Raw genomic sequence first — 72,089 nt, 5'->3', positions numbered from 1 at the left:
TCATCACTTCTTCCTTCCCCTCCCCTCCCCTTCACCTCCCTCCCTCCCTTTCTTTTCCTTACCTTAACATTACCCAAACAAACTGTTCGTGTTTGAGGTTGATTCTCAATTTACATTCTCTATTCCAGTAGAACGATTTTGAAAGATATGATCGTGATCATTGAATCATGTATAATTTTAACATATTCATAATGTTCAAATTAAAATATGTTGCAATTACCACTTAAAGAGTTGTTTATTTATTATATGTTGTAAAACTTTGTTAGATTTGTCTCGATATATGTTTTATCAATATCAAATCTTAATAGTATAGATAGTTATATACAAGTAAATACATTGGTTAATGTTATACACCTCAAATGATCTGTTTATAGAAATAAGTATAGGTTTCAAGTTTTCAATGATCAGTTGGTTAATTTTAGAAAGTTTAAGCTAGATTGTGTCAATTGATTATTTAAAAATGTTAATTTTGTATTCAAATAAATTCTAGTACAGGTCATAGACTTATAATTGTGAATGAATAACTCGGAATGACAAGACGGCATTGATTGCTTTCGGACTGGGTAACAGACTCAGGAGAGCCAGCGGGCTTGGGGTAGGTGCGACCTACCTGTGTGCTGTTGCTCTACCGAAAGCGGGAGGAAGAACCTCCCTTGCTATACCTGATCGACGATGGCTCCATACTCCCATAATCAATATCTGTCTCTCGGCTACTCTCTACGAAGTAGTTCGAAATCCTTCTGCACTGTCTCTTCCTTCAATCGAGCCATTTCAGAAATCCAGTCTAGCGGGAGGAGGTGAATCAGGGAGAAGGGCAGCCCTCGCTCTGCGTGAAGGGGTTAAGGATATTAATACTAACTATTACTAATTAAGTATATAGGAGTTAATGCATATGCATAGTAAGGCGCTATCTATGCCTAATAGAAAGCTCTATAACTTGTACGTTCGTTTAGAATTTTACCTACACTTGTTTTAGACACGTAGTTTTAAAAGACTTCAGGTTTGGCCTTTTGAATATATAAGTTTAAAGCGAATTAGCAAAATTTATATATCATAATGTAAATATTGATGTAATTAACGACATAATCAAATTCTATATTCTATGGGAGAGGAAAAAAATTATTTTTATACTCCGTAGTATACAATATTAACTTCATACACTTCCCCCAAAATAGTACAGTGAAGCATGTAATGATGCAAAGGAAGTGGGAAACATTCAAATATTAGGGGATCTTGCCACTTAAGCATATATTGTAGGGAGTAGTTATTCAATTATTATATTTTTAATTAATGAGTAACTAACGATATTTATGGTCAAATTTTGGTATTGGCAAACATATACAGTCTAAATGAAAAGAACATTTGGGGATGGAGAGAGTATTACAATATACTTCGTAAATTTTTGTGATTATATTGAAACAACTACCATCAACGTCACAACATGCATGTATTTGATATAAAATAAAATTATATGGAGTAACATTTACTTCCTCTGTTTCTTTATAGTTGCAACACTTCTCTTTTCACTCTTACCGAGTTGCCGATGCATGATTTCAATCGTGAATATCTTTAATTATTAATATGTAAAAATTATAAACATTTGATGATAAAATTGTATAAATCGAGACGAATCTAACGAGATTCTACATGACTATATTTTTGCATAGTTATAAATCATTAAACCTAGTTAAAGTGGAACACAAAAATAGTATAAAAGTCAAATTATTGCAACTATGAAAAAACAGAGAAAGTATATAATACTCCGTACTATACAAGAGGCATAGAGCAGCATAATAAAACAGAAGATAATTTAGTGAGAGAGATAGAACGAAGTATAGAAGCTTTCAACAGAGGCAGTGATTACTTCACCAATTGGTGGGATCTTGATAAAACGTGGTGGGGGAAATATCCAGGTACCTCTGTTAAAATCAGGGGTAAAATTGTAAAAAATGCAGTTTTAGACTCAAATGTTACAGGTGGTCCCCCTTGATTGGTCTATGTCAGCACTGTACCTTCCTATTGTTACCACGTGATTTGTTGTGTTTTACCGTACATCCTTTTCCACGTGTATGGCTCACGTTTTACTTTTTTTTTTAAACTTTTTGAATTTTTTCTTAAAATTCACAAATAATCAACTGTTGAAGATACTCTGGTAGACTGGTACGGAGTCAATTTCTACAGTAAATTTTGTTTTTGGACATCATGGTGTAGATTTTTACTATTACTCCGTATTAATGAAAATGTTAACTAACAATAAATAAAAGATTTGATTGCCATTTTTAGCATCAAATGTCAAATGTCAGTTTGCATAATGACAACAAATAATCTTCAAATCAAGCAGCTGATTGTCCCCTGCCTCTATAGTTACAAACCTTCATATAGTGTTCGATTGGTTGAAGACTAGAAAACAGAAAATGCACACTTTGTGTATACTTTATTTACTACGGAATAGGAATTGAAAAATACTCTATATTTGCCTTCAAATTTTACAACGTCAATGACATAGATTGAACTAATCATAACTAAATGAATGCGTATCATCTATATATACGTTCATCATACACGGCTGATACAGGAGCAAAGACTTAATTACTATATCTCCAAATAATATATTGATCTAATCATCATTTATTAACAATTTTTGGGTATGAGTTGGCTATTATACGAGTTATGTCCCGTAGACCAGCAACCATTTTTTTTCATTGATGTGCTTTTTGTTGAAATCTCTTGTTGAAGTTGACTGAATTCTATCATATCAATTACAAATAAAGTCAACATAAGTTATTTGGGTTAAGGCATGAATTAAGCACATCAATGAGTTTTTGTAGATATTTATCTAGCTGGTTGATCATATACATATTACTAAATTAACACACTAATTTCTGTGGCACAAAAATTAACACACTAATTTTAGTGTTGACCAATAATTGCTTAATAATACATGTCTCCATACTTATTCCCGGGTTAAGATAATCTATAGAAGGGTGACATATGTCAAAAAATTCTTCCAACAATGGAAGGTTTGTGAAATCATATATGGTCAGAATGCTTTGGTGGGTTAAAAGGCTTATGTTTAATGTAAAGCCATACATTTTATTTCGTTCACAATTCACGTTATTGCCTGAAGTCCGAAAAGCACAAAAACAAATACTCCGTACCATAGTATTAGTTAATACAAAGTATAAGAATTAAAATTTTGCCCTCACTCTTAGACTTTTTCTCTCAACTTTGATACATTGATTATTGGAAGGGAGATTTTCCAATCACCACTCTATTCTTAACCTTTTTCACAAGTCTGGCAATCTTGTGGAATACAATCTAATGTATATCATTAATGAGTATCTTCGATAAGTTAATTAGATACCCTCGAGAAAATCTCTCACAAAATTTATAGCGACATCCACATCAAGATACATCCATGATAATTTAAAAATAAAGTCAAATTTATAAGGAGTGTATGTATAAGCAATAATTGAATCACCATCAATAAGTTTGACCTTTCTATTAGTCAATTAGTTTAGCTCAGTGAGATACCAATATAAGTCACACTATTAAATAATATATAAATTAATTAGCAAATTGTACAAAGGAAATGTAGCTGGCAAATGCTTATTAGCTCTCTAATGACATCCTAGTATGTAACCAAAAAGCAAAGAATACAAAATAATCTAAACTAGATGAGGCAACCACCTTACTAATGATCACCAATAAAAATCACAAGTAATGAAAAAAATATTTATATGTTTGATCATGGGTGCAAACTTAGATCATTGCTTTGATCATTTTCCTTCATCTTTTTTATCACACAATAATAATATAATATTTAATAATTAATAACTAATACTCCGTATTAAGAACCGCTTTTTAATCAAGTGGATAAGCGCGACTAAGCTAGCATTATATGCTAATAACCCTATAAATGTATCTCCTATTACTAGACTAATAAAGGATTAGACACAATAGTTGAAGACAAACCAATGAATTGTATGTTATGTGTATTGTCTGTCTGTCTTAGCAAATATTAGGCATGAAGGTAGATTTGGTATCATTCACTTTACCGATCGACACCTGTTGGTTACTATATTTTAATTAATCCCATGCTTTAATCTATAATAAAGTATAATTAACTAATAATTAATTATATTAAAGGTGTTAATAGCGACCTTTGCCGATTTGAAAGAGTCAGTCTCTTTATGCTACTAATAATAATACTAATCAACTAATGTTAGACAAGAAAATAAAATAAATAAAGTTTGGTAAAGTTTCAAGTATCAAGTATGATTTAGAATTTATGAAATTAATTTAACTTTAATGAAGAACAAAACTTACTTAAGTGAAGATATTCCAAATACTTCTCAATTTTACATTAAAGACAATGACGAAAGCTTTATGGATTATATTAAATTATTATGTAATTATATTTTGTTTGTGGTCCTTCTCCTTTACCACTTCCAAGTTCCAACTAAGTACTTCTACTTCTACCCAAGATAAACTCACCTAATTATTGGGATCAGTTCGATGCTGTACGTAGAACCTAAAGAAAGGTTTATTTTCTTTGTTTTTTTTTTTTTTTTTATTATTATTTTTTTTTTTTAATTTTTAATGTGGTCCATTTTAAATAAATTAGAAGGAAAAGAAAGAAGAAAATGGTCCATGAAGGATTTTGTAACTCGGAAATTATTATAAATTGATGATTATTTGATAATTTGAATGCAGACTTTAATACATTAGACATAATATAATCTAATTTTATAGTAAGACCTTGATTGTGCTTTTAAAATTGATGAACTTTAATGAAATAGAAATGAATTAAACTAAGCTCAAAAGCTAAATAGTGAGTAAAAAAAGGGGTCTTACTCTAGTTGTGGTCTTCAGTTGTGTAAGACTCCCTCCGTCCCATAATATAGTTCTTGTTTGTGTTTTTTTTTACAATATTTAAGAAATAGGAGGAAAAAGTGAATGGAGTATATTAGTAAAAGTGAAAAGTACTATTATAGACAAAAGTTAGAGAGAGAAAGTGGAAAAAAGTACAAGGGATGTGCAAAATTCAAGGGTAATTTAGAAAGTATAATGAATAAAGTTAAAAAAGTGAGGGTATAATGGTCTAAACTAACTATCTAAAAATAGAAACATGAACAAATTTTTGAATCTCCAAAATAGGAAAACAGTACAGTAACTATATTATGGGACGGAGGGAGTATATGTATGATTGAAAATGCACACCTATATGAATTTAACAAAATTTTGCATAATAATATTACGCGTATTATAATTCTATTAAAGAATGAATGAAGTATATCTGAATTTAATATTATTAGAAGTAAGTAGTACAAAAGCTATATTATCTTCACCTATCAAATAGACGTTCGATACAAATTTTCAAAGGTACGATCTAATTGTTTAGTATTGTCTTCATCTGATCCAAATTGCAGTATTCATCACAAAAAAAGACGTCGTTGGTTAAAAACTTATTACTTAAGACTAATATGAGCCTTGATACTAGCTAACACGAGGTAAAACAAGAGTAAAATTCTCTAAAACTAATATGTGTAGTATCGTGGTAGAAAACTCACCGATTAATATCATCTCAAGTAAATTAGTAAAAGATTTTACAACCCTTTTGGAAGGAAATAATTTACGATGAAAGTGGCTATAAGTTAACGTGTAAGATGTTGATCCGACCATGTCCTTTCCCTAAAATGTAAAAAACAATCTATTGAAGTATGCATTAAGGCAATGTTTCATGTTTGACCATCCTATCATCTATTTTCCTTCACTAGTTTTCAAAGCATTCAATGCTCACCTCAGAAGTGGTAATAAAGTTTATGAAGCATTTTTTATAACACAAGTGTTATTTGAGTGTGTTGTTGCATCACCCTTAAAATTTATTTTGTAGGAGAATTTATTTATTTATTTTTTTACTATTTTATACTCGTTAGCTTCATTTATCATTGCATACTAATCGAGTAATCAAATTGTGGATACTCGGACATTATACACGACCAAGTCTACATGACTATACGTCTTTCAAAGTAATACTTGATGATTGACAGCACATTGGTAACTAGTAATCCAACATACTTAGTTACGGATGAAACTATTTACAAAGTAACAAAATGTTCGTTCATTGATTGTGTATTTGTATTTGAAGGATTCTTAAAGATAGATAGTTGGATACCCTAATTAGAATCTTGAAATAGACCAAACAGATCACATGAGTCCCCCAGAAAAAAGGACCGAGCTTTTACTAATTGTGACTTACTTTTTGAGATCTAAAATGGTTTCTCCGACATGTGACAATTATTGGTCATTTTTAGTACAATGTGTGTCACTTGTAGTTTACCTCTTCTCTTAGGCAACTTGGCAAATCTCCAACAGTAATTTATTGCGATACGAAAAAGAAGTAAAATATTACTCCAAGTCACTATTGATTTATTGGAGCATATACTGCATAATAACATAAGTGGTCAGTTTTAGAATGCAGAGTACTGTATTTATTTTCTAACCGTAATATGGCTAAATTTATTCATGTACTTATTGTATAGTTTATTGGGACTGAAATTTTGAGTGGTTATTGTTAGGGGTGTACATGAACAGGACCGGACCTGAAAACCGACCTGACCCTGACCTGTTGGGACCGGACCTGACCCTATTTCCTGTAGATTCAGGTCCGGTCCCGGTCCTTGAAAATCAAGGTTTCCGGTCCCGGTCCGGATCAGGTCCAAACCCGGGGTTTTCAGGTCTGGACCTGAAACCCGTTGAAAATGCGTTTTTTATAAAAAAAAATAAAATAAAAAAAAATCCCAAATTTCAAAAGAAGTCAGTTTCATTTTTGTTAACACACTAACCCTAACTCACTTCTCTCTCTCTCTCTCTCTCTCTCTCTCTCTCTCTCTCTCTCTCTCAGCCGACAAGCAAGCACGGCAACACCCACTCCCTCCAGACCACCGCCCAGGCGCCCAGACACAAGTCGGAAGTCGCCACCGCCCACCAGACGTCCAGACCAGCAGTGACTACACGCTGTACATCCTGCAACGACGAGTCGACGACTACACCCTGCATCTGCATCTCACTGTAAGTTCTTTTTTTTTTTTTAATTAAATCTAATTATATTTGAATTGGGTATTTTGTATTTCAATTGCTTATAATGATTGTTTGATGTTTGCATGTTTGTAAGTTCTGTTTTTTAGTTAATTTTTTTTTCGAATTCATGATTTTTTTTTGAGGTTTTTTTTTTATTTATTTTAAGTAACTGTTTTTGAATTATTTTAGTTCATTTGTTTCGAATGCATGTTGAATTTTGGTATCCTGTAAGTTCTTTTTTTTTAAATTAAATCTAATTATATTTGAATTGGGTATTTTGTATTTCAATTGCTTATTATGATTGTTTGATGTTTGCAAGTTCTGTTTTTTAGTTCATTTTTTTCGAATTCATGATTTTTTTTGAGGTTTTTTTATTTATTTTAAGTAACTGTTTTTTAATTATTTTAGTTCATTTGTTTCGAATGCATGTTGAATTTTGGTTTCTTTCGATTTGTGTGTTTAAAATCTGTTTATTCCGTGAATTTGCTGGGAGTAGATTGATAAATCAGAAAAGATTGATAAATCTGTTTAAAGTAGATTGATAAATCTGTTTAAAATCTGTTTCTTTCGAATTTAGTTCATATTGTAGAATTTGCTGCCTTGTTGGTGTATTGTATATTTGTATGTATTCTGTTTATTTTGTGAATTCAATTTGAATTGTAATTGAATTCTATCGTTTTATATGTTTAGGATCAACAAGAACCACGGATTCTTACTCTTGCAATGTAAGTTGTTCTCACATTTTTTTATAAAATGTTATGTGTTTATAATTGTTACTTAAAAATTACTTATATTGTGTATAATTATATTGAAGATTGTGTATAATTATATTGAAGATGGAGAGCTCTCAATCCAAAAGATCTGCTGCTTTTTCTCAAGAAATGTCACAACCACTTTTTGAAAAGGATATGGAAGAATTGCAATCTACTTTGCCTCCAGATAAGAAGTTAAAAGCGGGGCGGGAATACATATGGAACAGAAAAAGTAAGAGGATATGGAAGAAAATTTGAAAGAGTTACAAGAAATGGAGAAAGGTAGTATTAATTTTATGTACTTGTAATTTTGTTACACCAAATTTATTATTTCATTGTTATCATTCATTAATATATTCTATAATGTTTTTTTATTTAGAGGTGCAACATGATGTATCTAACGATGGAGACGATGAAGTTGTTTTCGTTGACTCATTAGTGTGAATCACGCAATCAAAGGGAAAGCAACTCGCCAAAATTCAAGTTGTCTTTGGATAATTTATGTATTTCTAGTATTTGAGACTTAGAGACTTTATGTAATTTAATGAATTATTTGTTATATTTGAGACTTATAGATTTTATGTAGTTTTTGTCATTGATATTTTCAGATTTTATGTAAACAGGTCTATAATTAGGTCCAACAGGTTATTTATTTTCTTTAAAAAAAAACAAAAAAAAAAAAACACACAAAACAGGTCTGTTCAGGTCTGGACCTGACCCGGACCTGATTGCTCAGGTCTGGACCTGACCCGGACCTGCTGAATCAGGTCCGGTCCCCGGTCCTCAGAATTGGCTGATTCAGGTCCCGGTCCTAACAGGTCCGGTCCAGGTCCGGTCCGGTTTTGGACCGGTGTACAGCCCTAGTTATTGTTGCCTTATTTTAATTTATTATAGTTAGACGGGAAATAATGCATCCGTAGAAGTTTTTGAATTTGAGTACTACTCCTAATGATCAATTACAATAATTAGTGGTTTATCTATCCTTGGGAAAGAACCAGAAAAAAAAAAAAAAACAATGGTGTAAGAAATAGAAAACAAAAATTCAGTTATAATAGAAAATAGAAGAGAAAACAAGGTTTCATCGGAAGCCAACTCAGACTAGAAAGAGTGATACAAGAACATCAACAAAGGTGATAGATTATAAAATATATTTTTAGCCTCAACCAAGCTTAACCTTTTGGTTGAGTTGATCCTCTAACATGGTATTAGAGCCAGCGTGACACAAAGGTCACGAGTTCGAATCTCATCCACCTTCCTTTTAAAGTGGAATATTAAACGTTGGGGATGGTGGGGTCCATGCTACATCCACACTTCAAATCCAATGAACCCTCGTGTAAGGGGGAATGATAGATTATAAAACATATTCATGGGCCTCAACCATCAGCTTAAGCTTTTGGTTGAATTGGTCCCCCTAACAAAAGGAGACCAACAAGAGCAGCGGAGAACCTAGAGTTGTGACCACGAAATTAAACAATAGGATGATGTACTTCGAACAACTACGACAATTAGGAAGCAAATTGCTAGGAAGGTGTAGTTTAAACCCTGTTAAAATTGGAATGTAATTTTTAGGCTAAAGCATCCTTCTGTACGAAGTATGTCACATTCCTTTCTCACTGAAAACTTTTTAGAAAGGGTGATTATTCTTTCTTCGATCAACTAGTTTGGCACAACGATTATCAAACCACCCAATAATCTATAATTCAAGCATATTATAGTTATCATATTGATGATTGAAAAGACTGGATTATCTAATAGAAGGCTTAGATAAATAAATGATACTTGTAATACTTAACTATGATGATGGGATGTTGGATAATGTAGATAGAAGGAAGTAATATTGACAATATTTAGCACCAAAAAAAATGTTGACTAAATTAGGGAGTATGGAATAATGAAGGTCAAAAAACTCCAAAATAAAAGGAAAAAAGAAAAACGATAGAGGAGGGACACCCACGTGGAGACCAATACGGTTGGTGTTGGTTTCCTATCTCTGTTGCACTTGGTCTTTGGCTTGCGAATGAGAAACACCCCAAGTTGAATTATGAGTTAGCGTTTTACTCTAATAATAATATTATTATTGTTATTACTGCGTATAATAAAGTTACTCATGTATTTATTTTATTAATTAATCATCTCCTAGGTTTCACCATTATTAAGGTTGGCACCAATTCATAAGTTTATTTCATTATATTATAATTATTATACTCCAAAAAGGCAAAGTGAATAAAGTATAATTAATGGTGAACTAATTATTGATTTGTTTATGAACTAACTTTGTACGGCACAAAGCCAAATAAAATCAAAGCATATGAGATTATAATCCATGTGAAGACAATCATGGGAATTAGGCAATTTCTTGAAAGTTTGTTAGTGGACTCTCTAATCCTCTCAATTACATCATATTAATATTTTAATGTCAATTTGTTTAAGTATTATTTGACATTATTATAATTTTTTTTTAATAATATAAATGGAGTTGAGTGGGAATTTGGTTCCTCTTGATGAGTTTTATTCAATGGTGCAAATCAAAGCTTTTACTTCCTTTTTTTTTTTTCCCTTCTTCTTTGACCCTTTTAAGCCTTCTCTATCATTAATTGATTTAGTAAAATTCTTGCTCTTTTGCTTAATATATGTGATTTGGTGTATCAAAACTTAACTTGATACCCTAGAATTAGCACCTTTCTTCTCTCACCCTTTGTTACTATTGAGAGTTTTAAATAAAACCATGTTGACAAGAGGAAAAAAATATACAAGGAACACATAAAGTCCTTTGCTTTATTTAGTTTATCAAGAGGTTGATTCTTTACCTTTTAAACTGAAAGGTAAGTTTTAGTCTGTTTTAGAAAAATTGCAATAATTCAAATTTTGCATTATTTACACATTAACTTGAATATATAATCCGTATTTATTTTTTAATATTAATTTACAAAAACTAGTTAGTTATCAATCCGAATGGTGCAACGCCAAAGCATTGGATAGAAAATTTCAGGATTATATCACTAATACAAAATGGGCTTCACGGAACAATGACTATCAAAGTTTAGGAAATAAACCTCAGAAGATGTTCGCAATTATGTTTTCTCCAATTTTTTTCAATCTACTATTTACAAACTTTTGGGCTTTGGCACATGCTAGCTTATGCTTAAAGAATTTTTGTGCGTGCTCCATATAGTTTATGGTCAAATATATTTTCACAATTAAAGCAAATTAAATATGCTATTCGTTCTCCTATATACGAGTCTGCCCTTGCATCATTTTACACACTTTGATCATTGAACCTGATTTTGCAATCTAGTTATCTTAATTATATTTCCAAAATACCTTAAAATTTAATCACAACACACCTTCTTCAAGTGACATACTAATATTTTCCCTTCAAAAAAATAAAAAATAAAATAAAAAGTGACATACTAATATTTAACCATCAAAATTATTAAAACCTTCTATCAATAACCATGGCATGTTAAATACGAATTAGGTCCCGAGGTCATTCATTTAATTGTCCTCATAAATATTGAATCTCACTCTTTTCAATTCACAAGCTAAAAATTCATCATAATAATCAAGTTGCAATTAAAACTATGTTCCATTGATTTAATTTGGTCGGAGGACAGTGAAGAATTTCAACCTTAAATTTCTCTTGTCAAATGGATTTTGCTCCAATAAGATGAATTGACTTGTGGCATATTCCACAACTAAAGTATATAATTTCTACAAATTAGTTAGATCAGAAAATCGACTTCAATGGTGACACTCTATAAAAATGCCAAAGAAATCAAATATAAAAACTATGTAGTTGCTAATTGATACCCTTAAATCTAAATATTGTAGGTTGACCTGGCTACAAATTTCACAAATATATAGGATAAGTAGTGATCATTTTCTCCAAGGAATCACTTCATTTAGTATTAAGTGTAATCATACTCCGCATTAATTTTTGCAAGAAAACTTGAATACACGTAATATTGGGACTGAATATTCAAAAACAATTAACATACATCATATAGACGGCTGCAAATCCGAAATTTGAACACGCCTCTAAAAAAATTCATACATCATTGAATATATAATTGCCAAACTTGTGATAGGTCTCACAATGTGTCAAGTGAAGACTACGAATTTTAGCTAACATAATTTGTCATATGTCAATTTAAAAGTTATGAAATACTCTTTCATAATATGGTTTATAAATGTCCTACTCGGAAATTTAATTGGAAAACGGAATTTACATATTCATTGATTTTGATAGGTGCTAAAGCCATAAGAAATACATCAAACTCTCTTCTTTGCCTCACTTTAACAAACTATGGATTAAAGCAATTTAAGCTGATTTTGTCATACTTCCAAGAATCTAATTAAGTACTAATGATTCAATATTAATTTAGTGCTAAAACATATTGCAAGTTGATTTATGTATAAGGTATTCTGTACATGTTGACATCCGTAGTTGTTTGAAACTTTATATATTTAGTCTAATAATAAAATAAAATCATTGTTCGAGTCACAAGTTTGATGAAGATACTGTAAAGCATATTCATTTATGACTCCGATGAACAAATCATGATTACATGCTTAATTAGATTTTATTCATATTAATATATACTTCAAAGAAAAATTAAATAATTATGTAATAATATTGTAATGTATAGAAAAATTATTATCTCAATTTATGCAGAATATAGCATATTATAAAATTTGCGTTTGTTAAACCAAATAGCCCAAATGTTGACTACGTTAGGCTTAAAGATACTCGACTGGTAGAAGGCGATGATAAATTGATAATACATGGCAAAAACTTAATTGGGCCTTTGGGAATGCGGTCACTTTTATTTGGCCCTTTTGGTCTGCCCGATTTATATTTTACTGATATATTTTTTTTCTTTGATAAAACCTATTTTATTGATTTCAGACACATTTCAAATTTGTTTTTGACATATTTGTCTCAACAAGTAATATCATTTTTTTTTAAACACGTAGTGTCAATCATAGTCGATAATTTTGATTAAGAAACTTAGAAACTATAAGTATTCTATTTCACCTACTTTTTCTGTTCAATGTTATTTGTTACATGTTGCTTTTATGATCAACTTTTAATAAGAGTTGATAAGTTTAAATTAGATAAGAACAGGATAAATAACTTTAGATAAGCTTTTGATATGGGTTAATAAGAGCTATCCAAATACAAGTAGCATAAGTTATAGTTAGCTCATATAACTTCTACTAGTATATACCCCGGGCAATACTACGGATTCAATACGCGATATATATGCTTAAAATAATCATTACATTAATTGGCTAATTATCAAATTAGTATAATCATTTTCTATAAGGTATTATAACTAATGTGTATATCCACGCTATTGGAAATATTTGTTGATTTAAATCTTCATTAGCGAAAGGGTAATTTAATTATACAGGGTTGATTAACATGTCACAAAAGTTAATTAAAAATAAGTATGGAAATGGGTCAATTATAAAATTAAGAAGTGATTTATTTGTTTTTGTTCATTTGAAAAGTGATTAACTGATTATATAATTATCAATTAAAACAAATGTGGATAATCCTTAATTAAGGAAATGAGTCATATTCCCATATAACCCCACATAATTTTAATGTGCCTTAGCTTGTATATTTTTTTCTTTTATTATTATAAAATATTAATAATGGTTGGGTATGCACGAAAATTGTATCAAACTATATGTATGCTATATATACTGCTCTTTAATTAATATAAAAATACCTCTTTAACTGTGCTTAGAAGTGTTGTTACAGGAACTTTTATTAATTTCTCTCTGTGTTTATCAAACAATACAAATGTTGACTTTGCCGTATCATCTTCCACCTCTACTTCTACCCTTTATCTGTGTAATTGGTTACTTTTAGTAGTTGGAATGATCAATAGTTATGTTGTGTTTATTTTTATTATAAATCTGATTATTACCTTAGTATGGGGATATCCTGGGCTTCCATGCATTTGAAGCAAAAAAATCTACCACCATCTTTTTGGAGCTTAGATCTACACTTAGCACATGATGAAAATAACCAATCACTGTCTGGTTTAGTTCCGGATATCATAGCTTAGCATACCACTTTAGTACCATCTTTGATATTGTTGCTAAATAAAACCTGCGTAAGTTCATCTAATTTCACTGACTTTGATTCATCATTGTTCTCTCTGTATTTGGTAGGGTAAGTACTTCTATGCAACTTTTTGTTCTCCTGTGGAAAAAAAATAAAATTGGGAGAAGTATGAGTACTTATAATACATGGTTAAATTGATTTTATGTATGAATAATATAATTGATGTGTAATTACCCTTGTATGAATTCATTTACTTTTTGGTATGTCTATGTCTTTGTATATTTTTGTTGCTCCATTGGATAAAAAAGTTATATTACCTGTACTTTGAAATATAATATTAGTTCACAATTCACATACACAATTGATTAAAAATGGTATGATGTTGTGTTATGGAGATTCAGATAGTATGATGTTGTGTTATGGAGATTCAGATACATACCATTAAATGTTCTAATTCTAAGAGATGTAATGATTAGCCATTAGCACAATTGGTACATTGTCTACGCTGAGATGGTAGTTGAATGTTTCGGCTATTTTCCCCTTAGTGTTATCAAGTATGTCTGTCCACTGTATAAAAAATATGAGAATAGTGACTGATTAGGTAATTAATATAGATATATAATTGAGTATAAGGTTTTAATACTAAATAGTCATACCTTGTGTGTTCTAATGTGATTCGTTGCTTGATTAATTCATCATCTCCCAGTTCAAACTTATGTCTAGGGATTTTTGGATCATCTTTCTCTAGTAATTGAGTCGAGGTTGCAAAATTGAAAAATATCATGAGATCATTTGTGACAATCCTCCACTCTTTCTTATTAGGTGTCACATTGAAGTGCTTAATCATATAAATACATCCCTCTTTGAGCTTTTCTCTAAAATCTTCTCTTTTAACTGAAGCATGTATGTGTTGATCCTGTTTAAGTAGCTTAGTTAGTTCTTATTTCAAAGACATATTAGGTTAATAATAAAAACTATTGGAAAAATACATGTGCAAAAACTAGTATCATGTCAGTACCTAGAAACTGATTATTCTTCGGGCTAATTACATCTCACATTCTAGTGATTCTTACATTTAAAGTCCAATCTTTTATCTCATTGCTAATCTTCAAGTCCTTGATGAGATTGTAATTGTCTAGTTCCTACGATGCCCTTTTTATTCATAAGAAAAAAAAACATGTTAATTACATATAAAATACAGAAGGGCAAAAAACTGACTGTTGACCAAGTTAATTCAATTGGCAAAATTAAGGTTTAAAAACTTTTTGGGACTGTTTTTGGGTTTTCAATTTTTTTGTGTATATTCCTTGAGAGCAGCGTTTACAGGCATTATATACAAAAGCAGTTGCCTAAAGAGGCTCCTAAAAATACTCCTGTAATTAGGGGTAATTGATAATATACAGCAAAACTAGTAAGAAAAATATTCTACTTACTACAAATATTTTACAGAATAATTTCCTAACACTCCCCCTCAAGTTGGGTTGTCGGATCTTCAACACCCAACTTGGATAATGCTCCTTCAAAGGCCTGTGTTGTAACAGCCTTGGTCAAAATATCTGCTAGTTGGTCTTCGGATCTCACAAACGGAAGACTTATCACCTTTGCTTCTAGGTGGTCCTTGATGAAATGCCTATCGATCTCCACATGTTTTGTGCGATCATGTTGAACTGGGTTTTCTGAAATACGAATTGCTGCTATATTGTCACATTACAGTTTGTAGCTCTTCTTAGGTGCATATCCGAGCTCTGTCAATAACTTTCTGATCCATAGAACCTCCGTTATTCCTTTTGCTATTCCTCTGAATTCAGCTTCAGCACTAGACATTGCATCCACCTTTTGTCGTTTGCTCTTCCAGGTGACCAAGTTTCCACCAACCAAAGTGAAGTATCCGGAGGTGGATTTTCTGCTATCTCGATATCCTCCCCAGTCAGCATCTGTGAAGGCATGAAGGTCTAAGTGGCCATGTTTTTCAAACATGACTCCTCTTCCTGGTGTTTTCTTTAAGTACCTTAAAATTTTGTATACAGCTTCAAGATGATGTTTATGAGGTTTATGCATGAATCTACTGACAACCCCTGCTGCATAGGCTAAGTCTGGTCGAGTATGTGACAGATAGATCAACTTCCCGACCAGTTTCTGGTATAGTGTTTGATCTGTTGGGTCCGCACCTTCAATTATCTGAAGCTCGTGGTTCATCATTAATGGAGTATCAATGGGCTTGCAGTCTATCATTCCAGTCTCTGTCAGAAGATCGAGAACATATTTCTTTTGAGAAATAAAGATTCCCCTTTTGGACCTGAGTACCTCTATTCTCAGGAAATATTTAAGATTCCCAAGATCTTTCATCTCAAATTCTCTGAAAAGCTTTCCTTTCAACTAATTTATCTCTTCTTTGTCGTCCCCATTAATTATCATATCATCAACATATATTATTAGGCATGTTGTCAGTTCCCTTATTTTCTTGAAGAACAAGGTGTGATCTGAATTTCTTTGCCTGTATCTAAATCTTCTCATTGCTGAAGTAAACCTCCCAAACCATGCTCTGGGAGACTGTTTGAGGCCATATAAAGCCTTCCGTAATCTGCACCCTTCTCCATTTGAGAAGTCTTGGGAGAAGCCTGGAGGAGCTTCCATGTATACTTCTTCAGCGAGATCTCCATGCAAGAAAGCATTTTTTACATCAAACTGATGTAAAAGCCAATCTTTGTTTGCAGCCACTGAGAACAATACTCTAATAGTGTTGAAGTTTGCCACCGGTGAGAAAGTTTCAGCATAATCTATCCCATATGTCTGAGTATAGCCTTTGGCTACTAGTCTTGCTTTGTATCTTTCAATGCTACCATCTGCCTTGTACTTTATTGTGAACACCCATCTGTATCCTACTAGCCTTTTTCCACTCGGTAAAGTACACTTTTCCCAGGTCTTGTTCCGGATAAGTGCATTAATTTCATCTTCCATGGCTTTCTTCTAGTGTTTATTGCTGAGAGCTTCTTCAGTTGTAGTAGGAATGGATTCAGAGTAGATAGCTGCATTGTAAGTTTTAGCTGTCTGGGATAGATTTCCTTCTCCAGGTCTGTTGATTGGATATTTCGACCTTTGTGCTTCAAAATCTGGATCATACCTTTTCGGAGGAACACCTCTTGTGCTTCGGGGAGGTAGCACATATTTTTCAGATTGCTGCTCATTTAATGGCTCATGATATTCCTTTTCAGGAAGCATTTCTGATTCTATCACCATTTCTTCAGGAGAGACATTAGTAGGCTCAGGAGAAGTATTAGCAAGTTCAGGATCAATATGGTAAGAATCTGAGATGTTTGGTGTACATACCTCATTTTCAGTTGGATTCTCAAACAGAGTGGTAGAATCATCAGGCAAGGTATTTGGTTGGTTGAACTGTACAGTGTTGTCAGTCGTCTCGGTGGTTTTGCCTACCTGTTCTTTCGGATCAGAAACATTCGGTTCTGGATAGACTAACCAACTTAGATTATCAACTGTACTCTCCCCCTGAGATCTAAGGTGGTGGTAATAGTATTCGGTTTCGACGAAGTCACAATCCATGGTGGTATATAGGCGACTTGTGACTGGGTCAAAACAACATACCCTTTTTGGTTAATCTCATACCCCACAAAAACACATTTGACTGCTCTTGGTTCTAGTTTATTTCGATTGCGTTTGGGTAGGTGAACATAAACAACGCATCCAAAAACCCAGGGAGGTAAGGAGTGGGCAGTAGGGACAATAGTGTGGTTTTTGAGGGTATCTAGAGGTATGGCAAAATTTAGGCTTTTGGTCGGATGACGGTTGGTAAGATAATTGGCTGTGCAATGGTTTCGGGCCAGTAGTAAGGTGGAACATGAGATTCAAACATCATGGCTCGGGTCATTTCTAGAAGACTTCGGTTTATTCTTTCGACAACGCCGTTTTGTTGTGGAGTATCAGGGCATGTAATTTGGTGGATAAGGCCATTGTTGGTAACAAACAATTCCATATAAAGGTTTTTGTATTCCCCCCATTATCGGATCTAAGGATTTGTATTTGGGTTTGAAAGTGGTTTTGGGCCATTTTGTAGAACGAGATAAAAGTGTCATACACATCAGATCTATTTTTAAGAAAATATACCCAACTCATTCTAGTGAAATCATCAATAATGGTAACATAATATAAAAAAACCATGTTTATTAAATTCAGGAGCTGGTCCCCAAACATCCGAATGAATAAGCACAAAAGGAGTTTCAGTTCGACTAGTACTACTAGGGTATATATGTTTGTGACTTTTGGCTACAATACAAGCCTCACAATAAAAAACAATATTCGAAATATTAAGAGATGGAAAAAGTTTTTTTAAATACCTTAGAGATGGATGACCTAAACGTCGGTGCCATGTCCAGAGTTGGTGTTCGACCGATCCACGAACAAGCGATGCACTGCCTTGTTGAGACATCCGGTCAACATAGTACAGTCCGTGTTCTTCAATACCACGCTCAATGATCTTCCCTGTTTGAGAATCCTTGGGAGTTTAAATGGCAGATTAAAGCTAAAGGGTTACCTTTACTTTTTTCATTCAAACCTGAAGTTGTAAAGGCATCTTCTCCTTCCTCCATTGCCGCTGCTTCCTCTATGGTTTTCCCGGCGTTGCTGTATGCCGCCGCTGAGCCCCCTTTTCTGGGTTCTCCTCTTCTCGGAGTTTTGACTCTCTTCTTCCTTTCCGACCACCAATCGGGATATCCTATGATTTTAAAACATCCCTCCTTGGTATGCCGTGTTCCACCACAATGTGTGCATTTAAGATGAGTCCGGTCGTCTTCTCGCCAGAAATGGGGTTTCTCAGCCTTTCCTTTCACCGCAAAACCACTCCCTATGCCCGATGAGTCTACCGATGAGGGCTTGTCCGTCTTCATTATGCCTCGCCGGGAACTCGCCGGATTGTTGCATAGGCATGTTCGATAGACGGAAGTGGGTCTGTGTTCAATAGATCCCTTCGATCTTTGTCCAAATTGTCATTGAGTCCCTCTAGGAACTGATATAATCGGTTATGTTGAATTAACCGATTGTAAATGGTTTTATCCTCTGGACACACCATCGGATTGGGTAATCTTCTGTCTATCTCTTTCCAAATCGAGGTAAGTTTGCTATAATACACCTCAATGTGATCTGTGCCTTGTTGGATTTTGTTGGCTTTGAATGTGAGGTCAAAGATTTGTAGTCCGTCCCTTCCGTTGCCGTACATGGTTTCTATTCCTCTCCATAAATCTCTGGCAGTAGGATAGTCTAGAAATTGGTTCTGTAAGTCCGACTCGATGTTTTCGATTATCCAAGAAATAACCACTGAATCTCGCTGAGTCCACTTGCTATACTCTGGATCATCGGGAGATGACGGGGAGGCGGTGATATGATTGAGCCTGCCTCGCCCTCCGACTCCCAATTGCATTAGCTTGGTCCACTTTGTATAATTTTCATGGTTTAATTTCTCGGAAATTTGAAAAGTCTGGTTTGTGGCTTCATTGGCAGGTTTATTGGAGTTTAACTGTGAAAACAGTTGCAATACTTCCTCCATTGTAACCGGTTTCGAAACTATGGACTAATTTTCAGTCGACATTGGTAAGTGATGATGCCGAGAGTTCACCGGTCGCCGGAAAAACAGGAACCTGGCTCTGATACCAAATTAAGGTTTAAAAACGTTTTGGGACTGTTTTTGGGTTTACAAATTTTTTTGTGTATTCCTTGAGAGCAGCGATTACAGGAATTATATACAAAAGCAGTTGCCTAAAGAGGCTCCTAAAAATACTCCTGTAATTAGGGGTAATTGATACTATACAGAAAAACTAGTAAGAAAAATATTCTACTTACTACAAATATTTTACAGAATAATTTCCTAACAGGCAATTGACGCTATTCTAATGGATATTTGTTCCTTCCCAACAATAATATCTTATGAATATATATATATATATATATATATATATATATATATATATATATATATATATATATAGTAATAAAGATTTTGATACTTATGAAGAATACTAAAATTAATGATAAAAAATTCAATTCATTTAGTCATACCTTTTACCGTTTTTGATAGCCTCCATTAATGGTGCTTGGAAATATGGTGAAAAATCTAAAAGAGTAAAAGAACTAAAGGGTCGTTTGGTTTACACAAGGTAAACGGAATGGAATCAACAAAGGGAGAGGAGGAGAAAGGAAAGCTAATCCCTCATTTTTGTATTGTTGTTTGTTTTACATAAACAAAGGGAATCACATTTGTAACCACTACTATCATCCTCCTTCTACAACCAGTCAACCACCAATACCCCTTAAATCTACCATTCACCTACCACCACCCCTGAATGCCGGCAACCACCTACCAGTACCCTAACCTACTGCCGATCAAGACCTTTCCTTTCCCCTTACCGCAATTGCCGCGACGCCCCTGCACAAACCGCCGAAACTCGACCCCTAAACCCGCCCCCTTTTTCTTCTTCAATTCGAATTGGTTGGCTGGCTGCTCCAACTTGGGCTTTGATCCTCTGCTTGGCTACTTCAAACACCATCATCAATCTTCATAATTGAGTCTACAACTCAAAAATTTCATAGTAGCTGCTTCTTCTTCAAATCGGTTTTTCGGGTTAGAATTAGGGTTTAGGCTGGGTCGCCGGCGGCATTGGGGTAAGGGGAAAGTCGATCTGATGCCGCGGTGGGAGAGGGAGGGGCGGGTTTTGCTTTTAAAGAAGGTGGGGATCGCCGGAGATGGCGGAAAGCAGGGAAAGGGAGGGGGTGGGTCGACGCCGGAAGGGGAGGGAGGTGGGTTGGCTGGGGAACTGATTCGGTCGCCGACGGTGGGTGGAGAAGGCTGGTTGGTGGTTGTCGTCGTCGGTGGTGGGCTGGGATTTTGGTTCTAGTGGTGGTTGGGTGGTGGTGTCGGTGGGCACTTGGTGTTTCGAGGGTGGTCTAGGTAGTTAAAAGGTTGGTCAAGGTAGTTGGGTGAAAAGGAGTTTGGGGGTTAGAGTGATTCCCTTGGGGGGGGAATGAAAATAGAGGAAAATGGGGTAATAGGAGGGGTAAAGGGAATGATTGAATTTGTCTATCAAACATCAACAAAGGGAATCAACGGAATCATGACAGTTGATTCCCTTTCCCTTTGTTGAATACCCCCAACCAAACGGCACCTAAGATTAATAATTAATAATCATGCATTCACAAACATGTATATTAAGAATGATTTTAGTATTCACTTAAAAAATTAACAATTGTACTTGTTAATGAAAATTAAAGGATTTAATATCTGCTAAAAAATATTTAAAATTATACCTGTTAACTAAATTTAAAGTTGCATGCGTAAAAATTGATCGTCAAAAAGCCAAAATTACGTGCGCAGAAATAGTACTTGTTTCCTCGTAAGAATAGAATTGTTATATTAGTTGGATTTAATTAGTTTCCTTGTATAAATGGAATTCTTATATTACTTTGATTATAATAAATAAAATTATGTAGGAAAGTGTAATTATAAAATTTTATCGAAGGGTGATTTTTTTTTAAAACAATTTGAGTAATCTTAGGCTTTTAGTACTCTAAGCATTGAACACATATTAATCTCTACATTTTTTTTTTTAATTTATTATTTTTTTTCTTTGATATTTATAGATGCATTTTCGAATGTAGGATGGAAAGTTTGTATTTGGTCAGACTATAGAATTTCGGGTGGACAATAATAATTTTGGCTTCTTATGATTTCATGGAGTACATGATAGCATTTTATTTTACTTTTTTTTTTTATATTTTTATTTTTCTTTATACGTTGATAATTTTTTTTTATCTTAACTTAAAAAAAAAATTGTTTTTTGAAAATAAAACATAAATAATAACTTTTTAATCTTAACTTTAATAATAACTCTTATCCTAAACAATTTAAATAACTTTTTAATCTTATTTACCATCATGATATGTCGCCAATGTGGCACGACACTTGGCGAAAAGTTGGAACGTCAAGTGTCGCTGTCTCGTGAACTGGCTAAAAGTTTAGCTTTATATATTAGTTATATATGATTAAATGAAATAAGTTTATACTACCTTCATTTCTCAATAATAAAATATTATTTGTGAGACATAAAATATTCCTTTGTTGCAAATAATAAGAGACGAAAGTAGTATAAGTAAAAATCAAGTGAATCGGACACGATTTTACTTATATGGAAGTACTAACTACAACTGATTAAAGGGGCTAGGCTGACCAAAAATGTATTTTAAGCCTGAAAGGTTTTTGGTCCATATCATATCCTTATTAAGGTCAAATGGCTAAATTCCTAAAAGTAAAGGGGCTATATTAAGCAATGGCTAAAATGTCAGGGCATATTGGGCCAAATAAGACCGGGCCTGGTTTCTTGCTAAATTCATGAAAAAAAAAGAATTAAAAACTGTTGGAAATGAAAATGTAAATGGAGGATGTTGAGACCATATGGGCTCTACTCGTTAGGTTAAATAGACAAATGGGCTTTTGGAGGCCTTTTTAGTTTTGATAGCTTGACGATTGGATTTTGATTTTTTATTTTTGCAAAGCATGCAAAAGACCTACTCCGTACAATGTGTTCAGTTATCTGAGGATCATGGAGTGGAGGGACATTTAGTCCCTCCATCTTCCCCAAGAGTGACCTGGGTTTGATTCTTACTTGGTCACCTCACCCTCCTGTGATAGGAGGGTAGCCCCATTTCTTACCGTGTAAAAAAAAAAAAAAAATTATGTTCAGTTGTCCATAAACAGATTAAAAAGAAGACAGATTTATCGGCCCATCTGTTGATGATACTTGGTTTCATGTCTGATCTGGTAAGATATTATTTGAATTAATTCATTAAAAATAAATAAGTTCATCTAAATTATACCTGTTCAGTGATCATGGTCGATCTATGCTAAAAAGGTGCATTATGGGCTAGGCTGGAAAAGTGCTCAAACCTTTTTATCAGATAAAAAATAGTCGATTTTTAGGCTATTTTTTGTCCGATTGAAATTTTAACTAAAACTAATTTTTATGCTACACAAATCTCAAACAAATTGAAATATTGGATTAGCCTGACCCGAACTTGAAGTTTGGTTCAATAATCCTACCCAAAATCCGAGTCTTTTTTGGGCCGAATTGGTTTGGGCTAACTTTGATCACGTCTAACATTATAAATTCATACGGAATAGAAAATAAGTAAAAAAAAAAAAAGTATGATACAACATGTGACAATTTTATAGCTTGCTAAAGAAAAATAGTTTTCCACACCTTAACAAACTAAATAAAGGAAAAAGAAAAAACTATTTTTCTACAAAAGTTTTTTTTTTTTTTTTTAAAACAATCCTTAAACAAGTTTAATTCATTTGATTTTCTTCTTATTGAGCTTTTTTTTTTTATTTCAAAACTAAACTTGATAGAACTTGTTTCAATTGTAATTTGAATTGAATAACTCTTATTTCAAACAAACTAAACTTGTATAAATTTATTTCTCTTTACTCTATAAAAGTTGAGTTTATTTAGATTTTTTTTGAAATAACTTAAAATACAAAATAAGGATTTATTTTGTTCACCTTATTTTCACTTATTTCAAGTATAATAAGTTCATACAAATTTAGATTAGTTTAGTTCAAAAAATAGGTTTTCTAAAGGGCTATCCAACTACAAATAACAAATAAAATAAATTTTAATAAGATTAGATTAGCTCAGATAAGTGAAAACTATGTAAATAGAACCTACCCTATTACATGTCTTTAACTATAAAAGTAAGCATACTCAAAAACACACACACCCAAACAAAAAAAAAAAAAAAGTAAATCTAATTTAAACCATAAAAATAAAGCCATAACTCACCAATACCATAGTGGCATAGACCCATGTTCGGTTCAAATTCTAGCCCTTAATCCACCCCACTTAACAAAAACCAACTTTTGAAACCAACCCACTCATGCACAACATAAGCCCATCACTAATCACAATTAGCCACCACATCTTTATCCCTAATCACTCACTTAAAATCACCCACATCATCAAAATCACTCGTTAAATTCACCCACATCATCAAAACACATGAACAAAATCACCATCAATGTAATATGTACCCCATGATTTCCAAAATCCATGACACAACTCAACCAATAGAAATGCACCATTAGTCTACTTATTAACAAATACCAACAACCTTATTATTTGTCACTCTCATACACTTGTCACTTACCCCTTTTATTTATTATTATTGTCTTAACTTACAACACTTTGCTCTCCTTAGCAACTAAGCAAAATATCCATTTTTTTTACATTTAAAAGTATCTTCTCCAAATGTGAACTCACCGAACATCCTAGAATTATTAGGACATTCCTATGACTTTTTCCAATTATCCGTTCTTCTAGATGCTATCTTTTCAATTTCTTATCTATCTTAATTTTACGCGTTTTATTTTGCCGACGCTAGTCTCCTCTTCGCTCACCTAAACCCACTCTTTAAAATTTAATTATGGAGTATTCTATTTAAGAAAATTAATTTATGTGACTAGAAAATTTCTTGTAATAGCTTAAATATTACGAGTACCCGTTTAGTAATCTATAAAGTACGGAATATTATATTTAATTATTTATAGTACTAAATTTTTTTACTCATGACATTTTGACAAAAGATTAATTAGATAAAACCATATTAAATTAGCATTAATTATGCATAATGATGTGTAAAATTGTTATTAATTTTATTTATAAGATTTACAAATTTACTTTATCAGAGATATTTAATGCTTATACTAAACTCGTAAAACTAATTGACTATATACATCCACTCTAAAACATAAAAAATGTACACTAAATCATACTCCTTATAATTCTCGTGTAACTCTCCTTTTCTTTTGTACAGTTTCATTACCTTTGACAACTTAACACGTTATCTCACTGATTTTCCTTGAACTTTCCTCAAAAAACAACTTTTTCTCTCTCTATATATAACCCCTTTTTCCATCTTCCCCCATTTCTTAACTCTCTCTTAAATCATACACCAAAATCAAACCCACAATTTTATTTTCAAATTTTTTAATTAATTAACCCTTTTTTTTCAATTTTCTCAGAGACATTTCGTCGAACACATGGAGAGCAATAATCAACAATCATTTTTTCAATTCAGCGATGAACTTCGTGTTCACACCTCAAATTTAGCCAATCTTTCTCTCAACGATTCAATCTGGAGCGTCAATTCTTACCCCACTAAGAAAACAGAGGATCGCCGGAATTTCGATATTCGGGTCGGTGGAAATCTCGAGCCCAACCCCAAGCCCAAGGGTAATTTCGTCAATAACAACAACACCCCTCTTCCTAACAACTCCGATTTCAACTCCTTCAACGATGGTTGGAAGCTCGGGTCGGGTATCAATCTCAACGGCGGGTTCAACAAAGGGATTTACTCAAAGGGTAGTATTGGAAATATCAATAATCAGAATGATCAATTTTTGAGGAATTTTAATGTTAATGTTAATAGTATTAACAATAACAATAATGTTATTAAAAATAATAATAATGTTGGATTAAAGGGGCACAAGAATGTGAGTTTGAAAGGGGATGATATTATTGGTCAAAATCATGTGATCGGAGGAGGGAAAGGGAAGAAGAACAAAGAGGTAAAAAAGGAGAATAACAGCGGTAATAATAAGGATAGTAACAGTAATAATGGTGACAGTAAAAGTGGGGTTGATAAGAGGTTTAAGACTTTACCTCCTTCTGAAGCACTTCCGAGAAATGAAACTGTTGGTGGTTATATCTTTGTTTGCAATAATGATACTATGGAGGAGAATCTCAAGAGGCATCTTTTTGGTATGTTAATCTTATCCCATCTTATTTTTTTTTTTTTTTTTTTTTTTTTTTCTTGGTTATTGTTATTGTTATTACATCTTGTAGTTGTTAAGTCTGCGTTGTCTGGGTGTTATTCGTATTACTCGAGTTTGTAAAATGGTATTGGTACATGACAAATTAAGATTTTTTAGTTCGGTCAATTGTGGGATTATTGATTTCAATTAATTTGATTTTAATTGTATTTTGTACGGTATATGATTTAGAATGTTAAAAGGGTATATATTTATATTGGAAGCATCAAGCATGTGGTATTTCAGAGATTGGAAATTTGGAATTATGTGACTTGTATTGTACATGACATGTGTTTATGCAATAGCTATAATCCGTGGAGTATGTAACACGATTTACACGAAACGCTTTCGGTTTCTGTATTTCCTACATTATAATTTGTATTTATTATCTATGTTTATGTATGATGATGCTAAATGAATTTGAATTATTGACAATTCACTAGTCGTTATTATGAGATAAAATCATGCTTATAATCTGACAAATATGGTGCTTCAATATTACAATTAATCTTATATTAAGGGTAGTTTGTACTTGCAAAGGATATAAGATCATGCTTAAAATCTGACAAATATGAGATTAAAGGGTTGATTTTAATATGTTATGTTGTTTTCAATTAATTTTATGTAGCTTTAGATATATGGTTAGAAAGTGGTAGTATATGGTTCTTGATCTATGAAGTGGTTGGAAATGGGCGAGATGATCATGTGTTTTGAATACTTTTACAGGTTTGCCACCACGTTACCGCGATTCAGTGAGGCAGATAACTCCAGGGCTACCCCTCTTTCTGTACAACTACTCTACCCATCAGCTTCATGGTATATATGAGGTGAGTCATACTTTCAATTACTTTACTTAGTGTTGGTGTAGTTAGTTATGACTTGTATGTTACTCATAACTTTAGGTTTGCTGATTTTTAGGAAGGAAACTGACTTTTGATTTACCAGTTTTTCATCAACTTGATTGTGATTAGGTAGTGGAAAATGAGAGCTAATGATATGGTGATTTTTTTTGTTACAGGCTGCAAGTTTTGGAGGGACTAACATTGATCCATCAGCCTGGGAGGACAAAAAGAACCCTGGCGAATCTCGGTTTCCTGCTCAGGTAGATTTCAGTTTATGTATTTTCGCTTACATCAGTTAGTTAGAAGCATACTGGGTTACTTGTTATCTGGATTCGAGTGTCTAGTTGAAAGATTATTTTCTGAAGTATGACAGTTAGGTGTGAGTATGTGTGTATTGATGAGTTTAGGGTAAGATAATACTGGTGTTGTGTGTTTTTGTTCGTGTACTTATCGTCTGAATTTACTTGGTAGGTGAGAGTTCAGTCTAGGAAACTTTGTGAGCCTTTGGATGAGGATGCTTTCAGGCCAATCCTTCATCACTATGACGGTCCCAAGTTCCGCCTTGAGTTAAGCGTTCCAGAGGTAAATACTAAATACCCATCAAACATGATAGGTGTTTGCGTACCACACTTATTTGAGCTATGTAACCTAAAACTATTGAGGTCTTGTTAAGCTGATATCCTTATGCTGTGTGTTTGCAGGCTCTTTCCCTTCTGGATATTTTTGACGAGACTAAGGCTTGAGAAAACACAACCCTTGTTCAGGGGCGTCTATACAGCACACATCATACAATTCTACAAAGTATTAGCGACCAAACTAAGTAGACAGATAGTAATACGGTGTGGTGAGTATGAAGACCGAAGGACACATACTATCAGAGACAGAAAGTTTGTTTATATATATACTTGTAGTATATATGGTAAATGACTGTGACATACGTTTTGTAAAATTGGCGTAGATATGTCACTGGTCTGTATGACTTCCTATTTATGGAAATAAGTACGAAGTATATGAATGATGATACGAGCTGCTGCGAGTAATGATTTTCATGGAGCCTAGCTTACCACAAAGTGGGTGGTGCTGGTGCTGTTATTGTACTAACCTATCTATAAGTGGAATTTTATGGTTATGAGTGATATTTGGTATATGCCGTTTTAAAGATACATGACTAGTCAGTCTATCTTTAATCTTAGTGTTGTTCTTCAGTATAAAGTTGGAGTACAGGTGAAAAGCAAAGAGAGATTCTTTTAGTGAGGATATGTATTTGTGTAGATCTACTTTAACAATTGGTGTTTGAATTTGAAGCTATAGAGGTACATACTTTAGTTCCATCTCCCTCTAGGTTTGATGTATGAAACAAGGATAAGACACAAGAAAAAGGATTTAGAAATGGTAAGTAAGAGGATAATGATAGGAATATTGGATATGACGAGTTGACTAGGATCATCTTGTACAATGATTTTTTTCTTCCTTGGAAATAAGATAGAGATAATAGTTAAATTAATAAACTTATTAACTCTTTTTTTTATCTTCCAATAATTCAATCCTTCTTTGGTAGAATAAGAGGGGTTTAAATCCTTATTCCCTTAATCCCCATTCTCCAAAACAAACAAACAATGTTTTCTATTCCTATCAGCCAACCCTAGCCTCTTATCTCACATTCTCACATATCCTAAACAGAATAATTTCGAGTGCGCGTTCCTTTAACATGCATATGATGCCCTAAGCGATCCCTCTGTTAAGTACTTAAGTGATGTAGAGATGCTTCTATGTTATTTTCCTTGTGAGTTATAGTCATTATTGCTACGAAGTATTAATTTTGTGTAAATTGAAAGTAAAGGTTTGTTGTTGTACCTACTATATCTAAGTGAAGAAATAAGTTGTATAAACGCATTTGAAAGAATAGTTAGGAATTATGATAAGATAGGGGTTTACCACCCAATGCATAACTTAACATAATAGTCAATGTTAACCACTATGTGGGTTGATGTTGAACTATCAATTGTTTATTAAATGGAACTCTTCAATTTTACGCTGCAACTTGTTCAAATCTTGAGGGACATATTCAAACTATGATTATTTCATAATTTTGACTATTATCCGTGATTTTAATGTTTTCTACTAAATATCTACTAATCATAGTCTACGAAAAAAGACATAATTGTATTAAAGAAAATCCATTGCAATCTTAGGACAACGACTTGCCAAACTTGGTTTATTTAAAACTATGGGACTAATCTTTCCTTCATTATGCATTTTCATAATCAGAGAATAAGAGTATACTTCAATTTTTAGGAAAATTAATTTTAGTCGAAGTTTTCTTCAATTCTTTGTAGACGTACATCAAACACTCAAACTCAATAAGTTTAGTTGAACTTGAGATTTTCACGAGCTCATAATTAAATCTATTAATGCTTAGTTATCCAAAATTTGATGTGCTTGATTTTGGTTCGTTTATAATTCAAATTGTTACATGATACACGTTAACTATGTTAAGTTGGCTAGTCTTGACAATTGAGCTTGTAATCGTCGAACACAAATATGTACGGTGTAAATATGTTAGTATAGGAATATCCATATTTCTAATATATCTAAACTCCAAAACATGGTTCAAAATTATGCATAAGTGTTTTTTTTTTTTTACCTTCCCTTCGATTCCAGCTATTGGTTATGATTTTCTTATAAATTAAATTAAGAGATTTGATTAATTTTTGAAGGACTCAGCTTTCAAGGAATCGATTAGATGTGGTGAAATATAAAAGTAGCAAGCGGAAATTATTTCCAAAGTTCAACCTTATTAATAAGGTTATATAATATTTTGAGGAATATTATTCATGCAAGGGTCCATAGCTCAGTGGTAGAGCATTTGACTGCAGATCAAGAGGTCACCGGTTCGAACCCGGTTGGGCCCTTATTTTTTCTGTTGATTTTTAATTACTATTTTTGAAGATTCTAAGCTAATCGTACGCAATATAAGCATTAGTGGCTCAGTTTCCTTATTTCTATAGAGTATTGTTTATGTCTAATATCAACATTTCTATGGAGTATTGTTTATGTCTAATATCAACTTAATGAGCTCTTCATAACATGTACGAGTATTTGGGAAAATACAACTCACCTTCAATAGATAGTGCTGACGATATATATATATATAGACAAGTACATAAGACATAGTACAATGAAAATTCCGTTCAATCCTTTACATGTATAAATAGTTAAATATCCTAAGTCCCTAACACATCACTTTCCTTCTTTGCTCGTAATTTCATCTCAATAAATTAAAGCAGCTATATAATATACACCGAATCAGACAATATCTTACAAAATACGGGTTTGTAAAGAAAACACTTTGTCTAATCTATATTATACTTATACATCTATTAATTTTTGTTCTTAAGAGTTAAGAGTCATATATACAATTGTGCCCTAATCACTCACGCTTTCTTAATTTTTATTTTCACATTCACAAATAAAACAAAAGAAAATTTGTCAGATACAACCTTTTAAAGTGTCCATTTTATTTAAAACAACCTTTTGAATTTTTTTTTGTAACTTCAAACCACATTATAATTTTTTTTTGTCAGAGACAACCTAATGCTACTTTCCGGTGTTGACTCTATTTTTTCTGGGGTTGACCACGAGTATGCGAGACATGTGACCTCTTATATTGCTTATTACACCCCTTTTCCCTCCAATTAACTCTTATTAAAACCTCTGCTTCTCTCTCATTCCTCTTTTTCGATCAATAGGAAAAATATTTTAGGGTAAATTCCTTTAAAAATATCTGAATCTGGGATTTCAAGTTTTCAACCAAGCAATTCATCAATTTCGAACCAGGTATTGTGTGGTTGTTGTATAATTGTTTGTTTCATTTTGTGTAATTGGTGTTTTTGAAAATTAGGGTTTTTTTCCCCCTAATTTTTGAAATCGAATTTGTTTCGGGTGAAAACAATGGGACCTTGCCGAAGGTCCGCTGAAATGGAGAAGGCTGGATTCGGTCCAAGTTATGTTGGGCCGAAGGTTTCCTGCACAGTAAACACACGTAAACTAGCCTCGGGGGTGTTGCCGAGGAAGGCCCCTCCGATGCTAAAGTCAGTACAATGTGTAAGAAGAAGACACTATGCAAGAGAGTTTGTTGCTTGAGGCTTTTATGGAATATATCAGAATATATGAATGAACATATGAATCTATGAATGAATCAGAATGAATCTCTCCTTGAATCTATCAATATGATGGCTTTTATACCTCATTATACATGGAGAGGTTGGGCCTTAGCCCAATTGGCTTGCTTTGTGGGCTGACCTTTGACTTTAGCACAATTGGAGAGTTGAACCTTGACCTTGGGCTTTTAATTGGATCATTTAGTGCTTAGGCCCAATTGGACTAAATTGGACCCAAACAACTTGCCCCCCAGACCCGATTTGGAAGGATGACGGGTCGGGTTTGATTTAATTCAGAAAAGGAGGGAAGTAAATGATTTAATTAATCCAAAAATTTGAATTTCAACCGTAATTAATGAGATAACAACGGTTAAGGCAGATGATTGTGGAAGTTGGACGGATAATGGGCAGTTTAATCACAAGATCATGTGTTTAACGGTTACTTAGTGGAGTATTTAAGAGAAATTAAAACGCAGACTCCTCGTATCCCATACCTGGAGATATAAACAGAGGCGCGTCATCTCTCCTCACTTATTCACCAACACAAACCCAGAATTCTCGAGAGAGAAACCAAGAACCCGCATCAAAACTTCGCAAATTCCCCGAGCATTAAGCTTAGAAACTGAGACTTGCCACTACGAACTCGTAAATCGGCAACTTTCGCTTCAGATTAAGGTAAATTCCTTTGATTTCAGTTTATTTTTCTTCGAATTCGAACTCCTTCCCCTTTTCTTTCGACTTTTTTCTTCGAAATAATCAATGGCAAGAGGAGTTAGAGGTAGAGCCCGTGCTCCAAGAAGAGCAAGGCCGATTCCCGATCCTAGGAACAGGATTGGGACCTGGAATGGACAAAGGCCAGAGTCTGACCCTGCTGAAGGGATTAGGGCGACTCCCCTTTCCTCGGCTCCTCCTCAGAGAACGGAGGAGCCGAGCGCTTCTGGACGGGATGATGAAGTTCCCGCTGTCCTTTGGGATATCCTCCCCGGGTTTTCAGAATGGGAGAATGCCGAAGTTGCTTCGGCCATGATAAAGAACCGCCCCTACCCATGGTGGGTGGAGAATGCCGATCAATATTGATTTGCCGAGCAAATTGAGTTGCATTACGGCATTTTTGAAGCTGATGGGTATTGGTGCCGAATGCCCTCGGCATCCGATAGAATCCATCGTCCACCCCCGGGGTATGTGGGGGTGTACACAAGACAGCTTCAGTACGGGCTGAGGTTCCCTTTGGACGTATTCGTCCGAGACTTGCTGATCCATTACAACATCTCTCTATGTCAGTTAACTCCCACCAGCATCCGAAGGGTGATGACATACTTATGGGTCTGCAAGTTCTTCAAGTACGTGCCGAACCTGCACTGCTTCAAAAAGCTCCATCGGCTAGTGCCAAATATTCAAAGTGGGCACGGAAGCCATGGTTCTGGGTGGTACCGGATTGAGTCCCGGCCCCAATACCTAACCATGTGGCCAAACGACTCTTCAGACAAGGACTGGAGAGGTCAATGGATTTGGGTTAGGGCACCCACAGATCCGGGCCACCCTTGCGTCTTCAGCGCTCCCCGGTACCTCGCTGAGCCTGATCCCGAAATGGGAAGTCTAGGTCCCCCCGCAGATAACGGGGCGGATCCGAACCTGGATCAGCAACATATCTTCGGCAAGCTGCCGAACCGGGGGGGCAGTGGCCGAATGCAGCATATCCCGGAGACTTGGCTCCCCGATACGCATTACGTTTTCCAAGAGAACATGCTAGCAGCTGTTGGCCTCAGCCGAAAGTTTAAGGATGGTAAGCTTCTTCGGCTGGGGCCGAGGCTTTTTAACTATCTCTTTTTCTTCTCTCGCTTCGCTTTTTTATGCTGTGCCAACCTATCTGAACTAACCTTTCCCCTTTCCTTTTTCAGAGCGGGACGAGACCAACGTTGGCATTAACTACGCTCGTCTTGGTGTCAACCGAGAACGAGTTGTAACTGAACGGGCCCCGTCTATCACTGAGCCGAGGCATAGGGAAGTTCATCTAGACTCTTCCCACTTCCAAATTGAGGCTGTTGCTCTGTATCAGAGGCAGAAGCCTTGGTGGAAGAAGAGAGACCCCTGGTTTCAGCTGCTGGACGAAGAAGCTGAAGCTGCCCGCACAGCCGAAGAGGTTGCACGGGTTCTCGAAGCTTGCGAAGGAGGAGAAGGGTCCTCCAGAGCTGCTGAAGCAGAAGCTGCAGCTAGAGCAGCTGAAGAAGACGAGGCTTTGCTGAAGACCTCGGTGAGCTTTCAGACTTAACTTTTTCTTTTTTCTTTTCTTCTTTTTTTTTTTTTTTTTTTACTCACATTCTTCCTCCCCCCTGTCTGTTACAGTCTGAAGAGAGTAACAGACACAGAGAAGGGAAAGCTCCTGTTCGTCCCGAAGACCAAATACAAGGAGAGTCTTCAGACTCAGATATGGACGAGCAGCCCCTTCTGAAAAGGCGCCGAAGGATGGCCATCATCGGCCCTCATGACTTTCAGAGGAGGCCGATGACCATCGGCGTTGCAATAAGGGAACCCGAGGAAGGCAATGGATCGCCGAGGGTTCCCCGGCCACCACCCCAATCACCTCAAAAGACCCCTCCGCCACCTCCTGAGATGGAGGTGGATCAGAGAACTCCCGAATCTAAGGGAGGGGTCCAAGAAGAAATTAAGGAGAGTGCTGCTGAGCACGAAAACAAGGATGCCGTGATGTCAAGTGCTGAGGGCTTCACGGCAGACATCGCAAGAGAGGTTGAGGCTTTCGTCCTCACCCCTGAAGAAGAGGAGGTCATAGTAATTGACTCCTCTGAGAAGGATGATGCTGAGCCATCCAAAGCTAATCAAGCTCCATCGTCATCCTTCCCTTCCTTCCAGACTCTGCAATCTGGAGAAATGGGTTTCTCGGCCCCCCGAATTCCAATCCCAGACCACATCTGGGACCTCATATGGGGTCAGAACCGAGAAGGAGCTGCAGCCTACTTCGGCGATTTTGCTGGCATGTCCGAAGTAGATAGGGCAAGGATCTGGTCGCTGAAGGCCACTGCTGGGATGGGCGAATCCAGCAGATCAGTTCCTGACCCAGCCAGGTCTAACCAACTGCTGATGATGCAGGTAATTTTCCTTGCCTTCATTTCCTCTGAAATTCAGCTCTATTTTTTTTATTTATTATTATTTTTTTTTATTATATTTTTGTCTTCCTGTTTTCAGTTCGTGCACAATCAGACTCTCACTGTAGAGCTGATAGATACCCTACAAGATAGGGTAGACGCTGCTGTGCACGATAAGAAGGTAGCTGAAGAGGAATTAAAGCTTGCTAAGCTGAAGCAAGCAGCAGCTGAAGAGAAGCAGCAGAAGGGTGAGGAGTATGAGAAAAGAGCTGCTGAAGCCCTCAAAACCTTCTGCGACGCTATGAAGAAGGAAGTTTTTCCCCCACTGATGGAAGGGGAAAAATTCCTCCAGGAGCATATGGGAGTGGACGTCTCCAAATTCAAGGCTGCTGTTGAGAGCCGTATTCAGGAAGGAGCTGCTGCACAAGCTGAAGTGCAGCAACGTCTAGAAGCTCTTGAAGCTAGCCGAATGGCTGCTGAAGAGCTGCTCCAGGCCAAAGATGTCCAACTCTCAGAGGCTGCTGCTGCTGCCGAAGCTCAGAGAGCTAAACTCCATGAGGCTGAGGATCAACTGATGACACAAAAAGTTGAAGTGGCCCAAGCTCAGACAAAGGCTTCCCAAGTTCAGCAGGAGCTGAATGAGCTGAAAGGTTCCTCCTCCAAGCTCGCTGATGAGCTGAAGAAATCCAAGGAAGACTTGGAGGAGACCCAGAAGAAGCTGGCTGATGCTGATGCTCTACTCAAAGTCCGTGTCTATACCCAAGAGGAATATGAGATGGGTTTCAGAAACGGGTTCCGAGTATGCCGAAGAGTCTGCCTTCATGCTGAACCGAAGCTGGACTGGTCTAAATGTGCTGAATGGGTCCAGAATCCCGAAGACCCTCATATGAAGTATGCAACTCCAGTCGAAGCTGAAATCCTTAAGGCTGAGGAAGCCGAAGAGGAAGCTGAGAGAATGGAGTTGGAAGCTGAACAGAGGGAAAGGGAGGCTCGGCAGAGTGCAAAGCCCGCTTCTTCTGCTGCTGGGGCTGAGGCCACCATGGGGCTCAACGCTGATCAGTCTGATCCTCAGGCTGAAGCATAGGAACTCGGGAAATCGTCTTCAGAATCTTGCGGTTCATCATGTGCTTAACTTTAGACTTGCCGCTTTCTGAATTTTTTGCCTTGTTTTTTGCTTCAGCTTGCCTTGTCGTACAGCAGTTTATTTTTTTTTGCTTATGTACGTATTTCGGCAGCTGTTATTTTCCGCTTGTGGGCGGCTGCCGATACAGTTTAATTGAACTTGTAGCTCAATTTCTGAGCATGAATTATATATCTGATGCTCTTTTCTTCAGTTGCTTTGTTTTTGAATGCTTTACTGTTTCTGTTTCTTCAATTCTGCCGTACATACTTGCACTGAGAGTGCTTCTTGCCCCCCAGAAATTGAAGTATGACTTCAGCGGAATAAGCAATTTCTTCACTTCTTCAAAATGGGTATCCGAAACACAGGGCCAACTAAAGGCAGTGCTTCTGGGATACAAGTCTTACTGAAGATTGACTTCATTTGAAAGTTGGATATCCAAAACACAGGGCCAACAGAAGGCAATGCTTTGGATATTAGCTTTCTGGGATACAAGGCTCAGTTAAGGCAATATCCCAGAATTGTCCATGGACTAATGTCTTTGGAGAACAAGTCTTACTGAAGTTTGACTTCAGCTGAAAGACCAGTGTTCTTTAAAAAGACGCATATCCGAAACACAGGGCCAACTTAAGGCAATGTTTCGGATAATGGCTCTCTGGGATACAAGGCTCAGTTAAGGCAATATCCCAGAATTGTCCATGGACTAATGTCTTTGGAGAACAAGTCTTACTGAAGTTTGACTTCAGCTGAAAGACCAGTGTTCTTTAAAAAGACGAGTTTTGTCAGCAATCTGAAACCCAGTTACCCGAAGGCGAAGGTTTCAGACGAGGCTGATAAAAATTTTCAACTGTTGCTGTTATCCTTGATTTTCTGTCTATCTTTGAAAAATGGATACCCGAAACACAGGGCCAACTTAAGGCAATGTTTCGGATAATGGCTCTCTGGGATACAAGGCTCAGTTAAGGCAATATCCCAGAATTGTCCATGGACTCATGTCTTTGGAGAACAAGTCTTACTGAAGTTTGACTTCAGCTGAAAGACCAGTGTTCTTTAAAAAGACGAGTTTTGTCAGCAATCTGAAACCCAGTTACCCGAAGGCGAAGGTTTCAGACGAGGCTGAATAAAAAACCCTTAAAGAGTAGATAGAACAAAGAAAATTTTGAAAGGATAAAAAGTTGCAAACATTTATATAAATGGCGGCTCCAAGGCCTTTCATTAGTTCAAAATGTACTTACAAAGATTGTTCTGCCCCGAAGGGTTTACACATGGTATTTTTTCAGTACATCAGCGTTCCAGTGACTTTTCAACTCAGTTCCATCCAACTGCCGAAGTCGGTATGTCCCTGGCTGAAGCTCATCATAAATTTCATAAGGTCCTTCCCATGCAGCTGAGAGTTTCCCATGGATTCGGCCTTTCTGAACTGCAGCAGCATTCCGAAGGACAAGGTCTCCAATTTTGAGAGGCCTTGCATGGACCCTTCGGTTATAAAATTTGCTGATTCTCTGCTTATAGGCGGCCATTCTATCTCGGGCTGAGTCTCTTACTTCGTCGAGGAAATCGAGAGATTCCCTCATCAGTCGCTCATTCTCAACCGAGAAGTGGTGCACTCGAAGGCTCTCAGAGCCAATTTCCACTGGAAGGACGGCTTCGGCACCATACACCAGTTCAAAAGGTGAGTGGCCCGTTGCCTCTTTTTCAGTTGTCCGAAGGGACCAAAGGGTTCCAGGGAGCTCCTCTAGCCATTTGGACTTTTGATCTTCCACCCTCTTCTTGAGGGCATTTAAGATCTGTTTATTTGCAGCTTCGGCTTGTCCGTTACTTTGCGGGTGGCATACCGCTGAATATGCCAGTCTGATGCCGAACTGATCTGTATACCGCTTCAGCGGTAAGTTATCAAATTGCCTCCCATGATCGAAGACAAATACTCTCGGGATGCCAAAGCGAGTGATGATATTCTGCGAGATAAATTTTCTGACAGTTTGCTCTGTAATGTTCGAGGCTGCTTCGGCCTCGATCCATTTACTGAAGTAGTCGACACCAACTATCAGCCATTATCAGCCATTTTTTCTGGTACACAGCCTCTGGAAATGGTCCCAGTATATCCAGTCCCCATTGGGCAAACGGGAGTGGATTAAGGATCGGCTGAAGATCCCTTGCTGGCTGATGGATAACTGGAGCGTATTTTTGACATTTTTCGCATTTCCGAACCAGCTCCTTAGCATCTGCGATCATGGTGGGCCAGTAATATCCAGCCCTCAATGCCTTGTGGGCTAAGGTTCTTCCCCCAATGTGGTTCCCACAGATGCCGAGGTGAATCTTCCGTAGGATATAATCTGCATCTGTTGGTCCCACGCATTTCAGCAATGGGGCTGAGAAGGACTTTTTCAGAAGTTCCCCCCTGAAGACAATGAACCTAGAACTGGTTCTCTTCATCTTGGAGGCCAAAGCTTTATCCTCAGGAGTTTCTCCTCGAAGTTTGAAAGCTAGGATGGGGTCCATCCAACTAGGCTCTGGGTCAGCGCAGCACACTTCAGGTGCTTCGTCGACACTTCTCTCTCGACGCACTTCTACATATACAGATCTGTTCAGCTCGGTAAAAGATGAACTAGCAAGTTTGGAGAGTGCATCGGCTTGAGTATTCTGACCCCTTGGGATCAGCTGAACCTCAAAAGTTTTCAGCTCTGCAATGACTGATTTGATCTTGGCAAGATAAGCTATCATGGAGGGCTCTTTGGCCTCGTAGCTGCCACTGATCTGATATGCAACTAGCTGAGAGTCTGTTTTTAAGCAGACATGATCGGCTTCCAAGGAGATGCACAATTTTAGGCCGGCGATTGCTGCCTCATACTCGGCTTCATTGTTCGAGGCCTTAAAAGAAAACTTTAGTGCATACTCAAAGGATTTGCCTTCGGGAGAAGTTATCACTACTCCTGCCCCCGAACCGTTTTCGGTGGAAGACCCATCCGTAAACACGGTCCAGACTTTCTTTTCACTGTCTAGCGCTTCTTGGTATGAGCATTCGGCCAAGAAATCCGCTAGAGCTTGAGCCTTAATGGCAGCCCTCGGACGGTAGCTGATGCTGAATTCGGTGAGCTCAAAAGCCCACTTGGCTAGCCTACCTGATTTTTCAACCTTGCCGAGAACTTTTTCCAACGGCTGATCAGTTAAGACCACTATCTGATGGCAATCAAAATAGGGCCTCAGCTTCCGAGCAGCTACTACTACCACGAAAGCAACTTTCTCGAGTAGAGGATAGCGAGTCTCGGCATCCGTCAGTGTATGACTGACGAAGTAGATCGGTTGCTGACTCTTACTCTCTTCCTTCAGCAATACTGCGCTGATGGTGGCTGGGCTAACGGCCACATATAGGTACAAAGTTTCTCCTTCAGCTGGGCTAGCCAGCGTTGGGAGTTGAGCCAGATGCTCGCGAAGCTGTTTAAAGGCGTCTTTTTGCTCTTCCTCCCAAACGAGCTCTTTTGTTTTCGGGAGTTTCAGGGCTTTGAAGAAAGGTAACCCCTTATCCGAAGCTCTGGAAATGAACCTCGAGAGGGCTGCCATTCTTCCGGTGAGCCGCTGAACATCCCGCTTCGTTTTCGGCTCAGGAAGGTCGAGCGCCGCTTTGACTTTAGAGGGATTGGCATCAATCCCCCTTTTGCTGACCATGAACCCCAGGAATTTCCCTGACTTCACGCCGAAGACACACTTCTTCGGATTCAGCTTCATTTGATGCTTTCTCAAGGTGGCGAAAGTTTCAGCCAGGTCCTTTACATGGTCCTCTAGTTTTTTGCTTTTGACGATCGAATCGTCAACATAGACTTCCATGTTTCGGCCCTTTTGATCGGCGAAAACTTGATCCACCAGCCTTTGATAGGTTGCCCCCGCATTTTTCAATTCGAAGGGCATCATTTTGTAATTGTACAGATCCTTGGGCCGAAGCACTTAGGCCTTTCGGCTTTTTTGTGCTTGGCTCTCTTTCTTTTTCTTTCTCCTCCTCATCCTTGTCATCATCTGGGCGACTACTGGATGGCTTGAGGTAGTTGCACCTTCGGGCGTCCTTTTGGTTGCCCTGTATCCTTTCGGGGAAGCCGGCGTCTGAGACGTAAATCATCAGCTGATGATAAGTTGAGACGACCCCTTGGATCTCGTGAATTATGGGTCTCCCCAAAATCACGTTGTACACTGAAGGAGCGTCCATGACCAAAAATTCAATCATGACGTTCCGGGCTGCCTCATCGCAACCGATGGTGACAGGAAGTGTCACCTTCCCATCTGGATAAGTTGAAGCCCCATTGAACCCGGATACCGGGTAGGGTACCGGCGTAAGGTGCTTGGGCTTCAGCTTAATTTGATTGTAGGCCTTTCGGAACAGAATGTTTGCTCCACCGCCACCGTCAACAAGGACCTTACTGACGTCGTGGTTGGCCACCGTGGCGATGATCACCAACGGATCCTCATGAGGGAATGTAATCCCCCGGCAGTCGGCGGCTGTGAACGTCATGTTCGGCACCGGCGACTGGGGAGATTGAATGTCAGCGTTGTTCACCTGGTGAGTCAAAGCTCTAAGGTGGCGCTTGTGCTCCCTCCGAGAGTATATTCCTCCCGAGATAACATTGATCGGAGGGAATTTCCCCTCCGGCTTTTTACTGTTTTTCCGGGGGAAATCGAGGTCCTGCCGAGGGTCCTTTGCTGACCTCTCGGATTCTTTTTTCTCACGGTGATCCGCGATGTATTTTTTCAAGTATCCCTTCCGGACCATGTCCTCTATTTGGTCCTTCAGTTGGATACACTCCTCAGTGTTGTGTCCCGAAGACTCGTGGAACTCGCACCACTGATTTTTATTTTTTCGCTGATACCACTCTGGGAGTGGTCTCGGCTTTCGGTAACTCTGCTCCTCCTTCGTCACGCTGTAAATTTTGGCGCGTGGAAGAGAGAGCGGAGTGTAGGACTCGTATCCGCCTGTGTATGAGGCTAATCTTTCCTTCTTTGGGTCGTTGGCCAAAGATTGCTCCGGGGCCTTTGACTTTCCCTTTGCCTTATGGCCTTGGCCTTCAGACAAGGGTATTTGCCTCTGTTTCCCTCCCCCGGATTGAGGTTGGGTTTTCGCTTTGTTCCATTCTTCGGCTCGGATGAACTTATCCGAAGCACTAAGAGCTTCCTCCAAGGTCTGCGGGGTATGCATGACCATGAAGTCTAGGAACTTTCCTGGCTGAAGGCCATTCTGCATTGCAAAAACGGCTAGCCCCTGGTCCAGCTGGGAGACGCTTGATGACTCGTTACTGAAACGGGTCAAGTAGTCTCGGAGGCTTTCGGTTTCCCCCTGTTGCAGACTCATGAGCTCTGCGGTAGTCTTCTCTCGGCGGTTTGCCGTGGAAAACTTGCTCCTGAACTTGGAGGACAGATCATCCCACCCTGTTACGGAGCCTTGCCTTACTCCCTTGGAGATCCACGCTTGCGCGACCCCCTTGAGAGTGGTTGGGAAATATTTGCACCAAGTCGCCTCGGATTTGGGGCAAAGATGCATATGAGTCTCATACGAGGCCACGTGATCCTTCGGATCCGTGGTCCCGTCATATGTGATGTGCGACGGTATTTTAACCGTGGGTACGCGCTCTTCCAGTATCCATTGCTCGAATGGTGAACTAGCGGGTAGCATAACGGCCTTGCCCTTGTTCCTGGCCGAAGGGACCGCGCTCCGCCCTCTTAGAGAGGTAGGAGTGGTTTTCGTCCCTGGCTGGGAAGTCTGGGCCTCGGCTGCAGGGAACGAGAGGCGACTACGCACGCTCGGTTCCTGGCCGCCGAGTCGGTCAAGGACGCTTCTGCGAACAGTCTCAGGTTCTCGGTGAGTAGATTCTGGCCGAGAAGCTGAGCTGCTGCTCTTATGCGCTTCTGGTCTTGAGGATGAGGATCCTTTTAAAAATTGAGGGTTCTTTTTCCTCTGTTTTTCATTTTTCCAAGAATCCTCCTCCCACTCTTCCAGTTCCCGGAAGGAAGGAAGCTTCCCACCATCATGGTCTAACTTCCTCCGCTGATGCCGGGTATGCGGAGGAGTTCGATCACGAGGTGGTGGCATATTTTGTGCCCTCATCGCCTCCATGAGTACTGCCAGCGCTCTTGCCACCTCTTCCGAGCTGGGCCCCGTTAAAGGGGTCCTCGGCCGAGTGTGGGAATGAGGGCGCGCAGCCGATGGTTGGCTTTGGGACACTGAATATGTCCTATGATCGGACTCACCCCTGCTAGACCGAGAGTGGCCCGGCCTATAATGAGAGTCATGAATTACGGGAGATAGGGAATCCTCCTTGTGTGATCCTCCCCTCGAGCCGGCACCCTTGGGAGAGTTCCGGTCCGGCGAGGGCGATGGTGTAGGGGTTTTAGGCTTTTCGCCCGCTCCTTGACGGAGGCTTTTGCTCTTGCGGTTTTTAGCCATTGCTGCTAAGATAATTGCAAGATGATCTTGGTTAGGAATTTGGCTTAAAGATTTTTGAAAGTCCTCCCCACAGACGGCGCCAAATTGTTTCGGGTGAAAACAATGGGACCTTGCCGAAGGTCCGCTGAAATGGAGAAGGCTGGATTCGGTCCAAGTTATGTTGGGCCGAAGGTTTCCTGCACAGTAAACACACGTAAACTAGCCTCGGGGGTGTTGCCGAGGAAGGCCCCTCCGATGCTAAAGTCAGTACAATGTGTAAGAAGAAGACACTATGCAAGAGAGTTTGTTGCTTGAGGCTTTTATGGAATATATCAGAATATATGAATGAACATATGAATCTATGAATGAATCAGAATGAATCTCTCCTTGAATCTATCAATATGATGGCTTTTATACCTCATTATACATGGAGAGGTTGGGCCTTAGCCCAATTGGCTTGCTTTGTGGGCTGACCTTTGACTTTAGCACAATTGGAGAGTTGAACCTTGACCTTGGGCTTTTAATTGGATCATTTAGTGCTTAGGCCCAATTGAACTAAATTGGACCCAAACAGAATTAATGTCAAGGATTTGTCAATTATGCAGCATTCATGGTTTATCTGAAGGATATTAAATGCGCTTGTGGTATCCCTGTTGCTAAGAGGACCTCGTAGACTCATGATAAAATTCTACACTTGTAAGTTTTACAACCATGGAACTGGTCAAAGGGGATGCAACACGTAAAGCGAGTTACCTGGGCTTTTGTATTATTCAATAATTGACCCTCAATTCCCTAGAAGATGACACAAATTTCTTCTTTCCTCTAACTTTAACCATGGCAGCAATGTAAAATAAATTTTTTTTTTTAAAAAAAAAAATAGTGAAGAAGCGAAAATAGGAGAAAGTTTGAACCTTTAAACTAAATTGCATAAATGAATTATTATTGTATTTGGGAACTCTTCGTTAATGGAAGTAGCATTAGTGGAGAAGAATTGCAGAGGGTATTGATGGTGAACAGTGATTTTTGTCTCCAAAATTGAATGAGAGAGAACCACAGGTTTTAATTAGAGTTAATTGGAGGGAAAAGGGGTGTATTAAAAATATAAGAGGTCACGTGACTTGCACACTCGTGGTCAACACCGGATAAAATAGAGTCAACGCCGGAAATTAGCATTAGCCATTAGGTTGTCTTTGACAAAAAAATTTATAATATGCTTAAAAAAAAATTTAAAAAATTATTTTAAATAAAGTAAATACTTTAGAAGATTGTTTCCGACAAATTTTTCCTCAAACAAATCCATACATTACAGCACCCAAAAAAAATTGGTTTTTGATTAGAAAAATTAGTTACGTGGGCAAATAAAGCACTCCTAATAAAGTAATAAACATAATTATAATTAAGTATTGAAAGTACTAGGTTCCAAGCATAAAGTTGTAAATATAGCATCCCAAGGATAAAGTTGTAAATATAGCATAGGTGAAGTTAAACTACCTTCCTCTGTTCATCTGTCCCCTACAACGGTCGATACTTGCATAAATTTTAATTTTAAATTAGCGCCGCACTAATTTTCAAATTAATTTTGACTCCCTAATCCTCCAAAATTTCCCCTCAATTTTCTCTTTCCCGTGACTCCCAATTTGCAATTTCCTATTTTTCATCCTTTATATAAATGCCACCCTCTTTTTTCTTCCATTTTATCAACTGAACCATAATTCCAAAAAATTAAAATGGGGAACTGTTCTTTAAAAAGTTCAGCAACAACATCTAACAAAGTAGTTCACACCACTATCCGAATAATGACGGATTCGGGTCGGGTTATCGAAATAGATGGTCCGAAACTAGCTCAAGAAGTTCTCGATGATTTCCCGGGTTACGGAATCTATCAAAAGGGTCACCTTACATTGCCATTATTCGAAGATGAACTTCTTATTAATGGTCAATTTTACTACCTACTTCCATTTGGGGTGTCTGGTAGTAAGAGTTTATCCGAAACGGTGTCGTCGAGTGTGTCTACGAGCTTCTGGAAGGATCAAAACGCTGCGTTTGAGGTTTTGCCTTCGAAAGGAAATGGTGTTTGGCGGGTAAAAATGGCGATTGATAGTAAAGAGTTGGAGGAAATGATGTCGGGGAATAACGCAGAAGCGTTGATTCAAATGATGAGATCGGCTGCGAAGTCGTCGGAGAAATCGCCGGAAAGGAGTTTAAGGCGGCGATCAATGGCTTTGATTGCGGCAGGGTTTAGAAGTCCGGTGACTCCCCGGAGGCTTACTGCTTGTTGATGCTCTGTTTTTTTTTAAAAAAAAAAGTTTAATTTTTATTTTATGTTATGGAGGTTTTGATTTTGTGGGTCATATTGGACTCACTTTAGAGATGGTGTGTAATAATTTACTAATTATGTACGAAGTAGTTCACATGCATGTTAATTGGACTCCAAGATGGCAAAACAAGAACCTTGTGACTTTGTGAGTTTTTTTTCTTTTCATAATTCATGTGATTAAATTTTGACTAAATGTATACTAGTTTAGTACACAAAGAGTCTGTTTGTTTCATCTAATTTTTAACTTATTCTATCTTAATTTTGATTAAATGTATACTTTGTATTAATTTTTAACTTATTGGCAAATGTAAAAGGCAAAAATTATTGCGTACACTTAATAAAAAACAAGGAAATATGTTAGTTACACGGTTTAATTTAAGTTTTTTTTTATCCAAACAAGCTGAACTTACATTATTTATCAACCACGAATAGCAAATAAACATACATCTCTACACAAAGAGAATGTTACATTTTATCATATTTATAGAGAAGTGAATAGTGTAACTCACTGCACGCTCATAAACAAACTAAACTTACATTAAATATCAACTATAAACAACAAACATACATTTCTTTATATGGATAACAGAAGGTTCCTTTCAGGAATAACTAGCCTTCTGGCCCGTGCAATACACAGGTTGTTTATAGGTATATAATATAAATTTTTAATTTATAATATGTTTATATTGGAAAATAAATAGTTTATGAAGGAGAAGAAGAGGTGTAAATTGAATGTAATTAAAGAAGATATTAAGTTTGGGAAAAGTGAACCAAACAACATTCATACATGTATTGAATTAAAGCTAGTTATTATTATTATTATTATTATTATTTATTTTATTTTTATATATATATATAAGAAAGGGGACCAAAAAAAAAAAAAAAAAAAAAAAAGGATTAAATGAGATGACATGTGACATTGGTGAAAAATGAAATTTACATGTGGCATTATGGGGATGATGGTTTGTGTTTTTAAGTATTAAGTATAGATAAGTATAGATAGATATAGATATAGATGCTTGTTAGAGTAATTTTTAGTTTATTTCCAGTTATTTTGAGGATGTTACGTTTTGTCATATTTATAGACAAGTGAATAGTGTAGCTCACGCTCACAAACAAACTAAACTTATATTAGTTATCAATTAGAAATAACAAACATACATCTCTAAAATTAAATGATTCAGTTGAGCACTAATACAATAATAGAACTTCTAGAGGATTGGGTATTCCATTGTTCGATCAAATACATATATAGGATTGTGTATGCCATTTATCTTTTTTTTTTGGGGGGGAATGGTAGAGCATACAACTGCTGTTATATATGTCTATAACGAAATATATATATAGGATTGTGTATGTCATTTTTTGGGGAATGGTAGAGTGCGCAACTGCTGCTATGTGTACTACAAAATACTATACATATATCGGATTGTGTATGCCATTTAACTTTTTCTTTTTTCTTTGGGGAATAGTAGAGTACGTAACTAATAATATTCTCTTCATTGGAACGATTTCAAAAGTACCAACAAGACTGTATTGACTTTTGGAATTTTTTATTTTTTTCTAACTAAAAGACAATCTATTTTTTTATACATATAAATTAATGCTTAAAGTTGTATATTGGCAAATGTAAAAGGCTAAATTTGTTGCACTCAATAACAATTAACAAACAGGAAAATATTTTTGTTGCACTCAAACTAAACTTTAAAAAAAAAAAAAAACAAACTGAAAACACAAACAAACTGAACTTTTCAAAAAAAAAACTGAAATTTTATTAGTTATATCAAACCAAATCAACAAACATACATCTCTACATATGTATACAAGAAAATTTGATGCAATACTGCAAATAACCAAGTACCCAAAAGCTAATAACTTTAAGTCTTAAGCATACAACTGAAAATTCTTCCTTTGTTTTCAGGGTTTCTAAACTCTACAACTTGAGTTGCACGAGTACATTAGAAACGAGAGATCAAGCATGCTTTATTTGTTGATTCTAATTTGTTAATTGAATTTATATATTGGTACTATTAACCAGCTTGTACCTTTTCCACCTAGTATACATTTCCCGGTTATATTTTATTCAAGATTAAAATATAAGCCGTGTGTGCGCGTGCGTGTAATTAGATTTTTTTAGCAATTACCATGACTTATTTTTAGTTTGGGGTCTTTTAAACTTGTTAAGTAGACAGTTGTGTTATCAGCCAACCATTCACCACCTTTGATATCCATCAAAGTCGGCATGTCTTTTTGAATATTGTCCAACACTGCCAAGTGTACCTAAACAAAAACATAACAGTAGAAAACTTAGATGAGTGTAGCATAATAAGCCATTAAGTATGAATTTCTGATTAGTATAATGAAGTATTTCTTATTCTGATTGAGTGCATACGTAGCTCCTATTCCAATCAGCTCTACGGGTGCAACAAAGAATACATGGTTGAATGTTGCATATGAATAGTTACTTGAGCTTTCACTGAGCAATATGTACCTAGAATCCAATGCAAAAATGTAAGGATCAAGTTTCCTCAACGTGACAATTAGCAAGTTAGGTGTAGTTAGGTTAGTTACCTCACTTCAATCAGTAGACTATGAAAGGGTGGAGAACAGCACGTTCTCTCAAAGGAGACCTCAACTTCATTCTCATTTTGCTATTTAATGCTAAAGGAGTCTCCTAAAATACTGCACAAGTTAAATTCTAGAGTGAGACTAACAATACTTCTTGAATGTAAATGCATTAATAGGGAAGAAATAAATAATATCGTTCTAGTAAAGGATAACCACCCTCTACATGATTCAAGTGCCACTTGAGCCGCACAAACATGTGTAGTCAAGCTCAATGACATGATCATGAAAATCATCAAAGAATACAAAAATCTAAATTGAGTACTTAAAAAAACACAGGAGTAATATTTATGAATTAATTTATAAATGATGTTTTAATAACAAAAACAAGTATGTGAATAAGAGAATATAAGGCATATCGTGACTTACTCTCTTCCATTTTCAGTATCGAGTAAATTACTCGATCCATGAAACTACACGCTGCTGATATAACCTTCTGGAAGTAAGAAGGTCACGGTTACGATAGAATTATCCAATATCACCTGCAAAATACGAAGATATATTTCAATCCCATAATGCCCATAAATATAAGTTAATGATGGTACAAACTTAAAAATAATACTCCTACATTTGATTTAGGATTAATTCCCCAATATAAACTTTCTTTCCCTCGATTTTACTTTGTCGAAATTAATATCTAAACATTGGGGTTTAATTTCTTTGTAATATAAATTGCCCGCTAGCAATTCTCCCAAAAACATGTAGGACTAACCTTTACTACTTACAATAGGGGTTATATTGGTGAAGATTGGGCCATAGCAAGACATCTCATCCACGAGCATGAAGCTCATGGCTTCAATATTGGGTTTAACATAATACTACATTCATTACATATTAATTGTAACTTGGAATTTTTTATGTCTCACAAAAAATACTCAATAGTTGCAACTAATTAATAAGTAAAAAATGTAATATTTTTAGGGGTTGTTTGGTTCGCACAAGGTAAACGGAATGGAATCAACAAAGGGAAAGGAGGAGAAAGGAAAGCTAATCCCTAATTTTTGTATTGTTGTTTGTTTTACATAAACAAAGGGAATCACATTTGCAACCACCACTACTCTCCTCCTTCTACAACCAGTCAACCACCACTACCCCTTAAATCTACCATTCACCTACCACCACCTCTGAATGCCGGCGACCACCTACCAGCACCTTAACCAACTGCTAACCAAGCCCTTTCCCTTCCCCTTACCGCAATCGGCCGCGACGGCCTTGCGCAAACCGCCGAAACCCGACCCCTAAACCCGCCCCCTTTTTCTTCTTCAATTCGAATTGGCTGGCTGGCTGCTCCAACTTGGGCTTTGATCCTCTGCTTGGCTACTTCAAACACCATCATCAATCTTCATAATTGAGTCTACAACTCAAAAAATTCATAGTAGCTGCTTCTTCTTCAAATCGGTTTTTCGGGTTAGAATTAGGGTTTAGGCTGGGTCGCCGGCGGTATTGGGGTAAGGGGAAAGTCGATCTGATGCTGACGGTGGGAGAGGGAGGGGCGGATTTTTCTTTTAAAGAAGGTGGGGCCGGGATCTCCGGAGATGGCGGAAAGTAGGGAAAGGGAGGGGGTGGGTCGACGCCGGAAGGGGAGGGAGGTGGGTTGGTTGGGGAACAGATTCGGTCGCCGACGGTGGGTGGAGAAGGCTAGTTGGTGGTTGGGCGGTGGTGTCGGTTGGCAGTTGGTGTTTCGAGGGTGGTCAAGGTAGTTAAAAGGTTGGTCAAGGTAGTTGGGTGAAGAGGAGTTCGGGGGTTATAGTGATTCCCTTGGGGGGGGGGGTGGGGAATGAAAATAGAAGAAAATGGGGTAATGGGAGGGGTAAAGGGAATGATTGAATTTTCCTATTAAACATCAACAAAGGGAATCATGACAGTTGATTTCCTTTCCCTTCGTTGAATACCCCCAATCAAACTGCCCTTTAAATTGTGTACACAAGCTAAGAGTTATAGATTGTCAAATTTATTGCTTAATGTTTTCATGATGATACATCCCACATCCACTAATTTACATGTATTGTTATTAAATGTCTTGATAATTTTTCACCAAAAAAATAATTAAATGTCTTGATAATTTACTAGCATTGTCAACTATTTTGACCATAATTGAGCAATGTTATTCATATAAAACTTTATAATTATAATAGTAGGTGTATAGTTTTATGTCCACGATTTAGATCTTTTGAATTGTGTCATATATATATATATATATATATAACCTTAAAATTGATTAAAAAATCTCATGACATGATGATTTTACAATATATTGTTTTTTTTAAAGGATATTACTAAGGGATATTGCTTATGTAGGATGTTGTTTTTATAGTATACAAAATCATATCTCATGATATAATATGATTTTATAGTATACTAGGTGTGAAGCCCGTGCGATGTACGACTTTGTTTTATATTATTTTATTATTATTATTTAAGATTTGTATCCTTTTACATAATAATAATAATCATAAACAGATAAAGTCATAATAAACAAAAAGACATTTATTAGTATTATCATTGAATAACTACTGGAATTAATTAAAAACTTTTTTTTTTTATTAATAAGATTAAAAAAAAAAAAAAAATTTGTCAGGTTCAAATAGAATTCTCTCTTGTACACCTCTATGTAGAGTAGTCTATTCTTTTTCTGTAGTTCTGGTATATGTATCTTGGGTCTCTTGTGAATGACGCTGACAGGATTATCCTATTCCCCTCTTCAGCCCTAATTATGTAGTGCGTAGAGTATGTCGTTTCTTTGTAATTCTTATACATGTTTCTTGTGCCTCCGGTGGACGATGGTGACAAGATTAATTTTTTTCCGTCTCCAACCTTAGTTGTATCTTTGTTTACGTTTGCGTCCCTGAAGGTATTGTAAATTTCACTTTGTGAAGCCATGAAGCTTGGGTCTCCGACTATGAAAAGAAACCAATTAATATTTTTCTATGTCTTGTGTCATTGATTGGCTACTGTGAATTAAATTAAGGCCTATTTATAAGGAAATATAATAAATCATATCTTCTCTACATAAATTTTATCATTCTTTGTTATCTAAACCTATTTTTTAATTGTTATCCATATCATTATTTTTTTTTTTAGTTTTGTTTTTTTGTATATTCATATTACGCTTAGGTATTTTAGACATTTGTGATAATAATTATCATATATAATGATTTTATACAGATACAGACTTACGGCTATTACATTAACTATATTATTAAGGATACTATTTGGAAGAGGTGAACGACCTTGTTTATAGACAATTACGTAATGCTAGTATGCAAGTCGAAACAAAGGATAAGAACCCCATTATATTTGTAACAACTACCAAATAAAGTTGAGAAGTTTGCTGACTATATTGCTATATCATATTAACTAAATAAGGATTAGTATATAAAGTCATGTTGGAGTAGATCTCTAGTGTTAATATAATAATTTTCCATCTTTAAAAAATAATTTTTTTATTTTTATTTTTAAAGTTCAACGTTATGATAATTTTATATAAATTCTTCTTTAATATGTTGTATAAGTTTATCTTATATTCAATAAGATTATGATAAAAAATAAATATAAATAGGTATGTTTGTAATTAACTTGGCTTATTTAAAAGTATAAATATATGTTTTCATATAAATAAGATGATTATTATTTGTAAATATCTTGTTGGAGTTATTATTATTATTATTATTTTTAATCTTGTATTATAATTTATAATATTTTTTTGGAGTAACTATCTTGGTTAATATGTTGTATAAGTTAATCTTATTTGATGGGATAGCAATTTTTATTATTTTTCGGCATAAAATCATACGTTTTAATATGATAGTGAAATGTAAGCTATAGTTAGTTTTGAACACAATTTAGTGGGCTTAAACTTATTTTTTAAAATTTTCTTTTGTGTTATACTAAATTATTAACACATTAACTTCAAAAAATTTCGCGCCCTGTTAACCTGTAGCCTTGAAGTGATTTGGCTTTAAATGAATTGAACTTAACTTATCAACCCACAACTAACTTAGTCAAAATAAAACTAAGTGTTAGAGTTGTTTCAGGGTTTTCTGATGTCCTGCGGGAGAGTTACAATTCCGAGACTGGAACCGGACGCCTGTACCTGCAAAACAAACGGATGCTCCGGATGATTGGAGATCCGCCTCCGACGGTCAAGTTATTACTTGATTAAGGAGTAATTAATGCAGAAATGAAAGTGATTGGGTCTCTCTAGGTGAGAGTGTTAAATGTGCGTAATCCCCCTTAATGAGGATTAAGGGAGGTATTTATAACCTTGGGAAACGTGCCAATCCTAGGTTTAGGTTAACCTAGGGCTGATTGGGCTTCCCTTGGAAGTTGGGCCTAGGTGGCCGGTTTTTCCATTAGGCATGGAGGATGCCACGTGTCATGACATAATAGGTCCAGGGTGGACGAATAGGCGTGTGCCACGTGGCAAACCCTGACAGTTCCAACTGGGGGACACTTGGCAGGACCTGATTGGCCCACGTGGCGCATTCCAATTGGTGGGAGCAAAATCCCCTAATCATTTTCCCCTCACAGGTGGCACGTGACTGATCACGTGTTACCTGTGACAGGTGTCGCACTGTAACAGGCGACGGCCTGCTACAGGTGTCACTCGGCGAAAGGCCAAGAGATTCTCCCGCCCAAATTTTGAATTTTGGAAGTGACCCTTCGCCTTCTCACTTCGCCTATATAAGGGAGTGTTGACTTCAGTCATTTTCACACTTGAGAACTTTTTAGAGAGAACATTCGGACCCCTGAACTTGCTCTGACATTTCGGACCCTTTCTGCCTACCGCCTGCTCTGACAAGCCGACTACATAGGATTTCCAGAACTCCGTCAACTTCACTTGTTCAGGTAACCGTCGGTTTTCTTACTCTTAATTTTCTCTTAATTTTATTCTTTTTTGAAATGGCACCACGGAAGCACACGACACGACCTAGGTTAGTGATCAGCCGGTCACCGGGGACGGCTGAATCTAGGACTAGGAGTGCCGCCTGCCCTTTTCCGGACCCATCTTTGCCCTTTATACAAAGTCCGACTGTCTCTGTGTCTATGCAGAACATGATGGCCAGAACAAAAAGAACTGCTAGGATTTCGAACTCAGACGGCTCCTCCCACAGGGTGCCGATTAGTGAAACATCTGACCAGGCGCCAGATGTGGAAGTGAACCAAAGCGGCTTGAAAGCCGACAGTTCTGAGGGAGGAGTCAAAGTGACCCCTTTCAATTTTACAATTGACAAGTCTACATTCTCTCCTGCCCCTTTTGAAGGAAAGAAGGCGGGCCCCTCTGGGAGAGGGGAGGAGTCGTCCTCTTCGGACTCGTCAGAGGACGAATCCGAGTCTAGCTCTTCTGGCCATGCTTCTCTGGATACAGAAGAGAAAAACAGCCGCCTACAAGAGGCGAGGCTTTCTCACGCAGTTGAGAAGGGGGACAATTGGGCGGAGCCATCCGCCTCTCACCGAGAGCAAAATACCCCCTACTACTGCACTGTCCCACGGGGCTGGATCACGGCCATGCAAGAGAAAGTGGGGAGCTTTATTGCGAACCACACAATAGGCCCCGGCTTTTTAGTTTTCGTGCCGGATCCGGAAGACACAGTCGTCTGGCCGGCTGGTACTAGTTATGATGGCGCCTGCTTTGGCTGCTACGAGACGGCCATCAAGGCTGGGCTGCGCTTCCCACTACATCCGGCTGTTCAGCGGATCTTGGATGGGTATGAGTTGGGGTTATGGCAGTTAGCCCCAAACTCCTGGGTCAACGTACTCGGCTATGTGGCCGGGTGAGAACTGCATGGGGTGGAGCCAAACTTCGAGGCTTTCGCCCACATGAACTACCTCAGCCGGACCCCTAAGGCAGGCGGTACCGGCTGGTATCAATTGACGAGCCACAGAGGCTACCTCATGACAAGAGGTAAAGCAAACAAGTGGAAGGATTGGCGAAACACATTCCTTATCATTGAAAGTTCAGACACAGAGCTGAACAAGCGCTTCAACAAGTGGAACAGGAATCCGCCTCTTCTTGCAGGCGGCCGCAGCATGCCGCCTGTTCCCCCCAAAGCCAAGAAAGAGATCCTGGATAAAGGACTCTTTAAAGTAGAGTCGAGGGTCGACTCTACTACAGGGGTACGAGAGCAAGTACCCCTGCACTGCGTCCCGAGCTTCAAATGGCTCTATGACGAGTACTTTCTGGCCGCCTGTGGCCTTAGCAGTCGGCGTTCAAGAGGTAGCCGACCTGTCGAATACTCTGTTTTCCCATGCGTTACTGTTATGACTTTTTATTAACTTTGCTATTTGTTTTTGCAGCGGACGCCATGAGCAAAATTACCGCCTCCAAGACTGCGGCGGCCATGTTGCGGGCCTCCATCATGCAACAGTCCTCAACCGACTCCCCCAACAAGGGGGCGCCCTTGGTGAGCTTCGAACCTTTCACTCTCTTTTTGGAGTTGAGTTTATGCATATACTGATCGAGTGTTGTTTTGTTTCTGTTTTTTTTTTTTTTTTTTTTTTTTTTTTTTAGACGGGCACTCCAAGAGCCTCTTCTTCCCAACAGCCGGACTCCAAGACCCGGAGGACGACTGTTGCGAGCTCTCCTGGTTCTGCCAGGAAACATGCGGCGGCTGAGAAACAGCCGTCCATTCCTTCTAAAACTCCAATCGGGCCGCCTAGAAGTATGAAGCTGTCTTTGTGAATTTAGACTTGCTCCCTTCTTTACTAGGTCTAACTCGTTTGTTTATGATTGATGCAGCCGGCCCTCAGGAGCCGGACTTGGTCGAGGTGGCCAAGTCTATGATCAAAGTCGTTCCTCCGGCTGAGAGGGAGGCGGTCAGGGGTGTCGGCACCCTTGACCTAGACGGGATTGCAGGGGTCCTTGCTGAGGTATACTTAGCATATTTTTGGTTATTTAAATTCCAGGACGCCTGTTTTTTGTTTGAAAACTGACGCCTGTTCCCTTTTACTTAGGCCCTGCTCCGAGTGAACGGCCTTCGCAAGCCGCTTGACAGGAAGAACAAAGAGGTAAAGGCTGCAAAAGCTATGGCCGCCTCTGACTGTGATAAGGCAATGTTTCAAATTGCCGAGGTTCTGACAAGTGACATTCTTTATTATCAGGCGCAGACTACTTCTGCTATCCGGACTCAGTTAGAGGCGGCCCAGAAGAAAAATAACGAGCTGGAGGCGACCATCAACAATCTCAAGGCCGAGCTGAGACCTCTTCGCCAAAAAATGTCCTCATACGACACCTTGGAGAAATCCTTGGCGCACGTTAAGGAATGCCTGGTGACCTAGGAGAAGAGTCTTACTCAGGAGCTCTCGGAAAAGGCCGAGCAAGAAAAGAAGGAGCTGGTCCGAGAGATGATGGAAGACTCTGCTCAAATCCAGCGCCTGACCTGGGGCCTCCTCTTCCCCAATGCCGACTTTTCCTCCTGGGAAAAAACGTACCGCCAGTGTTCTGATAGATATAATCAAGAGATCCTGGCGGCTGCTGAGGACGAGGCGTTGGAGGAGGAGGAGCCGGTAGTGGCGCTTGTGCCGCTTGGGGGTGATGCATCGAAGAAGGATGCAGCTGAAGCCGAGTCCAGCAAAAAGAGTGCTGACCAGGCGGCAGCTGCTATTATTGAAGATCTGCCCCCTTCTTAAGCTTTATGTCTTCTTTTCACGGCCTGCGTGCCGTTTGTTTCTATTTACCCGGCCAGGGGGCCGGGGTTCTGAATATTTTGCCGGTCTTCATGACCGGCTTCCTTTTGTATCTTTTACCCGGCCAAGGGGCCGGGGGTATGAATGTTTATGCAAAAAATGTTTCGTTTAAATTTGTTTCGATTTTGCTAAGTATCGAAACTTTGATATCCAATTGCATACTATACCGACTGTTTTTCATGGCCGATAGTTGCGGACAGGTACGAGGTAGTTAGTCACGCCACCTATGCCCCTGGACGACTGGTTGTCTGTTTCCAGGCTAAGCGATCAGTCGGCCACTTTAAAGACTGGGTCTCCTTCAACCAAGTAGGAAGGTGGTTTCCTACCTGCCTTGTTTGTTTTTTTGTTTTTTAAGCTAGAGACTCTAGTCGGTCCAGGCCGACTGTTCCCCGCCACATTTAATCTAGTGTGAACAGGCGCTGTATGAGCACCTTTTTAGTTTCATACTAAATTTTTAAGGAGTGACCAAGTAAACATAATTGTTACCTAGTCGCCAAGTGACTGAGTAGTAGAGGTATCAAGCGGTGGGTACCGGTTGTTCCCCTTTATTCGCCAATGTTTGTTGGCTATTAACTCTTAAGAGACCGACTGTTCTTATCCCAAGTAGTTCAGTCGGTTGGTTGACACGGATGGTTACTGCGAACACTTGTTTGACCTGATTAGTCAGTTAAGTGAGAGGTATCCTTGTCCGGGAAACGGCTACGTGGTTGTCTTGGTTAGACAGTCGTATAGGTGCCGTGTAATGATTTTATAGAACAATGTTCCACCCAAAAGGGAGCTGCTCTCTGCGACGAATTTCATCCGGATGGATGCCGTCGGACGCCTGCTATAATGTTGGGACAGGTCGAATTGAACTTATATTTGGATCAGTGGGCTTGGCGCTTGGTCTGATCATTTTAGCTATGAGCCTTTGATAGTTTTTGGTGAACTGTGTTATGGGAGAGTAGCCGGTTGTATGAAAGAAACGGCGTGCCCCTCTTAAGTAAGAATGAAAAATAAACATGGAGAGTAGCCGACTGTTTGTCAGTAGGCATGCCCCTCTTAGGTAAGAATGAAAATTAAACATGGAGAGTAGCCGACTGTTTGTCAGTAGGCATGCCCCTCTTAGTACAAAATTGAATGAAACATCAAACTTTTATTAAGTAGCCCTCGACTATTTACATTATTCAAAAGAAATATTTCTTAAAATTATCTACATTCCAGGTTCGAGGCAACGGTTGGCCGTCTGGTGTTTCCAGACGGTAGGTACCGTCCCTGACCTCTTCATAGACTCGGTAGGGTCCTTCCCAGTTGGGAGTTAATTTGCCAGACTCATTAGCCCTATCAACTGCTTCCATTTTTCTAAGTACAAAGTCCCCCACTTTGAGTGGACGCCTGTGTACTTTTTTGTTGTATGATCTAGTCATTCTCATGCGGTAAATTTCATGGCGCAAGACAGCATTGCCCCTCCTTTCTGGGAGTGAGTCTAATGCCAAGCGCATGGCTTCCCAGTTTGCCTCTTCGTCATATAACATTACTCGAAGAGTCGGCTCGTAGTGTTCTATTGGAAGAACAGCTTCCGCACCATAAGTTAAGAGGAATGAAGTTTCTCCAGTCGCCCCTTTTTCAGTCGTCCTAATGGCCCAGAGAACATGTGGTAATTCATCCGCCCATAGGCCGCCTGCTCGTTCAATCTTTTTCTTGAGACCGTCTGAGATGATTTTATTAAAGGCTTCTACCTGGCCGTTTGCTTGTGGACGGCCGACTGATGCAAAGTGGTGTGCAATTCCTTGGTCACCCAACCAGCTTTTGAGAACAGGCGTCTCAAATTGAAGACCATTATCAAAAACCATAGACATGGGAACCCCGAACCGAGTGATGACATTTTTCCAGATGAATGAAATTACATCCTTCGTCTTGATTCCCTTTACAGCCTCCGCCTCCACCCATTTAGTGAAGTAGTCGACTGCAACAAGTATGTACCTCCTTCCGCCTGTAGCAGGCGTATAGGGACCCAGAATATCCATGCCCCACTTAGCAAACGGTAGTGGGCTATGAATGGTAGTAAGGTCAGTTGCTGGACGGTGGATTAGTTTGCCAAACCTTTGGCACTTGTCACATTTTTTCACCATCTCCATTGCATATGCTTCTAAAGTAGGCCAAAAGTAGCCCTGCCGCCTTGTTCGTTGAGCAAGCGACCTACCGCCTATATGGGAAGCGCAGTAACCAGAGTGAAGATCGTCTAGTATCTCTCGTCCCTTTTCAGGAGTAACACACTTTAAGTAGGGTTGAAGGTACCCTCTTTTGTGAAGTTCTCTCTTTATCATTTCAAAACTGGCTGCCTATTTTTTCAGCGCTGCCGCCTGATGATGATCATCCGGCAGGGTACCGTCTGTCAGATATGCCCTGATTGGATCCATCTAGGTTGAGCTTCTGTCTAGGATTCCAATAGGGTCTTCCTTGATGCTTCTCTTCTCCATTACTTCCCAAAAAACAGTTCGAGGAGTATCACATGAGGCGGATGATGCTAATTTTGAAAGTGCATCCGCCTGGTTGTTTTCTGATCTCGGCACTTGAGTTAGATGAAAATCTTCAAGGGATCCGACTGCCTGTCGTACCGCCTGTAAATACTTGATCATGGCCGGATGGGTTGCTTCGTATTCTCCATTATACTGACTCACTATCAATTGTGAATCGGAACAGACGTCTATCTTTCGTGCCCCTGCCGCCTTGCACATGCGGATTCCGGCTAGTAAAGCTTCATATCCTGCCTCATTGTTTGAGGCCTGAAAACTGAAGCGTAGAGCATACTCGTACCTGTCACCCTCTGGCGACTGACATATGACGCCTGCTCCACAACCATTTGAAGTAGAGCTTCCGTCCACATATACCTTCCAGACTTGGTCTGGATCTCGAGAATCAGGGGGACGAATCATCTCAACAATAAAGTCAGCAAAGGCTTGCCCCTTCACTGCTTTTCTAGGCTCGAAAGTAACTTCGAGGCTCTGTATTTCTATGGCCCGTTTGATCATTCGGCCCGACGACTCCATGGTGGTCAGTGGCCGCTTGATAGGTTGATCTGTATACACAACGACTACATGTGCCAAAAAGTAGGGCTTCAATTTTTTAACAGCCATGAAGAGTGCAAGACCAAATTTCTCCACTAAGGGATACCTCAACTCGGCATTTTTTAGTACATGACTGACAAAGTAGACCGGTAGCTGACAGCCGTCTCTTTCAGCAAGAAGAACAGCGCTTAACGCATGATCAGAGACGGCCAGGTACATGTAGAGTACTTCTTTGGGCAAAGGGCTGACCAGCCTCGGCAAGGAATGCAAGTGAACTTTCAATTTCTGGAAGGCCGCCTCAGCATCCGGCCCCCATTCAAACCTTGCCTTCTTCTTAATGGCTTGGAAGAAGTATAAGCATTTGTCGCTTGATCGGCTTAGAAATCTTCCCAAGGCCGCCAGACAACCTGTTAACTTCTGAACCTCTCGGACAGTACGAGGCGACTGCATGTCGATGACCGCCTGCACCTTCTCAGGGTTCGCCTCTATTCCTCTCTGATTGATAAGGAATCCGAGAAATTTCCCAGACTCAACTCCAAATACACATTTCTTGGGATTGAGCATGACATGGTGCCGCCTGAGTGTGGCGAAAGTTTCTCAGAGGTCCGACAGATGATCTATCTGAAGCTTAGACTTGACAATCATATCATCAATGTATGCCTCGACGTTTCTCCCAATCTGATCAAAGAATACAGTGTTTATCATTCGTTGGAAGGTGGCCGGGGCATTCTTAAGACCGAACGGCATGACCGTGTAACAGTATAACCCTTGATCAGTGACGAAGGCCGTCTTCTCCTGATCTTTCTTCCATAAAGGAATTTGATGGAAACCAGAGTAGGCGTCCATAAAGCTCATCAAAGCATGGCCGGCTGTTGAGTCGACCAGGTTATCAATTTTAGGCAGAGGGTAACTGTCTTTAGGGCATGCCTTGTTTAAGTCTGTGTAGTCTACACACATTCGTCAGGTGTCATTCGGCTTTTTAACAAGCACCACATTTGCAACCCAGTCTGGGAAGTAACATTGCCGAATGAACCCTGCATCAAGTAGTTTTTTAACTTCGGCGGCTACCGCCTGACTTCTTTCTTCGCCATGGTTCCGTTTCTTCTGCCTTACCAGCTTCTTTTTCGGATCCACAGCCAGTTTATGTACCGCCAGGTCAGGACTAATGCCTGGCATTTCGTGGACTTCGAATGCAAAGATGTCCTTGTATTCTTTCAATAGTTTGTGAAAATCGTCACCCAGGACTCTCAGAGCAGTCGTCCCAACTTTGACTGTTCGGTCAGGACGTGACTCGTCTAAGATCAGGTCCGTATGCTCACCAGCCGGCTGAGGGCGGAATTCGTCCGACCGCTCCTCTGCCAATGATTGCTATTCTCTGTCTTTTCTTGCGGCCCCCGTCTGGGCTGCCTTTCTCTTCTTGCCGCCTGCTTCTTGAACAGGCGCACTTTCCTTAACATTGTCAAGGTATGTTTTTCCACCACTTGACCCAGCGGCCATAACAGTGGGCTTGATATCCGAGAGATAGCACTCTCGGGCCATCCTCTGATCTCCCCTTAGGGACCCGACTGTTCCATTATCCCTCTCAAACTTGAGCAACATAAGAGATGGAATTATAACAGCCTTGGAATTATTCAGGGTTGGTCGTCCCAGAATCATGTTGTAGGCTGAGAGTTCTTCTACTACCAGGAACCGGACTACCATGTGTCGTCCTTCCCCTTTTTCACCCAGGCGGATGGGTAAATCCACTCGCCCCACTGGGTGGACGACTCCTCCTCCAAACCCTACTAAAGGGTGGGATGCCGGATGTATGCAATCAGTCTGATATTTTAGTTTTGACAGACATTTGCTACTGATAAGATCTGAGGAGCTTCCAGTATCTATAAGGATTCGGCCAACTCTCTGGTTGGCCACTTTACATTCAATAACGATAGGGTCGTCATGCGGCCCCCTTACCCCTCCTAGATCTTCTTCAGTGATGACAATCTCAGGAAATGAATATTTGGGGGGCCGTTCTTGGTGAACGGAATTTACATCTAGCCGCCTGATATTGTCTTTGTTGCCCCTAATAGTGGGACCGCCTCCTGCGAAGCCGCCTGCAATGGTGTAGACGACTGCATCATCTGTATCAGAGCTGTCGGCCTGTTGACTCTTTTTGGCCGACTGCTTTTTCGAGAAGGTGTTCCCAGTAGATTTCTTGACATAAGAGTCAAGATCGCCTTGCTCAGCCAGGCGGTCCAGATACCGCATGAGACTGATGCATTCGTTGGTGTGATGACCAACATCTTCATGATAATCACAGAATTTTTCTTGGTTCCGGTTGCTTGCAGAACCCTTCATGGGGACCGGCTTCTCAATTGAGATCCGTCCCTTGATTTCCTTTAGGATAGCTTGGCTATCCTTGTTAAACGCATACTTTGGGGAGTATGGTTTGAATTCTTTTTTCTTCTTCTGGGCCGGCTGTTTAGAGGAATCAGCCGCCCAGACCTCTTTTCTTTTCTTTTCATCTTTGTTCGTCAACTGTTTCTGTCGCCCTTCTTTTTTTTCGAACCTTTTCCCGTCCGACTGTTTTGTACTACAAAGATCAGTCGCCTGTATATAGGCTTCCGCTTCAATCAAGGCCTCTTGAAGAGTCGCCACCCTCTTTCGGACCAAATCAAATTTGAACGTCGATCCGTCTTTGAGGCCTCTGAAAAAGTCAGTATAGGCTACCTCATCCGGTAACCCTTGAATCTGTATTCTCATCAGGTTAAACCGCCTGATGTAAGAACGAAGCCCCTCCTTCTCGCCCTGCTGAATCGTTCCTAAATCAAGGGTCGTCTTTTTCGCAGGTATGTTCATGGAAAAGTTGGAGGTGAATAAGTAAGCAAGCGTCCTGAAGTTATTCACACAACCAGTCGGCAGGTTGCCGAACCATTGTTGTGCAATTCCTTTGAGAGTCGCTGGGAAACACTTGCACCAAGTGGGATCATCCAACCCTTGAAGGTACATCAGGTTGGTGAATGCCATCAAATGGTCTTCTGGGTTAGTAGTGCCGTCATAGGCGCCTACTAATACATTTTTCACTTTGGCCGGCTGAGCGGCTTCAGCAATTTCCTTGGAGAAGGCCGACGGCTGTTCCCCAAGTCTAAGCAACCGTAGCTGCCAGTCCATAGGTTGGACATTCTTTGCTGCATGCCCACCAAACAGAGGTGGCTGCAAAAAAAAATTGTTGTTGCGGTACAAATGGTAAGTTTGGTACCGCCTGGTCACTATGAAAGCCGGACTGACGGGAGGTGCTGCCTGACTGACTCTCATGATGCGACTGAGTATACTTCATCGAGGTATTGCGTAGACTATCTTGGAATTCTGAAGTAGAGGCCGACTCTGACAATCGGTCATTCTTTTTCTGTTCTAGCATTAGCCGAGCATCTGTGTATGTTTTCTTCGACCCGTCCGCCTGAATATGACGAACAGGTTTCCTCTTTCCTGGAGTAGGAAAGCGGTACTTTGTGAAATCAAGGGTAGGCGGCTCCCACTTCCTAGAGTTAGGATGAGGGGTCGCCTCTCGCCCTTGAACTGGCTTCCTCTTCCCTGAAGTGGAAGGTTTCTTAGCTGATTGCTCCTTGGCCAGAGCAGGCTTCTTGTTGAGCAACTCTTGAATCTCTCCCTTGAAGCCCCTCATGAAGGTCATGAGTTCGTTTCTTGTAATGGGAGCAGACCCATCAGCCGGCTGCTGCTGAACAGACGGTGCGCCGGCTGGATCACTGAGTCCAGTTTGAAGATGCTCCCGTTCCCTTCTTTCGGTATGACGGGTGCGTCGGGCCCTTAGGGTCCCGTCTGAAGCTGTGTGAGCTTCAACTTCAAATTCTTCCTCAGTATCATGGTCCGACTGAACTTGAGGGTCGTCTAGGGGACGCCTCTCTTCAGGAGTCGGTACAGACGTGGATGCCATCTCAGAAGTACTCTCCCCACAGACGACGCCAAGATGTTTCGGGGTTTTCTGATGTCCTGCGGGAGAGTTACAATTCCGAGACTGGAACCGGACGCCTGTACCTGCAAAACAAACGGATGCTCCGGATGATTGGAGATCCGCCTCCGACGGTCATGTTAGTACTTAATTAATGCGGAAATGAAAGTGATTGGGTCTCTCTAGGTGAGAGTGTTAAATGTGCGTAATCCCCCTTAATGAGGATTAAGGGAGGTATTTATAACCTTGGGAAACGTGCTAATCCTAGGTTTAGGTTAACCTAGGGCTGATTGGGCTTCCCTTGGAAGTTGGGCCTAGGTGGCCGGTTTTTCCATTAGGCATGGAGGATGCCACGTGTCATGACATAATAGGTCCAGGGTGGACGAATAGGCGTGTGCCACGTGGCAAACCCTGACAGTTCCAACTGGGGGACACTTGACAGGACCTGATTGGCCCACGTGGCGCATTCCGATTGGTGGGAGCAAAATCCCCTAATCAAGAGTTGTAAAATTTTTATTAATTTCCAAAGGCATCCTTGAAATTGAAATTAGTCGAATAAGTATATCCAAATACAAAATAAAAATTATGTTTTGCCATATTGGTAATTCCACCACCCCACTGCGGAAAATCTCTTTTTACCTTTCTTTTCCTTCGAAACGAAATAACTAATGGTAATTCTATTTATAAATGACATTTGATCTTGACTTTATTGCTTTCCTTATTTGAATAATTTTATATGGGCATGAAACACGCTACCTATTGATCAATGTTACTTCTACAAAATTACCCCCCCCATTTTTTTTGTAGTTGGGAAGTAAGAGAAATCTAATTAATGTAATTATAGTTATATAGTTTTGTCAAAGCTTATTTGTTTTAACCATATGTGTCATCAATAACGAATTGACGACTATGTGATCCACAATTGAATAATTTGTCATCTTTGTTTATTACTTCTTACTTTGTATTAATTTTGAGTTATACTATTATTATACCAAGGGTGTTATACTTATATAAAAAATAATTAATAATAAGTAAAGCAAGGGTGTTACATAATATTAAAATTGATGTAATAATTAAAAAATAAAGGTAAACAAAAGTATTACATAATTTGCTGTCAATAAAACATAAAAGAAAAACTATCATCTAGAATATGGAAAGTTGTTACATAATTAAAAAAATTAAAAAAGCTAACATAAGTATTATTCGTTACTATCATCTAAATCTCTATTTCTAGACCATGGAGTTTTATTATGTTTCGAGGGCATCCTTGATTCATAAAACTAAACCTGCATCATACAGGAAGTATACAAATTTAAGTGTTAATATTAGTATACTCTTAAATAATCTAGAAATAGTAATAAATATTTAAATGAATTATATATATCCTTAAAAATATATACCTTTATCTTCTTTGATGTGATTTGGTCGGATAAATCATGATCCTTTTTCGTTGAATCGATATTATTAAAAGGACGTTTTGCGAGTAATTTTTCAGTGACCGTAACTTCATCTTTTGAAGCATCTTCATTATCTTTTATGACATCTCTATTCTACATCAAAATTATTTATGTAAAGTTTTAACAAATTTAAATTTTAAATTCATGACTTCTAAATAAACATTAAATACTTATAACAATTATTTAGTACCTCAATGATACTTTTGTCAAAAATTCTCATCACCGTAAAAGTTTGTCGAATTGCTGGTACGATTATAAGCGGTGATTTTAACTTTGAACACGAACTCTCTTCCAATGATATTTACAATCATCTTTGGAATTTGTGTATCATCATCTTCATTGTCATTATCATCATCATTATGATCATTAATCTGTAAATTTTGATTAAAATAAATGATAAAAGCATTTGTAGAACAATTTAAACTTTTAACTATTGTTAAAAGTCAAATATTAAAACCTTTTCATAAGTATGAGCCTCAAAAAGAGTACTTGCATCTTGTCCTATTAGTTTCTTAACTTCTTCATCAAAAACTACAAATATTGTTGACCCACTATGATCGATAACACTAAGCTCTAAACGATACCTGATCGAGAAAAAAATAATGCACGAAGATAATTAGGGATTATATAATTTATTACTAGTTTAATTTAATATTATAATATGGATGAAGAAGAAATTTGAAACAAACCTTGGAACGGGCCTTTCAATTTGTTTCTCACAAGGAATGCACCGAAAATCTGTTTTCCTTGGAGTGATATGTCTTTTACAGTTGGGCATGAGATTTAATACAAACTATTTTCACTCATAATTGCATCCAGTTTAGCCTTGCAATAGAAGATCAAATCTTATATGATAAAAAATAAATTAGATATGAATTTAAATTTTATCATATACTTCGTATTAAATATAATAAAGTGATGTATTAAAATACCTTTTCTAAAATTTTTTGCACATGATTCATAAAGCGTTAAAATATCAACTTTTTTAGAGTTGATTTCTTCCGATCCAACGTTGATATGTTGAATCTCAAGTTTTCCAATGGTAGCATTATCTAAATTCTCACTACATTATAATGATCATATATAAGAGATGTATCTATGTAGAAAGAATAGCATAAAAATTAAAATTATTGAAACAACATACCTCCTTAAAGATTTCAATTCATTAACCTCGGAAATTTGAAGATCAATATAAATTTTGGTTGATGCAGAAGTATTTAGATTAATTTTTCCTGTAAACAAAATAGTAAATATAATAAATGAACATGACCGTGGTAAATTAGGTTATTAGTTGTACATATTAAAAAAAAGTTATTATAATGACTAATATATGATACTTACCATTAAAATATTTGACCATTGTTGAATTAACAACTATACCAAAAGGCTTAGTAGAATCAACAAGTAGGTCTTTTTGTCTTGAATAATCAGGAAATACATTATCCCAAATCTTTAATTGAATTCGTTGTCCCCTAACTATGATATCCAAATACTAATAATTTACTAATAAATAAAAAATTAATCAAATATAAATTATTTTAAAATAACAAATCTTAGTTTATTGTAATTGATAATAATAATATATACAAATATATTAAAATAATGATTACCATTTGTCTTCTATTTCAATTGAATCTCCAACTTCGTTTACAACCATACCAACCACATCTTGTAAGATAAAGTGATATACAAAAAAAAAAAAAAAAAAAAGGGATTAGTAAAACAAATGATAATATTATAGAATTTTTAAAATAATAAAAATTGAAAATATGAAAATATATACCAGGAAGTGTTGCATTACTACGGAACTAATCTAAATGTTGCAATTGAACAAAATCAAATCTATGATGAAATTTTATTATTATCTGCAACGCCCTTGACAGTTGTATTTTGAAAAAATTATATCATAATCTTGTTATCGCTCACAACACGATATTCATTCTTGTTAGGTACAATGGAAAAATATCGAATCGTGTAAACTTTGCCTTCAATTAGTTTTGAACGAAATTGTTGACAAATTTTCCTTTGATTGAAGCATGGACATAATCACCCTGCACATGAAAAATAATATTGTAAGTTAAAATAATAAATATTATATATTATTCAATGGATTTAAAACGAATAACTATGATCAAATAAAATAAAATAAAATAAAATAAAATAAAATAAAATAAATAAAAAATTAAAGGCATACCTCTTCGTCAATTATTAAAACTATGTCCAAACTAATCAAACTATTATGTTCCGAAAGTTCAAAACATCAAAAAGCCTTGATACACGTACTTTAATTTTCAAATCATTTTTGGAAGAATTAATTCCTCAAATCGACGAAATAGACCTAAGAAAACAATGCAATAAAAAAGATAGTTAAAAATAATATTACCAATAACTACAATTTGAAAAAAAAAAATTGAGTTTAAGGAATTAGACCAACATTTTTTTAAATCACAATATAAAATCCTAAATTGTTTTGTATGAAGTATTGTGTGATTCTTTGGTGGTGTGTGAATTAAATTAATTCCTATTTATAATAATAACAAATCATAAACTAATAAAATCAATTCATATTTTTTTCCTAACTTAAATTTTATCATTTTTCAAATTATAATTTTAAAAATTCTTAATAGTCCAAAAATTTATCCATGCAACAATGTGCATCATAATCAACAATCATAAAAGGCTATGCGATATATTTATTTTATTATTATCATCAACAACGTTATTTATTTTCTTAATAAAACTATTGAAATATATGATACGTATGGCTGGTATCATTATTATCTAATAAATAAATAATTATTGAAATAAATAATTATTTAAATTTATTATTATCTTGTCGTGTATCGCTAATAATAATTGCCGTATATATAGTATAGAAGATTTGAGAAAACCATGCCACAATTGCCGTGCATCCCTAATATTAATGATAAGGATTTTTTTTAAAGGATTAAACTTTTAAGTTTTTTTCTTAAAAATAATAATCTTATACGTTAGACAGGCAATATACATTCACAATTGCCGTGCATCCCTAATAATAATGATAAAGATTAAATTTTTTTTTAAAAGGATTAATTTTTTAAGTTTTTTTTTCTTAATTGATAAACATTAATTATTATGTTAATTTTTTTTAATAGTTATTATCCTACGTGGCACACTTTAAATTGCAATCCTATTAATTTTTTAAGTTTTTTTCTTATTTGATAAATATTAATTATTATGTTAATTTTTTTTAATAGTTATTATCCTACGTGGCACACTTTAAATTGCAATCCTACATTTTAAAAGGATTAATTTTTAAAGTTTTTTTCTTATTTGATAAACATTAATTATTATGTTAATTTTTTTAATAGTTATTATCATACGTGGCACACTTTAAATTGCAATCCTACATAGCGCATTTTAATCCTACGTAGCGCAAAATCATAATCCTACATGGCATATATATATATATATATATATATATATATATATATATATATATATATATATATATATATATATATATATATATATATATATATATATTAGATTATTAAGGGACTGTAATTTGTTGCTATATTTCACATATCACAATTATGTGTAATGTATGACAATCATTTGTAAATTTTGTAATATTGGAATAATATGAGTGTTGTTTTCATATATAAATAGAATAAATTACACTTAATGAATCTTTATTTAGGGGGAAAAAAGGGAGAAGGTTTTTTTTATTTTGAAAGTGACATGTAATATTTGAGGTTTTAGGAGCCTCTGTATATAGTTTTAGATAGTTAATATTAAAAAAGTTAAATTGAATAAAGGCCAAATAAAGATGAACAAACCTTTTATTTAAAGACAACTTTTTAGTATAATGAAACTTTTAGGACAAGAATTTCAGTAGAAGTCCTCCAGGTAATTAAAATTAAAGTTCTACGAAGTACAAAAGTTCATTTTGTGTATTTCCATTTTACTTGGAGCCATATACATAAAACGGTAACGAACACTCCGTATGAAAATGACAAAATTTTAGACGAGAGATACCAAATTTAACATTCCTACACAATCTTAATCTACAACATATTGGTAATAATACTTATGTAAAAAGTTTCCCAAAAAAAAGAAGGAAAAAACTTATGTAAAGAGTAGGCAACCTAATTAATATGTTGTTGTACTCTCGATCATACTAGTAGTAATTAAAAGATTAATTGTGATCTAAACATTTTTCTTAACATCTTTAACACACTTATCTTTGACTTCATTTGTGGCAAAGAGGACAATGAACCAACCCATTTTCATTACACTTGGGACACCTTTCCTTCTCATCTCCAACTATCTTCTTGCAACTCCCTCCACATTCCATACAAGGCACGAACCTTGCCCCACCACACCCTTCACATCCTTGCCAACCAAGCCCCCTCTCTACTCGTGCCGAACTCATTATCCTCCCAAGTCGCCCCGATTCGTTTAGCTCCACCACCTCCTCCGCTCCTCCTAAGTACCTTCCTTTCACAAACAACCTCGGCACGGGGACGGGGCAGGGGACTCCTGCCCCATCCCCGTTGCTCACTAACTCCTTCAACTCCCCTAGAAATGGGGCGTGTAACGACACGTCCCGTTCATCAAACACGACACGATGATTCTCTAGGATCATCCTAACTCGGTTACAATCCTCAAAAGTCCTCCTTACTCCACCCAACGACGTCGTATAGAGCACCACTAAGTGGGCTCCACCAGGAGGGCACATCTCGGGAAAGTCGCTAAGAGGGTCCCTTTTACTCTTCATTATCTTATCAAACACCGCTTCTTTTCCTTCCTTTTCCTTCTCCAACCTGTCTCTCAGTATAAACGGGTTGGCCTTCAAAGAACCGCCAATCTTACCCGAAACCGGAACCTGAACCTCCAACGACTCCGACTCGTCTCGGGTCAACCCAGACTTCCTCAACCGATTCAGCTGCTTCTTCGCTTCGTTATTCCCTGACGACTCGTCCTGAGTCGACTCAGCTTTCATCTGCTTCGTATCATCATACTTCTTCGTTTCCAATTCCTCAAGCGTATGAAACGAGAAGTTCATCTTAATACCCGAGTTCGGGCCTGGATTCGGGTTCGGGTCGGGCTTCGGCTTAGCAGCGGCGGGCCTCTTGAGATTTTCTTCCAACAATTCCTTGCTGACTTCCTCCCACGTGCGAGGCCCGTCAGAGGCTTCCTTCTCAAACGTGTCGAGCTTCTCAAGCACGTGAGCTGGCACGTGCGAAGATTTCTGCTGATCATCTAATTGTGCAGCATTATCTAGCTTAAGCCAAGGCTCTTCAATGGCGTTGATATCGAACACCGCGAAACTTGATGGTGGTGGACGGTAGATATACGGGGCTGTACCATCTACTTTCTTAGATGTTGCACACCCCATAATCTCTCCTCACTTAAGAAAAATTAGTTATTGGAGAATTTTTGTTTTTCCTTTATTAATTATTTAGTTCGGAGAAAAGAGAGGGCTGTTATTGCATGGGAGGAGATGGTTTTATCTATAAGGGGCGACTCATGTGGGCTTAAAAGGTGGCACGTGTGGGTGGTGGATGAATGGTTATAGGTTAGCCAAGTATTTCTCTTTGTTCTTATTATGTACTCGTAATATTATACTTGCATCGAATTCCCTCCGTCCTTTAAACATTGTTCCTTTTTTTTTTTTTTTTTATCCTAGAAATTTCATGATCGACATAATGTAAAAAATGGAATCATATTTAAATACGTAGTGCAATTCTTTTCTAATCTTATTACTATTTTATAAGCTAAATATATACATAATCACACAATACAACTCTTAATAGTTACAATATGATAGGACAAAATTTAAAGAACGGTAAGTATGTTATACTTATATAGGATATGGTTTAATGTTAATGATCAATGAATTACAGCCCCAAATAAATGATAAACTATACTATAGTAGATTATAGATATAATTTAAGATTGATGTTGATTGGCATAATCAAACAAGGGGTTTGTATTAGTGGCTATAACACCAACGTGGTAGTTATCAGAGAGGACACATCTATCACACGTTACACATATTGACATATTTGGCTAAGCTTACTTAGATAAGTGGCTCTACTAGTTGGTGCTTATTAGTGGCTTCAAATGGCTTAGATCGATGATAATCGTTTTATTATCAAGGTTAGAGAAATGGACAGCACGTACTATATCATCTTTGATACTGATGGAGACAACCATAACAAGTGATTGGTTAATTAGTATTACACCCTCAAAAAGCATTCATAATGTAATTTGAATAGATAATAAGCGACATATAATTAAATCCGGATGGACAGAGTTTTTATTAGCTACTTAACACTCAATTAAATAATTAGAAAATGTAATTTTTTTAATGAAAATAGATCTAGTTTGAACATAATACTCTCTCTGTCCCTTTTTTTTTTTTTTTTCTAGTACGACTCATAAAGATCTCATTAAAAGTGGGTTGTGCAAAAAAAAAAAAAAAAAAAGAGAGAGATTGAGAAAGTATGTCAGTAAATATTTGATATGAAAATTAATTTTCTAATTATTTGATATGAAAACCTGTTTGTAGTTGGATAGACACGCTAGCATTGGTGCATGGAGCAACATCAACTTTATACCACTAATACGCATATAAATAAATTTTGCTTCTTTGGCAATATCTCTAAGTCTTCATTGGTTTGATAATGATCATCCTTTTTTTGTAGTTGATTCAAGAGGCTAATTAGGCTACCCAAGCATAGACACAAGTCATCCAAGCCCAAAATTGTTAATATAATGGTTCAAACATACTTAAATTTGAGTACTTGATTATTAAATTTTGTGCCAATGTAATAAATAGAGTTAAAAGTTAGTATTTTCTTTGTTTTTTTAGAAACGTTACTTTCGGTATTTGGAAGTTTCAAATTAAATGTATCACTTTCTTTTTAGTAATCCTTTATATCCTTTTCATATCACTTGGTCCAATTTTTTTTTTTTAAAAAAAATTGTTTTCTCTCTATCTCTCTCATCTCCAAAATAACTTAGAAATCCGTAATTTTAAAAGTGATTTATATAAAATATGGAGGAAGTATTTTAAATGAGATTGTGTAGAAGCTTAAGGGTTTTGATAATGATGAACAAAAGCAAACTTCAACTAATGCGATTTCTCTAAGTGTTTGATTAGAACAGGTAAAATTGACTTTGAAAGTGGAAGAGTAACTTATTCATGCGAAGACTCAAGAAGATCTAAAGGAAAGTTAAAGAAAGTAGAAGAAAAGTTCCTCACCGGAACTAGTTATGATCCCTAACAGGAGCACGAAAAGAAGTTCCCTAACAGGAGCTTAACAGCAAGCTGAGAAGATCAGTTTGGACTGCGTTGAAGACAGCAAGTTCCATAAGAACTTGGCATGCGAGTTCCAGCAAGGAGCTGGAGAATGGAAGACAGTAGGAACTTGGTCCTGGTTTGCGTGAAGCCTAAGTATCCTTACGTTACAACGATTGATGAAACAATCCAGCTTTAAATTAAAAGTCATTTGTTAAGTTTATTCTTCTAAGGATTGTTGTAAATATGTTAAGGTTAGTTTATGCATGAAATTTATCAGAGGCGTGGCAAAACTTGACAAGCTTTAAAATATGGAAAGTTTATAAAAGATAAGTTTTAATTTTATGAAAATATTTTCAAGAGATTTATCTTATAAAATCCAGGTTTTACAAAATATTATTCTTTTCTAAAATTATGTCTTTGTTAAGTTTTCCAAAAGATTTTCTTCTAAAATACTTAAGTGTTATGATTATGAAAACGGTAGTTTATAAATTTCTATCTTTTCAAAACCCTACTTTATACACGAGTACAACTTGTATATAAAGTAGAATTCATAATCTACACAACGTGTGAGTTTATGCGTGAAAAATCTAAAAGTACGAAAAGTGTAAGTTTGCCAAGTCTAAACTTTGTTATATTAGTCTCGGATTTCATGTGTAGCTTTCCAATCAAATATTAGAGTCAAAGGTTTGTATTGTTTTGGTACTGGGGTGAGTGTTTAGCTATTGCATATAGATTGTAAGTTTCAAGGTTGAAGCTGAGTGTGTGAGTACTCCGGGAGTGCTGAGAGAATCTAAGTCAAGGACTTAGGTTGGGTATAATAGAGTTCTACTGTGTAGCAAGTTCAGTATGGAACTTGTGAGTAAAGGTCTATGTTTAATAGGTTGTAACTAGGTGTGTTGCCTATTATAGTGGATTGGTTTTGTGTGAAATCCCTTGGAGGGTCGAGGTTTTACTTCCAGTTGGGTCCTGGAAGGTTTCCTCGTAAAATCTTGTGTGCATTGCAAGTTCCTTTATTATTCTGTTTTGATTCTGCAAAAGTAGTCATTAGGAACTCACTTACAATTCACCCCCCCCCCCTCTTGTAGAGTTCGTCTCACCTAACATGTTGTAAGAAATAACAAATCAAAGTAGTTCGTTTCAAAAAAAATATATATAAAATAAAAAATAAAAAAAAATCAAGCCTGCATGTTCTGTAGAGCATTAGAGCTATCTTAGTATTTGGGCCTATCAAAGTAGCTTGCATATTCCTTAGAGCATTAGAGCAAATTCTTAGCTACACACTTGTGCAGCTAAGCTAGCTGCAACAACCTTATATATGAACATATAGTACTTCAAAAACGAATATACGTTTTTCTCCCTTCCTTATATTTACCTCTCTATTCTTCTTCCTTACCTCCATTAATTTTCTCTCTCTGTTTTCTTCTCCATTAAAAATTTCTCTCTCCTCTTATTTTTATTTTTATTTATTTATTTTTTTTCCCTTCCTTTCTTTATAAGTAAATTTTCTTTCTTACCTCACTTTCCTTCAATCTTTTGTTGGGGAAAAAATCGAGTACCGGGTCACAAAAATCGCAACGAACTTGAACAAATTTACACTTCGAGGCATGAACAAAATCACTTTCTCAAAATAATATTTCGACTCTGATTAAACACATCAGGTATCACGAAATTACTAGGAGATACAACGAAAACAACCACAATAGTGTGTAGTATATTTGTGGTCTAATGTAATCAAAACTTTAATAAATTATGATGACGATAATTGGGTGCAAAAGGTTTCAAGAGAATAAGAATCCAAACTGATTTCTTGAAGTTATTTCAACATATGTACTTTTTACATATGTATATTAGAGCCAACAAAACAGCCAAACCGTACAAACACCAACAAAGGAAACCGTCAATTTCAAACCAGACCACACACGCACCCAGTCGGGCGGTGGCTGCCCTGGTGGGCGAGAGAACGAAGTTTCAGAAACTCACTCTCGCGCCCTGCTGGGCGGTGGCGGCCCGATTGGGCGAACACCCAGCAACTTTCTTTTGGCCATCTCGCACCCTGTAGGGTGATGAAACCCAGATCCGGGCGGTAGAAAACTTCATTCCCTTCTCCGTTCTCGTGCCCGGTAGGGCGACGGTTGCCTGGTCATGCGGTGGAGCTGCATCACGGTTTCACCCTCGCGCCCGACAGGGCCGCGGAGGCCCGTTCGGGTGGCTGACCAGGTAGCTTCCTTGATTCCTCTTGACCGAGTTGAGTTTTCTCTTTATCGAGAATATTATTATCCTTTCAACCAAGGACATTTCCTCTAATAAT

At 37.5% G+C, this 72,089-nt stretch overlaps 4 protein-coding genes, 1 long non-coding RNA gene and 1 other non-coding gene across 7 annotated transcripts; 4 read left to right on the top strand and 2 right to left on the bottom strand.

The window, feature by feature from the left end:
* The first annotated feature begins 6,747 nt into the window (after window positions 1–6,747).
* Window positions 6,748–8,436, top strand: LOC110719715. 2 transcript variants are annotated; one of them, XR_002511163.1, is made up of 3 exons: window positions 6,748–7,074; window positions 7,774–8,117; window positions 8,215–8,436. It is a non-coding gene; the product is annotated as an uncharacterized LOC110719715 (long non-coding RNA). The 2 variants fall into 2 exon arrangements; XR_002511162.1 differs by lacking the exon at window positions 6,748–7,074 and having other exon boundaries at window positions 7,443–8,117.
* A 7,188-nt stretch (window positions 8,437–15,624) lies between these two features.
* On the bottom strand, window positions 15,625–16,263 carry LOC110719248 (uncharacterized mitochondrial protein AtMg00810-like). Its single transcript, XM_021898147.1, has one exon. The coding sequence runs from the start codon at window positions 16,261–16,263 to the stop codon at window positions 15,625–15,627; it is 639 nt and encodes a 212-aa protein (XP_021753839.1).
* Window positions 16,264–24,814: 8,551 nt separating this feature from the next.
* Window positions 24,815–27,788, top strand: LOC110719714 (B2 protein-like). The gene is made up of 5 exons (XM_021898703.1): window positions 24,815–25,733; window positions 26,510–26,610; window positions 26,802–26,885; window positions 27,097–27,207; window positions 27,327–27,788. Exons 1-5 carry the CDS (start codon window positions 25,013–25,015, stop codon window positions 27,366–27,368), a joined length of 1,059 nt encoding a protein of 352 aa, XP_021754395.1. The 5' UTR covers window positions 24,815–25,012; the 3' UTR covers window positions 27,369–27,788.
* A 1,677-nt stretch (window positions 27,789–29,465) lies between these two features.
* TRNAC-GCA lies at window positions 29,466–29,537 on the top strand. The gene has a single exon. It is a non-coding gene; the product is annotated as a tRNA-Cys (tRNA).
* Window positions 29,538–42,444: 12,907 nt separating this feature from the next.
* LOC110719292 lies at window positions 42,445–44,243 on the top strand. The gene has a single exon (XM_021898178.1). The coding sequence runs from the start codon at window positions 43,137–43,139 to the stop codon at window positions 43,686–43,688; it is 552 nt and encodes a 183-aa protein (XP_021753870.1). The 5' UTR covers window positions 42,445–43,136; the 3' UTR covers window positions 43,689–44,243.
* Window positions 44,244–66,404: 22,161 nt separating this feature from the next.
* Window positions 66,405–68,224, bottom strand: LOC110719713 (uncharacterized protein At3g28850-like). The gene has a single exon (XM_021898702.1). The coding sequence runs from the start codon at window positions 67,868–67,870 to the stop codon at window positions 66,722–66,724; it is 1,149 nt and encodes a 382-aa protein (XP_021754394.1). The 5' UTR covers window positions 67,871–68,224; the 3' UTR covers window positions 66,405–66,721.
* Window positions 68,225–72,089: the final 3,865 nt, after the last annotated feature.

The sequence above is a fragment of the Chenopodium quinoa genome, unplaced genomic scaffold (genome assembly GCF_001683475.1).
Source record: "Chenopodium quinoa cultivar QQ74 unplaced genomic scaffold, ASM168347v1, whole genome shotgun sequence".
NCBI classification, from domain to species: domain Eukaryota; kingdom Viridiplantae; phylum Streptophyta; class Magnoliopsida; order Caryophyllales; family Amaranthaceae; genus Chenopodium; species Chenopodium quinoa.
This window is presented reverse-complemented; position numbering and strand designations above follow the sequence as displayed.

What these genes read in the sequence shown, in the direction of transcription:
- LOC110719292 (XM_021898178.1), top strand. Translation starts at nt 43,137, where the DNA reads ATGGGGAACTGTTCTTTAAAAAGTTCAGCAACAACATCTAACAAAGTA.
- LOC110719713 (XM_021898702.1), bottom strand. Translation starts at nt 67,870, where the DNA reads ATGGGGTGTGCAACATCTAAGAAAGTAGATGGTACAGCCCCGTATATC.
- LOC110719714 (XM_021898703.1), top strand. Translation starts at nt 25,013, where the DNA reads ATGGAGAGCAATAATCAACAATCATTTTTTCAATTCAGCGATGAACTT. An exon ending in TCTCAAGAGGCATCTTTTTG is followed by an intron (nt 25,734 to 26,509) that starts GTATGTTAATCT and finishes ATACTTTTACAG; the next exon opens with GTTTGCCACCACGTTACCGC. An exon ending in AGCTTCATGGTATATATGAG is followed by an intron (nt 26,611 to 26,801) that starts GTGAGTCATACT and finishes TTTTTGTTACAG; the next exon opens with GCTGCAAGTTTTGGAGGGAC.
- LOC110719248 (XM_021898147.1), bottom strand. Translation starts at nt 16,263, where the DNA reads ATGAAAGATCTTGGGAATCTTAAATATTTCCTGAGAATAGAGGTACTC.